The following is a 72,089-nucleotide window of genomic DNA, read 5'->3' on the forward strand; positions in this document are numbered from 1 at the left end:
GGGAATGGCTTTGCCCCCTGTGGTGATAACCTGTATTGAATTCTTGGTTTCTATGATGGATTTTGCTTTCTGGTTCTGGGACACTAAAGAAATACTGAAGAAAACAATACCTTAAAAACAGACTAGGCCAAATGGTAAAAGAGGTCCAAAAAGTCAATGAGGAGAAGAATGCCTTAAAAAGCAGACTTGGCCAAATGGAAAAGGAGATTCAAAAATTCAGTGAAGAAAAATCATTCCTTAAAAACTAGAATTGAGCAAATGGAATCTAATGTCTTTATTAGAAATCAAGAAACTATTTTAAAAAACCAGAATAATGAAAAAATAGAAGACAGTGTGAAATATCTCATTGAAAAATACTGACCTCAAAAATAAATCCAAGAGAGATAATTTTAGATTTGAGAACCCAAAAGCCATAATGAAAAAAAGAACCTACACATAATCTTTCAAGAAATTATCCAGTAAAACTGCCCTGATGTTTTAGAACTAGAAGGTAAAATATCATTTGAAAGAATCCACTGATTGCCTCCTGAAAGAGATCTCAAAGTGTAAAACTCCCAGGAATATTATAGCCAAACTCCAGAGTTCCCAGGTCAAGTTGAAAATATTGCAAGCAACCAGAAAGAAATGATTACAATATCATGGAGCCACAGTCAGGATAACACAGCATTTAGCAGCTTCTATGTTAAAAGATCAGAGGGCTTGGAATAATGACATTCCATAGCTCAACGGAGCTAGGATTACAACCAAGAATTACCTGTCTAGAAAAACTGACTATAATCATTTTGGGAGTGGAGGGTGGGAATGAACTTTCAGTGAGATAGAGGACCTCCAAACATTCTTGATGAAAAGACCAAAGCTGAATAGAAATTTTGACTTTCAAAAACAAGACTCAAGAGAAGCATAAAAAGGTAAACAGAAAAGGGAAATCAGGAGGGACTTAATAAGTTTAAATTGTTGACATTCCAACATGGGAAGATGATATTTGTAATTCATTCATTAGAGCTTTCTTATTATTGGGGTACTTAGAAGGAGTATATATAGACAGAAGGCATGAGTGTAAGTTGAATATAAAGGGATGGTATTTAAAAAATAAAATAAGGAGTGGGAAAGAGGAATGTACTGGGATAAAGGGAAAGTGAAAGTTTGAGTGGGGTAAATTATCTCGTGTACAAGAGACAAGAAAAAGCTTTTACACTGGAGGTGAAGAGGGTGGAGGTGAGGGGGAGTGAGTGAACTTTACTTTCATCAGAATTGGTTCAAAGAGGGAATAACATAGACACTCAGTTGGGTATAGAAATGTATCTTACCCTGCAGGAAAGTAGAATGGGAAGGGGATAAAAGAGGTGGGGGATAATTGAAGTGGGGCAGCTTGAGGGAGGGGATAGAAGCAAAGCACTTTTGAGAAGGGACAAGGTGAAAGGAGTGAGAAAATAGAATAAATGGGGGGAATATAGAAAGGAGGAAAATATAATTAGCAATAGTAACTATGAAACAAATTTTGAAGCAAGTTTCTCTAATAGAGGCCTCATTTCTCAAACATAGAGAGAACTGAGTCAAATTTATAAAAAAAAAAAAGAACCATTCTCCAATTGATAAATGACGAAAACTATGATCAGTTTTCAGATGAAGTAAGGAAAGCTATCTATACCTGTGTGAAAAAATACTCGTACTTACTATTGATTTGAGAAATGCAAATTAAAACAATTCTGAAACACTACCTTATACCTATTAGATTGTCTAATAGGACAGAAAAGACAATCAGCAAATGTTGGAGGGGATGTGGGAAAAATGAGATTTTAATGCACTGTTGGAGGAGTTGTGAACTGATCCAACCACTCTTTAGAGCAATTTGGAACTACGCCCAAAGGACTATAAAACCATGCATACCCTTTGATCTAGCAATACCACTGCTAAGTCTATGTCCTGAAAGAGATAAAAACAAGAGACCTATATATACAAAAATATTTATAGCAGCTCTTTTCTGGGGGAAAATTATTTGAAATTGAGGGGATGCCCATCAATTGAGGAATGGCTAAACAAGCTGTGGTATGTGATTATGATGGAATACTATTGTACTGTAAGAAATGGTAAGCGGGATGCTTTCAGAAAAACATGAAAAGACTTTCCTGAGCTGATGCAAAGTGAAATGTCCTATGTACAAAGCAACAGCAATATTATAAGATGATCAGCTGTGAATGAATACACTTTTCCCAGCAATGCAATGATCCAAGACAACTCTGAAGGACTTATGAGGAAAAATGCTATCCAACCCCAGAGAAAGAACTAATGATGTTTGAATGCAAATTCAAGTATATTGTTTTGACTTTATTTTTATTGAACTTTTTGTCTGTTTTCTTTCACAGCATAACTACTATGAACATGTCTTGTATGACTATACATGTATAACCTACATCAAATTGCTTGCTTTCTCAGTGGGGATAGGAGGAATGGGGAAGAAGGGAGGGAGAGAATTTGGAACTCAAAGTTTTAATAATGAATACTAAAAACTGTTTTTGCATCTAACTGAGGGAAAATAAAACAGTGAATAAAAGCACTATACAAATTTTTATTTATTTATTTTTTTATTATAATAATTTATTAAATTTATTTAAATTTAATAATTTATTAATTATTATAATTATTTATTTATTTATTTATTTAACTTTTAACATTCATTTTCACAAAATTTTGGGTTCCAAATTTTCTCCCCATTTGTCCCCTCCCGCTACCCCAAAACACCGAGCATTCTGATTGGCCCTATCACCAATCTGCCCTCTCTTCTATCATCCCTCCCTTTCCTTGTCCCCATCTTCTCTTTTGTCCTGTAGGGCCAGATAACTTTCTGTACCCCATTTACCTGTATTTCTTATTTGCTAGTAGCAAGAACAGAACTTGACAGTTGTTCCTATAACTTTGATTTCGAACTTCTCTTCATCCCTCCCTCCCCACCCATTCCCTTTGGGAAGGCAAGCAATTCAATGTCAGCCATATCTGTGCAGTTTTGCAAATGACTTCCATAATAGCCATGTTGTGTAAGACTAACTATGTTTCAGTCCATCCTATCCTGCCCCCCATTGCTTCTATTCTTTCTTTTGATCCTGTCCCTCCCCAAGGGTGATGACTTCAGATTGCTCCCTCTTCCCATTGCCCTCCCTTCCATCATCCCCCCCGCCCTGCTTATCCCCTTCTCCCCCACTTTCCTGTATTGTAAGATAGGTTTTCATGACAAAATGAATATGTATTTTGTTCCTTCCTTGATTCAAGTGTGATGGGAGTAAACTCCATGTTTTTCTCTCATCTCCCCTCTTTTCCCCTCTGCTAAAAAGGCTTTTGCCTGTCTCTTTTACAAGAGATAATTTGCCCCATTCCTTTTCTCCCTTTCTCCTCCCAATATATTTCTCTCTCACTACTTAATTTCATTTTTTTAAAGATATGATCCCATCCTATTCCATTCACTCTATGCTCTCTGTCTCTGTGTGTGCATGTGCGCACACGTGTTTGTGTGTGTGTATGTATGTATGTAATCCCACCAACTACCCAGATGCTGAAAAGTTTCAAGAGTTACAAATATTGTATTTCCTTTTAGGAATGGAAACAGTTCAACTTTAGTAAAGACCCTTATGACTTCTCTTTTCTGTTTACCTTTTCATGTTTCTCTTCATTCTTGTGTTTGAAAGTCAAATTTTCTTTTCAGCTCTGCTCTTTTCATCAAGAATGCTTTAAAGTCCCCAATTTCATTGAAAGACTATTTTTTCCCCTGAGGTATAATACTCAGTTTTGCTGGTTAGGTGATTCTTGGTTTTAGTCCTAGTTCCTTTGACTTCTGGAATATCATTCTATGCCCTTCAATCCCTTAATGTAGAAGCTGATAGATCTTGTGTTATCCTGATTGTATTTCCACAGTACTTGAATTTTTTCTTTCTAGCTGCTTGTAATATTTTCTCCTTGACCTGGGAACTCTGGAATTTGGCCACAATGTTCCCACGAGTTCCTCTTTTTGGATCTCTTTCAGACAGTGATTGTTGGATTCCTTGGATACTTGTTTTGCCCTCTGGTTTTGGAATCTCAGGGCAGTTTTCCTTGATAATTTCATGAAAGATGATGTCTAGGCTCTTTTTCTGATCATGGCTTTCAGGCAGTCGCATAATTTTTAAATTGTCTCTCCTGGATCTATTTTTCAGGTCAGTTGTTTTTCCAATGAGATATTTGATATTATCTTCCATTTTTTTGTTCTTTTGGTTTTGTTTTGTGATTTCTTGGTTTCTCATAAAGTCATTAGCTTCCATCTGTTCCATTCTAATTTTGAAAGAACTATTCCCTTCAGTGAGCTTTTGAACCCCTTTTCCATTTGGCTAATTCTGCTTTTGAAAGCATTCTTCTCCTCATTGGCTTTTTGAACCTCTTTTGCCAATTGAGTTAGCCTATTCTTCAAGATGTTATTTTCTTCACCATTTTTTGGGTCTCCTTTAGCAAGGTGTTGACCTGTTTTTTATGCTTTTCTTGCGTTTCTCTCATTTCTCTTCCCAGTTTGTCCTCCACCTCTCTATCTTGATTTTCAAAATCCTTTTTGAGCTCTTCCATGGCCTGAGCCCACGGAATATTTATTCTGAATGTGTGGGATACAGAAGCCTTGACTTCTGTGTCTTTCCCTGATGGTAAGCCTTGTTCTTCCTCATCTGAAAGGAAGGGAGGAGATACCTGTTCACCAAGAAAATAGCCTTCTATGGTCCTATTTTTTTCCCTTTTCTGGGCATTTTCCCAGCAAGTGACTTGAGTTCTGAGTGTCCTGCCCACCCTCACCACGCCTCCAGATCCGCCCTGCCAGCACTTGGGGTCTGAGATTCAAATGCTGCTTCCCAGACTCAGGGCTTTGGGTGGGGACAGGGCTGCTATTCAATGTGAGAATAAGTTCAGGTGCTCAAGTCAGGGCAGGGCTACCACTACTGCCACATGGGGCTCAATTCCCTCAGGGGGTTTACCAGGAGACCTTCAAGAATGGATCCCAGCTCCTGCCTGCTCTGGGAGCCCTGGTCTGCTACCACCTCCGCTGCTGCCTCCCAAAGGGGCCTGAGTTATGGGGACACCCCACTCCCCTCTCGACCAGCCAAAGAGACCCTCTCACTGACTTTTGGCACCTGTGAGTAGAGGGACCTGCGTGGCCACTGGAGATTCTGTCCCCAAATCCCACTTGGATGTGTTCCTCTCAGTGCTGCGTGGCCAAGGCAGGGCTGGGCTCTGCTCTGGGTCCAGGGCGGGATGGATCTTTGGTATCTGTTTTCAGGGCTCTTTGGAACAGAAATCTCCTCCACTCAGTTATTCTGTGGCTTCTGCTGCTCCCGAATTTGTTGGGAGCTCTTTACAGGTATTTTATAGGCTGTGGGTTTCAGAGCTAGTATATGTGTGTCTTTCTACTCCTCCATCTTGGCTTCTCCCCCTATACAAATTTTTATAAAAAAGAAGTCACCTGTCAGCAATGGGAAGGTGTTAACTCCACTAAAGAGGTGAAGATCCTCTTCAGATCTCATCTGGAATGTTATATTCAATTTGAGTGCCCCAGCTGAAAAAGAGTCATTGATAAACTAAAGTGTCAGAGGCAAAGGCCTGGTGCAGAGTCAGCATCCAATAAAGCTGCCCTACTGTAAGCATTTGTGGTGAAAGAACTTGAGTTATTTCATATGTGGGTCAGTTTAAGGAAATGAACACATCTCATCTGGAGAAAAAGGATTTTTGTATCTTGGGGGGATATCATGGTAGCTTGAAGTATCTGAAGGGATATCATGTGGAAGAATAATTAGATTCATTTTGTTCAGTCCAGAGTGTAGAACAAGGAAAAATGAAATGAAGTTGCAAAGAGGCCTATTGTATCTTGATACTAGAAACCAAAAAATAAATAAATTTCTCAATAGTCGAGAGTCATCTCAAAGTGGAATGAGGTACTGAGGAGGATGACCTCCATTGTAAGTCATCCAGCAGAGATTGGATGACCACTTGCCAGATATATTATTGGGAGAGATACTGTTTGTATGTAGGAGAAAAGACAACCACTGAGGACCCTTCAAATACTCAGACTCTGTGATTCTGTTCACCTAAGGTTCAGACAACTGTAATAACGACTGCAAGGTCACACAGGCAGGCAGGAACAGAGCCAGGATAGGAAGGGACATCTTGTAATTTGATATACAATGCCCTTTCCTCTACCAGTGATTGTCTATGTTTAGCACCCAGAGAAGTAAAGGAAAGTTGTTTAGGGCAGAAGTGTCAAACAAGAAACTGTGAATCTCAAACAAGATTAAAATGTAATTGAGATGTAATTATGTAAATACATTATAAAATATACTTTCATATAATTGCATCATAAAATGTTATATAACATGATTATATTATAAAAATATAATTCATGAAAATTACAATAAAACATTGATAATGTTGTTTTAAAACTAAGTCAATATGCAGCCTTCAGGTAACATGAACTTGACAAGACTGTTTTGGGGAAAAGACAGGATTATAATTTCTTCCATGAGTTCAAACTATTGATATTCCTGAGGCTTTAAAGAAAAAGTCTCCTGATCTTTCTGCCTTTCTTCTTTCCCCTCCCTACGTCTCTTGATTTGCATGTCTCCCCAGGGACAGGACCAGTTGCTTAGACCCAGATAAATGCCAGTCCATGGTTAAGTCTCTGTTCAACAGCATCCAAGGCTAGTGCAGAAGATGGGGTCTCAGGCTCAGATCCTCTGGTGTCTTTTGCTCTGGATCTCAGGTGAGAGATCCTGCCTATGCCACACTGCTCATTGGCCATGTCTGGATTTTGTCTATGGGAGGTTAAGAGAGAGGAAGAAAATCTAGCCTATTCACCTCTGTTTGCTCATTTTGAGTCGAGAATCTAGGACAGTGAAATCATATGAATGGTGTCCTCTCTTCCTTTTCTTTATTCCAGGTTCTAGGGGAGCTATTGTGCTGACTCAGTCTCAAGATTTGTCAGTGTCTCCAGGAGAGAGAGTCACCATTAACTGTAAGACCAGTTCAAGTGTTGGTAATGAATTAGACTGGCACCAACAGAAGCCAGGAGAGGCTCCAAAGCTCCTGATTTATCATTCCACCAACCTACATGCTGGAGTCCCTGCTCGATTCAGTGGCAGTGGGTCTGGAACAGATTTTACTTTCACAATCAGCAGAGTGGAGGCTGAGGATGCTGCCGTCTATTACTGTCAGCAGGACAATCAGAGGCTTCTCACAGTGCTACAGACCAGAACAAAAACCTCACTGGTGCTTAGCTCTCCCAGCTGAGGCTTGTTCTTGGCAGCTATGAACAAAGGCAAGGGTACTGGTTATGCTTAAAAGATGAACTGGAAGGATGGCCTGGAACTGTCTTCTTTCCCCTTAGCAGTTCCATGCTGATGCTTTGTTCCCACCTTGAGTAAGATTCACATTATTCCCATGAGCCTTTCCTTTTACCAGAATCTGAGCACCAGTCCTCATGAGGATGCTTTCAGGAACATTAAGGACTCTCCAGACGTGACTTCAGACTTTCCCTCCCATGCCCCAGAAACCTCTTCCTCCTGAAATCTCACTCCAGCCCTGGCATTTAGACACTGGAATTAGCTACTGCCCCAGGAGGCCTCTTCCTCTCATTGGCTGACTCCTCTTAGAACCTCCACCAAACAGCAAAGCACCCAGGTCTGTCAGGCCTTCATTACTCTCCAGGCTGCAATCTTCATGTTACACAGGAGGCACAGGAGTTTTTGTACTCTGGCCTCTAACTGATGAGCACACAGGTCACAACAACTACACCAAATGTGAGACAGGTGGAAACACTGGAGGGAGGGCTGCTAGCAGGTGTTTTAGCATAGGTTCATTCTTCATCTGGGTAGCCAGAAAGACAGGCAGACAGCTTCAGACTTAAATAAACTGACGTTATTCTAATCTACTCTCTTCCATGGGTTCCTGATAAGGGGAGCACCAACTCCTACAGGATCCCCTAACTGCCCTTCTTGCAGGAACAGGTAAGAAGGTGGGGAAACAACCTCTATGTCTTGATGAGGTCAGTCGAGACAGACACAGCTTGTGCTGTCCCCTAAATTCCCTCTAGCTTCAGTGGGGACTAATTGAGGGACATGCATTCAGCTATTCATTATCCAATATCACTAGTCATTGACCAGTGCCCTTTGGATTTATAGGGCAAAAGAAAAAGAAGGCATTTTGTTAATATTAGACTCACAATTTTACATTTCCTCACCCCTATATCGCACTGCACAGTGGCAGTAGGTATTTACAATTTAAGCACAAATGTCTATATTATTTATCATTACATAATGCTGTGTAAGCATGGTGGAGGTGTTTACAAGTCATGACTCTGGGAACTATTATGTAACACATGGGTGGTAGAGATTGTTATGGTCCTGGGTTCTTGGGATGAAACTCTAAGAAAGAATAATTGAAATCCGCCTTACAAACACTGAATTTTTTTAACTTTTATGTCCTCCTCCCACCCTACTTCCTCTTTCCAGCTTTCTGTTATATCTTGCTTTCCCCCCATTAGGAAGTAAGCTTCTGGAAAAGAGGCAGGCACTTACTACTTGTTTTAGCATCACCAGCATGTGACATGGTGCCTGGCCCATAGGAAGCACTTGATAAATGCTTCTTGTGGACTTGCCATCAAATAAGTCCTGAGGATGATGGGCAGAGGCTCAGAGAGTATTGGGATAGAGAGGCATAAAAATTGTAGCCAGCGTATTGTTGTGAAACAGAAGGGGAGAGTCATTCCTGGGGCACTAGCCAGGGGAGGCAGATAGGAGAGTAGGCAGACTTGAGGACAAAAGGAGGTTGGGCAATGTCTCCTAAGAACAAAAGGAACTCAAAGTGTATTCAGGGCTCAGCTCACGCACTGCTTGTGAAATGTTCAGGAGGAACATTTACAGCTCAGATATCAGCGAAATATCTGTTTATTTATTGTTTGTTGATTGTCTAGACCTAAGAAAATGATGAAAACATGTCAGTAATGAAGACTAAATGTGAACGTGTGCCTGCTAATTTTTAAAAAGCTATTTGTTTAACATTTATTCACATTATGCTGGATAATTTTTATCATCAGCCTTCCAAGTTCTCTAGTCTTGGAGAACAATGTTTCTTTACTGCCTCATGACATATTACATATAATGTCAGAAGTGTGTACTTTTTGGTTTGGCTCAACAGTTTTTTCACTTTTCTTTTTAAAATCATTATGACAAGAAGTCTTGTTGAACTATGAAGTGATAAGTACATATTTATAAGTAAATATTATTAAAAAACTAAAGAAAACCATAGAATCATTTAAGGTCAAAATAAATAAAATTCATTATATGCAGTTTATTGTTCAATGTGTACTTTTTCAGAAATAATAATAACAGTAGCATTTGTATACTGCTTCAAAGTTTGCAAAATGTATTAAACATATTAACTCTTTTGATCTACATATTCATACTGGGAGGTAGGTGCGATTTTTATCCCCACTATAGAGATGAGTCAGCTGAAATAGACAGAGGAAAAGTGACTTGTCCAAAGGTTTCACAATCACTGAGTGTTGGAGGCTGGATTTTTGAATTCATGCCTTCCTGATTACAGGTCCAGTGCTCCATTCACTGCATCACCTAGTCATCTCTACGCAGCCTTGGTTTCAAAATCATTGAAATGTTCTTGTCTGGGGTACATTTTTAATCTGTAAAAGCATCTTCACTATTCTTCATAAAATCCTAGTACAGCAATAGATCTGATCCTGGAGTGAAAGAAAAAAATTGTCAGCTGGAGGCTTGAGGAGAGCGCTGTTGGACCCCGAGGCCAGGGTCTGTCTGTGAGAAAAGGCCTCAGCTATTAGTCTGTGCAGGAGGGATGGAGGGGAACAGAGACAGGACACAAAGATGCTGAGGAGCAACATGGGATAAATACTGGACAGTTATTGGACCCAGTCATTACCAGCCACGAGGGAGCAGGAGAAAGGAGCAGGGATGCAGAGAAGCTCTGATGCCCTGGGGAGGCCTGGCCAAGTCTCTGGGCACAGGGCTGCTGACTGATGAGCAACATTATGGTCTAGGGGAGAGAAGTCTCCCTTAACTTGTATATCAAACTCTAGGCCGTGAATCGTATGACCTTAGGGTTTTGGTTTGGTTTGGTTTTAATTTTTGGAGGCAGTCAGTGTTAAGTGCCCAGGGTCACATACCTAGTAAACAGCTGAAGTAACATTTGTACTCATGTTTTCTTGACACAAGGCCAGTGTTCTACCCACTGCACCGGCCAGTAGCCTCACCAAGGTGCTTTTAAAGGATCCCATGATTGCTCTGTTTGCATGGGAATACATATCTCAAAGTTCCTAGACAGTGTAGAGTCCATGACAAAGATAAATATGTTTTCCCTAGTGTATAGGGACACATTCAAAACTCCTCTCCTTACAGGGCACTTTTCATTAATGAATAAATTCATAAATTTTCAAAAAGCTGATTAGGCACTTGTTATGTACAAAACACTGTGCTAAGGGCTGGGGACCCAAGTGAAGCTGTAAGATGATCCCTGCTCTCTAGGAGCCCTTGCTGCAATATAGGGAAATGTCTCATAGAGGAGATTCCAGCTGCAAGATAGATAGAAAGGTCTCATGGTCCTCAGGGTACAGCAGCAAAGTGATAATTCATTTTCATTAATGTAATTCCTTATAATCAAACCATATTAACTTCTGAGACTGAACCACTTGCCATTTCCAAGGACTTTAGTAGTAGGAACTTGCTTCAGTAACCATGATAATTATACAGATGGGAGAAAAAATCCAAGACTATTTACATAAACATTAGGAAATCACTCCATTCTGTTGTACTGACTATAATGCCTACAAATTCCCCCCTTATGATCAGGCAGCCATGGTAATCACTGTGAACTATTGGTGAGTGGAAGAAGAATCTTGAGTGGTAGGCAAGTGTTTCAGGCTAGAGTGAAGGGTAACCCTGTTGTAGGCACTAGACATATATGTGAATCATATCCAGGAGGGTCCCAGTTTGGTCCTGAACTTTCTTAGCACCTTGACGTTTTCAGGGCTCATAGGGACAGGACAGGATCTAACACTACTAGGACACCCTCAACCCAGGGTCGCAAAAAGGCAACGCTGCACTCACACAGCTCAAGGTTCTGGGCTGTGCAAGGGACCAAAACGCAGGGGCCTGTCCTTTGGGCACCAGCCTCCCTCCCTGACCTGTTTTGCATGGCGCACTCCCAGCCCCTGAAGATATTGCTGAGAACAGCTACAAAAAGGCAGCTGGGGAGGAAGATGCTCAGCAGCTCAGGGTTCAGGCACATGAAGATGGGGGCCCAGGCTCAGCTGCTCTTTTTGCTGTTGCTCTGCATCCCAGGTGAGCCAGGAAGAGCAGAGACAGCCCTGCCTTTTGTCCCTCTGGGCACGGATCAGAATGTGTGGGATTCTGAGGGTCAGAGAGAAAATGGGGCTCTTCACTCAGGATCATGAGGGCAGCACAGGAAGAGTTAATTCCCAACACTGTCAGGGAGATTTCCCCTGCTGTAAGTATGGCCTTGCATATTTCTCACGATTTATCTTGTGTTTGTGATTCCAGATGCCAGAGGGGCCATTGAGCTAACCCAGTCTCCAGCCTCCCTGTCTATGACTACAGGACAGAAAGTTACCATGTCTTGCAAGGCCAGTCAGAGCATTAGCAACAGCTTACACTGGTACCAACAGAAACCAGGCCAGGCTCCTAGGCTCCTCATTCAATATGCTTCCACCTGGCCCTCTGGGATCCCATCACGGTTCAGTGGCAGTGGCTCTGGGACAGATTTCTCCCTCAAAATCGGCAGTGTGGAAGCTGAGGATGTTGCAGTCTACTACTGTCACCAGAGCTATAGCTGGCCTCTCACAGTGCTACAGTGCTGAACAAAAACCTGCCCAGGCAGCTGTCATGGGAGGCATCGCTGCCCAAGGCCTTTTCCCCTTACAACTCGTTGAGGAACAGCTTGCCAGGGCTGTCTTAGGGGAGGTTTCTAGGTCTCAGAGGATGATGCTGTGGCTGTGACCAGATCTGATCTGGATTTCCTCTCTAGTCAAGAAGCATGGAGTGACAAAATCTAAATCATTAGATAACGCCACAAAGATGGGCTTCTTTAACTTATAGCTAACCAAGAGTCCCCTTTCCAAATCTTCACCAACTGTTCTTATAACCTTGCTTGAAGACCTCCAGAGAGGGGGACAAGTCGCCTAGAGATCTAGGTGATACAGTGTATAGAGCACGGCATATTCTCTGGAAGACATGAGTTCAAATCAAACATCAGATACTTCCTAGCTGTTTCATGCTGGGCATATCACTTACCCTCTGTTTGCCTTAGTTTTCTCATCTGCAAAATGGGAACAGTAATACCACCAACTCCTAGTTTACAGTGAGGATCCAGTGAGATAATGATAGTAACATGCTTAGCACTGTGCCTCACACTGTGTGAGCACTATAGAAATGTTCACTATTCTTATTATTACCACCTCTAGTAATGGATCATCAATTACACTTTTACATGGTTCTTGCTGACAGGGAGTCTGTTCTTAGTTGACATCCAAAGCCTGCATCTCTCCGCCTTCGACTCTTTGCTCCTCTTGCTGGGGTTTGGTATCAGGCAGAAAAAGTCATGACTGTCTTCCTTGGAACAGACCTTTGGGTGCCTGAGGGCAGTCCTTATATGTCCCCATGGTGACTTTCCTCCATACTAAGCATCACTGATTCCTTCAGGGAACCTTCCTTCTCTTGGTCTCTGGTCCTTTCCCCATCCTGTCTTCCCCTTGCCTGCCTTCCTCTGGCTTGACAGCAGCCTAACTCCATTCTATAATTGGGTACTCAGGAGGGAAAGTGATATTTCAGAGGTGCTCTCACCAGGGCAAGAATGGAACACCCAGGGACCTATGAGGAAGTGGGTTCCCCACCACTTGACAGAGAAGGGATGAGCACAAGAGATATAGATACACATTTCAGGCATGGCTATTCTGTGGATTCAGTTTCTTTGACCATGTTTAGTTGTGGTTTCACTAAGGCAAAATACCATGAAGTCATTGCAGTCTGTGCAACAGTCCTTGGAGCCTGATCCTTCCAGTTGTATAGATGACCACTCTGCCCATGCAATGATGCCCCCTCTGTCATGTTGCTCCTAAGTTCACGGAAAGATCTCCCCAAACCAATGGGGCCATTCTTCACTTTTCTGGACATCACCAGGACACAATGGAGCATACTAATTGTCCAAGACTTGTTCCATTCTCTTACCCCCTGCCAGAGTTCTTGAACTGACATTTTGCATGATCTATTTTAGTGTATGCCCTCTTAATAAATCATTTTTTTCTCTTTGTTCTTCCCTGTTATTCCTCTCCATTGACTTCCCAGAGCACCATAGAGAAATCTAGACCTATAAGAACTGCTGTGAAAACATCACAACAAAAGTGAATGCTTCATCACTGGAATGGCCAAATTGGACTTGAGAGAAGAATGGAAAATTGGACTTTCTGTCCTTTCTGTTATATTGTGTTCAAAATGTAGGATGCATTTAGGTGTTCTAGTGTGATCTCTGCCAAGCCCTTTTGAGGGCTGTTTTCCACCTCTGGTGACCACCTTGTCCACCTAGCTCTCACCTGTCACTTGAGAAGTGGCCACACCACAGTAAACAGTTTTGGTAGATACCTGTGACTTCAGAAGTGGCCACACCATAGTAAACTGTTTTGGCAGATGGCCTAAAGCAGATTGAGGGTAACCAACTTGACTCAAATCCATTAATGAGTAAGTGGAGTGTCTCCTCCAAGCATAAGAAGACTTCCCCTGGTAGAATGGGTGGATGGAAACAGTTTGTTCCAATGACCATGGAGGCAACTGAGCCAGGTGCTGTGGAGTGCTAAGAGCTGGGTTAGACATGGAAGACACCAAGATCATCCTATGTGTCTTGCATCATCAACAATCATCTCGGTTTTTGTCCTGCCACCAAAATGTGATCACTTCAGGAGAGAGTGAAGCTGATGACTTTCTGCAACTCTACCTCACTTTAATCACATTTATGCGTGAATCAAAAGCCATCATCCACACCATGCGAACATTACAGCTATTTCAACGTCCTGTGGTGAGATGCAAGTGTTGAAGCCGAAAATGTGGATGCATTGGGACCTATGTCACAATCCTGCACACAGTTGGTCCAGTCCATATGGTTGTTTTTCATTGGCAGAAACAATGGTATTCAGCAGCTCCCTGGGTGTCTGAGCAGCCTTTTAAGGATCCCACTGCTCACCTTCTGGTGTGAGGAAAGGGCATCATCTGCTTACCCACTGCTGCCCTGATTACCATGGTAAGGGGAGAATAATCCTCTGTGATAGAAACACACACAGGCAAAAAATACTGTTAAAAAGTGCCTGCAAAAGTGATTGGACTCAGCAATGTCACATGGAATGTGCACACACTTAGAGATAACACAAAATCCAGTAGACTTGAAAGACAAACAGCTGTTGTTGCAAGAGAACTCAGCAGATATCACATCCAAATACCAGCCCTGAGTGAAACAAGGTTGGCAAATGAACGTCAGCTTACTGAAGTTGGAGTTGGATGCATGTTTTTCTGAACTGGTCATAGTGAAGGGGAGTCCTGAAAAGCTGGCTTACGCCTTGTGATAAAACTAATCTAGTTGACAAGCTTGTATGACTGGCAAAAGGAGTGGATAACAGGCTCGTGACAATGCTATTGTCACTTGCAGGAAAGTGTAACCCCACCATCATCAGGGCCTATGGACGCACAAGGATCTACCCTGATGAGGACAAAAAAAGGTTTTGTGAAGACCTAGAGATACATATAATCAATGTGCTGAAAGGGTCAAGCATATGATTCTGGGTGACTTTAATGCTAGAGTAGACTCAGAATTGGTCACTACGGAAGACTTGTACATCTCATGACCTTGTCATCATCCTCTTATCATTGTCTTTCATTTAGTTAAATGCAATAGAGTTTCATGGATGCACCCTCACAGCAAACATTGGCATCAAATAGACTATGTGATTGTAAGGAGAAGAGACAGAAAAGATGTGAGAGTGACAAAAGCAATGTGTGGTGTAGAGTACTGGACTGATCATAGACTTATCCTCTCCAAGATAAATGTTCACATTCAACAAAAGTGGCATGCCCAAGGCAAAATGTCTACCAGAAGAATCAATGTCAAAAACTTAGAGATCTTCTGTGAATGGGAACATTTTGTCACCAACTTGGGGGGATAGGTGAACCAAGACACAGTTGGCAAGAGTGGAGCACATAAGGAGAGGACAGCTTTCACAGATTTGGTGTAGAGCATTGCCTTTGCTCACCTGGGTCAGAACACTCAGAAACCCCAAGGTGGTTTGATGAAAATGATGGGGAAATTCAGAAGCTGCTAAATGAAAAAGTGATTTAAAGTGATTCCCTTTTATAAATGAAGACAAGAACTGGCTTATTCTATGTTGACTCAGTGTGGAGGGATTTCTTGTTGTCAAGAATTTCTCCACTGTTTAATCTCCAAAATAATACTGAATAGATAAACTGCAGTTGATCTACTATGATGTTCTTTCCACAGGCCTCTCTATAAAATGCCCAGCCCATTCTTGTGAAATAAAAGTGGAGAGTTATCCCTGGGGTGCTGGCAGCTGCCTGCCTGGGGGAGAGGGTTTGGAGTTTAAAGTCAAAGTTTAAAAAGTGTTTTTAAACATATTAACTCTTTTCCTCCACACATCCAAACCAAGAGTTAGGTGTCCTTTTTATCCTCAATACGAGGAAGCTGAAATGGAGGAAAAGTGATTGTCCAGGGTTTCACAAAGAGTAAGGGTTTGAGACTGAATTTGAATGAAGGCTTTCCTGATGACAGGTCCAGTATCCCATCCACTGCTCCACCTAGTCATCTCTAGTCACCCTTGGTTTCAAAATCAAGGACAAAATCTTGTCTCGGAGAACATGCTATATCTGTAAATGTATCCTCACTATTCTTCCCAATATCCCAAGATCTGATCTTAGAGCAAAAGAGATAACTGCCAGGCTGAAAAGGAAACGACCGTTGGCCCAAGATCTGCTTGTGAGAAAAGGTCTCTCATTTCCTGTGATCTGAGGGGAGATATTGGACTGTGTAGGGGAGCGAGAGACAAGACACAAGGATGGAGAGGAGCAATGGGGAACAATTACTGGACATTTACTGGGCCCAGCCATTACCAGGGAGCCATTGAGGGGGCAGGAGACAGGAGCAGTGATGTAAAGAAGCTCTAATGCCCAGGGGAGCCCTGGACTAGTGTCTGGGGATAGGCTGGGGACTGATGGGGAACATTACAGTGTACATGAGAGAAGTTTCCCTTAGTTTGTATTTCAAACTATGTATTGTGAATTGTGTGACTGTAGCGGATTAAAAAGAAATTGGAGGCAGTCGGGGTAAAGTGACTTGCCCAGGGTCACACAGCTAATAAATAAGGTTATATTGGAATTCTGCTACTCTTGTTTCCAAAGATGGTGATCTATATTCTGTACCAGTCGGCACCTCCAACTCCATGCTTTTTAAAGCATTTTGTAGCAACGATGATTGCATTGGAATTCGCATTTCACTGTTCTGAAATCATTTCTGTAGGGTCAAGAAGGGATAAAAATAACTTTTCTCTAGTACATAGGGGCCCATCCAAAGCTTATCTTCCTAGAGGGAACTTTTCCTAAAATAAAATAGCCATGAATCACAAATAATACTTGTCGCCCATTAGTGATGGAAGAAACACAGTTCTAAGAGCTGGAGACCCAAGTGAAACTGTATCATGTCGCATATTCTCCAGTAGCCCATGGTACTCTACATGGAGATGGACCATAATGCAGATTGTACCTGTGACGTGGATGGAAAGCCCTCATAATCCTAAGGGTGCAACAGCTCCTCTTTCTTAATGTAATTTCTTCTAATTAAATTACCTCAGTTTCTGAGGCTGAACTACTTGCCATTTCCAAGGACTTTGGTAGCAGGAACTTCCTTCAGTAACCATGGAAACTGGGCAGATGAGGGAAAAGATACAGTGATATTTACATAAATAGTAGGAAATGACTCCCTTCTGTTGTACTGACTCTAATGCCTACAAATGTCTGGCCCAATGATCAGACGCTCATAGCAATCACTGTGAACTAGTGGGGAGAGAAATAACCCTCATGAGTGTTGGACAGGTGCTTGAGGCTAGAGTGGAAGGGAACACTTTTGCAGTCACTGGAGATATATGTGAATCACTTCCAGGCAGGTCCCAGTCTGGTCCTGAGCCTGCTTGGCACCTTTGAGGTTTTCAGGGCTCATAGGGACAGGACAGGATCTAACATCACTGGGACACCATCATCCCAGGGTCCCAGAAGGGCAATGCTGCCCTCACACAGCTCAAGGCTGTGGGTTATCCAAGGGGCCAGATCTCGGTGGCCTGTTTTGGGGCACCAGCCTCCCTCTCTGACCTGTTTTGCATGGCTCACTTCCAGCCCCTGAAGTTCCTGGGGAGAGCAGCTACAAAAAGGCAGCTGGGGAGGAAGATGCTGAGCAGCTCAGGGTTCAGGCACATGGAGATGGGGGCCCAGGCTCAGCTGCTCTTTTTGCTGTTGCTCTGCATCCCAGGTGAGCCAGGAAGAGCAGAGACAACCCTGCCTTTTGTCCCTCTGGGCACAGCTCAGAATGTGTGGGATTCTGAGGGTCAGAGAGAAGATGGGGCTCTTCACTCAGGATCATTAGGGCAGCACACAAAAATTTGATTTCTAACACTGTCACAGAGATTTCTCCTGCTGTAAGTATGGACTTGCATATTTCTCACTGTTTATCTTGTGTTTGTGATTCCAGATGTCAGAGGGGCCATTGAGCTAACCCAGTCTCCAGCCTCCCTGTCTATGACTACAGGACAGACAGTTACCATGTCCTGCAAGGCCAGTCAGAGCATTAGCAACAGCTTGCACTGGTACCAACAGAAACCAGGCCAGGCTCCTAGGCTCCTCATTCAATATGCTTCCACCCGGCCCTCTGGGATCCCATCGAAGTTCAGTGGCAGTGGCTCTGGGACAGATTTCTCCCTCAAAATCAGCAATGTGGAGGCTGAGGATGTTGCAGTCTACTACTGTCAGCACAGCTATAACTTGCCTCCCACAGTGCTACAGTGCTGAACAAAAACCTGCCCAGGAAGCTGCTATGGGAGGCATCACTGCCCAGGGCCTTTTTCCCTTACAACTGGGTGAGGAACAGCTTGCCAGGGCTGTCTGAGGGGAGGTTTCTAGGTCTCAGAGGATGATGCTGTGGCTGTGACCATTTCTGATCTGGATTTCCTTCCTAGTCAAGAAGCATGGAGTGACACAATCTAAATCATTAGATAACACCCCATAGGTGGGTTTCTCTAACTTATAGATGGCCAAGAGTCCCTTTCCAAATCCTCACCAGGTGTTTTTATACGCTTCCTCTAGCAACCTAGGTGATGCAGTATATAGATCCTGGAATATTCTCAGGAAGACATGAGTTCAAATCAAATCTCAGATACTTCCTAGCTGTTCCATGCCGGGAATATCACTTAACCTCTGTTTACCTTACTTTTCTCATCTGGAAAATGGGAACAGTAATAGCACCAACTCTTAGTTTTACAGTGAGGATCCAGGGAGATAATGATAGTAAAGTGCTTACCACTGTGCCTGACCCTTTGTAAGCACTAGAGTAATGTTCACGATTATTATTACCACCTCTAGTGATGGATCCTCAATTACACTTTTCCAAGGTTCTTGCTGACAGGGAGTCTGTTCTTAGTTGACGTCTAAAGCCTGCATCTCTCTACCTTCCAGTCTTTCCTCCTCTTTCTGGGATTTGGTATCAGGCAGAACAAGCTATAACTGTCTTCCTTGGAACAGACCTTTGTATGTATGAGGGCAGTCCTTACATGTCCCCACGGTGGATTTCCTCAATGCCAAGCATCACTGTTTCCTTCAGGGAACCTTCCTTCTCTTGGTCTCTGGTCCTTTCCTCATCTTACCTGCCTGCCTTCCTCTGGCTTGACACCAGCCTAACTCCATTCTAAAATTGGGTACCCGGGAGGGAAAGTATTATTTCAGAGGTGCTCTCACCAGGGCAAGAACGGAGCACTCAGGGACCTATGAGGAAGTGGGTTTCCCACCACTTGACAGAGAAGGGATGATCACAAGAGATATAGATACACATTTCAGGCATGGCTATTCTGTGGATTCAGTTTCTTTGACCATGTTTAGTTGTGGTTTCACTAAGGCACAATACCATGAAGTTATTGCAGTCTGCTCAACAGTCCCTGGAGTCTGGTCCTTCCAGCTGTGCAGATGACCACTCTGCCCATGCAATGATGCCCCCTCTGTCATGTTGTTCCTAAGTTCACTGAAAGGACTCCCCAAACTAATGGGGCCCTTCCTCACTTTTCTGGACATCACCAGGGCACAATGGAGCATATGAGTTGTCCAAGACTTGTTCCATTCTCTTGCCCCCTGCCAGAGTTCTTGAGCTGTCATTTTGCATGATCTATTTTAGTGTATCCCTTCTTAATAAATCCTTTTATCTCTTGGTTCTTCCCTGTTATTCCTCTCCATTGACTTCCCTGAGCACCACAGAGAAATCTAGACCTATAAGAACTGCTGTGAAAACATCACAACAAAAGTGAATGCTTCATCACTGGAATGGCCAAATTGGACTTGAGAGAAGAATGGAAAATTGGACTTTCTGTCCTTTCTGTTATATTGTGTTCAAAATGTAGGGTGCATTTAGGTGTTCTAGTATGATCTCTGCCAAGCCCTTTTGAGGGCTGTTTTCCACCTCTGGTGACCACCTTGTCCACCTAGCTCTCACCTGTCACTTGAGAAGTGGCCACACCACAGTAAACAGTTTTGGTAGATACCTGTGACTTCAGAAGTGGCCACACCATAGTAAACTGTTTTGGCAGATGGCCTAAAGCAGATTGAGGGTAACCAACTTGACTCAAATCCATTAATGAGTAAGTGGAATATCTCCTCCAAGCATAAGAAGACTTCCCCTGGTAGAATGGGTGGATGGAAACAGTTTGTTCCAATGACCATGGAGGCAACTGAGCCAGGTGCTGTGAAGTGCTAAGAGCTGGGTTAGACATGGAAGACACCAAGATCATCCATTGTGTCTTGCGCCATCAGCTACCATCTTGATTTTCATCCTGCCACCAGACTGTGATGACTTCAGAAGAGAGAGTGAAGCTGATGACTTTCTGCAACTCTACCTCACTTTAATCACATTTATGCATGAATCAAAAGCCATCATCCACACCATGCAGACATTATAGCTATTTCAATGTCCTGTGGCGAGAGGCAAGTGTTGAAGCAGCAAATGTGGATGCATTGGGACCTATGTCACAATCCTGCACACAGTTGGTCCAGTCCATATGGTTGTTTTTCATTGGAAGAAACAGTGGGATTCAGCAGCTCCCTGGGTGTCTGAGCAGCCTTTTAAGGATCCCACTGCTCACCTTCTGGTGTGAGGAAAGGGCATCATCTGCTTACCCACTGCTGCCCTGATTACCATGGCAAGGGGAGAATAATCCTCTGTGATAGAAACACACACAGGCAAAAAATACTGTTAAAAAATGCCTGCAAAAGTGATTGGACTCAGCAATGTCACATGGAACGTGCACACACTTAGATATAACACAAAATCCACTAGACTTGAAAGACAAATAGTTGTTGTTGTAAGACAACTCAGCAGATGTCTCATCCAAATATCAGCCCTGAGTGAAACAAGGCTGGCAAATGAAGATCAGCTTACTGAAGTTGGAGTTGGATGCATATTCTTCTGACCTGGTCACAGTGAAGGGGAGTCCCCAGAAGCTGGCATATGCTTTGTGATAAAACTAATCTAGTTGACAAGCTTGTATGCCTGGCAAAAGGAGTGGATGACAGGCTCATGACAATGCTATTGCCACTTGCAGGAAAGTGTAACACCACCATCATCAGGGCCTATGGACCCACCTGATGAGGACAAAAAAAAATTTCGTGAAGAACTAGAGATACATATCATCAGTGTGCTGAAAGGGTCAAGCATATAATTCTGGGTGACTTTGATGCTAGAGTAGGCTCAGACTACCATTATTTCCAGGGAGTTGTTGTAAACTGAAACAGTAATGGTCACTATTGAAGACTTGTATATCCATGACTTTCTCATCACCTTCTTATCATTGTCTTTCATTTAGTTAAATGCAATAGAGTTTCAAGGATGCACCCTCACAGCAAACACTGGCATCAAATAGACTATGTGATTGTAAGGAGAAGAGACAGAAAAGATGTGAGAGTGACGAAAGCAATGTGTGGTGTAGAGTACTGGACTGATCATAGACATCCTTTCCAAGATAAATGTTCACATTTAACAAAACTGGTATGCCCAAGGCAAAATGTCTACCAGAAGAATCAATGTCAAAAACTTAGAGCTCTTCTGTGAATGGGAATATTTTGTCACCAGCTTGGGAGGATAGCTGAGCCAAGACACAGTTGGCAACAGTGGAGCAGAAAAGGAGTGGACAGCTTTCAGAGATTTGGTGTACACCATTGCCAATGCTCACGTGGGTCAGAACACTCACAAACACCAAGAGTGGTTTCATGAAAATAATGGGGAAATTCAGAAGCTGCTAAATGAAAAAAGAGAATTCCTCAGGATTTTTCTGCATGGTAGTTCATTCATCTCAAAAAGGCAGCATTTGATTTCATCAAAAGTAAAGTCGAAACAAAGCTTGAAGATATGCAATATTCCTGGCTCGGTAAGAAGGTTGATGAAACTTGGTTTTATGCTCATAGTAACATTCTGAAGAACTTTTATGATTCGCTGAATGCTATTTATGGGCCAAAGACCTAAGGGCCAACTCAACTACTCAGTGCTGATGGTGTCACATTGATTAGTGATAAAGATATGATGCTGGAGAGATGGGCTGAATGCTTCCATTGTGTTCTCAACAGTCAATGCTGAGGATATTGGTCATTTAAATCAGGTTGAACTCAGTCCCTCCTTATCTGAACTTCAAACTGAAGAAGAGGTTTTTGAGTCCTAATGAGCTGCATTGTTGCAGCAAAGCACCTGGTGCTGATTCTTTCCCAGCTGACATGTACAAGGTAGTGGGACCATTGCTCATACAAAAGCTGACTGAAATTTTCCAGGTTACATGGCAAGAGGAGGCTATCGCTCAGGAGTTCAGGAATGCTTCTATTATCCAATTGTATAAAGGTAAAGGAAATAAATTATCCTGTGACAATCACAGGGGGTGTCTCTCTCTCAGTCACTGCTGACAAGGTTCTTGCTAGAGTCCTCCTTGATAGGCTGATCCTTCACCTGGAAGATGGTCATCTACCTGAGAGCCATTATGGCTTCAGAAAAGGCCAAGGAAGAGTCGATATGGCGTTTGCTGCCCTACAACTTCAGGAGAAATACCAGGACCAGAGCACAGGTCTGTACATAATGTTTGTAGATCTGACCAAGGCCACTGATACTGGTAGTCATGAAGGCTTATGGAAAATTACGTCAAAATTTTGTTGCACATAGAAATTCATCAGCATTGTATGTCAATTTCATGATGGCATGCTTGTGAGGGTTCTGGATAGTAGACAATGCTCTTGTACCTTCCCAGTCACCACTGGAGTGAAACAAGGCCCTGTGCTTGCCCCCATGCTTTTGAGCATGATGTTTTCAGCCATGTTGTCAAATGCTTTCAATGAGGATGATCATGGCATCAAGGTCAGCTACCACACTGATGGTAAATTCTTCAATTTGAAAAGACTACAAGCCAAGACTGAAGTGGAGGGAATGTTAGTGTGTGATTTTCTGTTTTCATATGATTATGCATTCCATGCAATCTCTGAGGCTGAGATACAACAAAGTATGGATCAATTCTCTCCTATTTGCACCAATTTTGGTCTAGTAATTAACACCAAGTAAACAGAGATGTTCCATCAGCCACCACTATGCCATCCCTACCTGGAAACACCAGTTGCATCAAATGGAGAAGTTTTGAATGCTGTGGATAAGTTCCCTTACCTTGGTAGTGTACATTTACATTGACAGTGAGGTTGATGCACACATTGTCAGAGCTGGCTCAGTGTTTGGGAGACTCTGAAGAAAAGTTTGGGACAGAAGAGGTATTAGACTGACTACCAAACTGAAGGTCTACAGAGCCATTGTGCCGAGTTACATGCCTGTGAAACCTGGACCGTATACCAACGTCATGCCAGGAAATGGAATCGCTTCTATTTGAATTATCTTAGGAAGATTCTGAAGATCATCTGGCAGGATAAGGTACCAGACACTGAAGTCATTACTATAACTCTGCATCAAAGAGCACAACTCTGATGGGCTGGCCACATTGCTCAAATGCAAAATGTACACTTGACAAAAAGACTATTTTATGGAGAACACACACAGGGCAAGTGATCACATGGTAGTCAGAAGAAGTGATACAGAAACAGTCTCAACATCTCTCTCAAGAACTGTGGAATTGATTATGTGACATGGGAGACACTGGCACAGCACAGCTCAGCATGGCATGCCTTCATCAGAAAAAGTGCTATGCTCTATGATCTAAGCAGAATTGAAACAGCTCAGAGCAAATGCAGGATGTGCACATTTAGAGAATCCACCCCAAATGTTCACATGGATTATTTCCCCCAACCTGTGACAGAGCATTTCAAGCTCTTATTAGTCTGATCAGCCACAGCTGGACACCTTGAAATATGACTCTAATACAGTGATGTCATTTCTGTCCTCTTCAAGAACAAAGGACAACACCAACCAACTAACTATATTGTGCTGAGTTCTTGAACTGTTCCCACCTACTTTTAATTTTTTTTAACATTACTTATACTCCTTTGAGTACAGGAACAAGCAGAGATAACTTTGTAAACATGTAAAAAGAAATGATATAAAAAATTAAGTCAAAAGTCAAATTCATCATAATATGGAATTGATGAATAGATCCATATGGATGGATTCTCTTGGTTGAAAAGAAAGTCAGATTTGAAACAGTGTCCCATCTTTCTTTTTTTAATCTTTTATTTCAGAAAGGGTCTTATTGAGTAGAAGAACAGGATTGGATGTGTTTGTAAATTAATATTAAAAGCTTAATATAAAAATAAAAATATTTAAAAACCAAAATGAACAAAATAGTCACATAGAATATATAAGTAGTTATATACCCTTTTGGGGAAAAAATAACTTCCCTCACTCCTCCTAGACCAAACACAGATCCTGCCTGAATGCTAAAGGAGAAAGAATCAACACACTGAGTTTGACTGAAGTTCTTTGAGGACAATAGGGCATTAGCCTCCTTTTGAACCTACTGTGTTTAGCACAGCTCCTACCACACAGTAGGTGCTTATCCAATGATACCTGATTTATGAACTGATTAATCTTCCCCTACTTCTCTTGTCCTGTCCTCACAGAAGTTCATCTCCTCAGGTCAATCTCATGTGCTATGGCCTTTCTCAGTTTCTCTTGGCATCTCAATCACACCAGTGTAACAGAGAGGGTAGCCAAGAACTTAAGAGTTATAGAAACCAAAGATGTATATTAAGATCTATTTTTAAAAAATAAGTATTCTCCCTTTTTCCATACCCATCCCCCACTACTCACATGGAGGATTCATTTCTTTGGTTTTGGACAATCTGATTCTGTCAAGGACTGTTGCACATTACTCTCCTTTATGAATTCTAAGTTGTAGTCAAACTCTTCTAGGTGGAATGGCCTATACATGGCATTCCATCTCCAGGGTAAGGCAGTGGAAAATATGGGGGGGGGGGGGAGGGGGACCCTAGCCACTTACTAGACATTTGGGAAATGTTTTCATCTAGTCAGTTTTTACATTTCTAAAATGAAGCTGAAATCTAATTCCTCCTCTTCTTCCTCCTTCTCCTCATCTACTATTATTCCTAAAATGCCTCTGGACATTGACAAATTGCGTTCTGAGTTGGATTTTTCCCTTAATCTCCTCCTTACACTTTCTTCATCACCATCACCAGCATCACCATTATCATCAATGAGTTGATACTGCTTATAAATCTTCTTCAGAAAATGCTGTAAATCAACTCCTAATCCAAACTGTTTTTACCCTTGATTTCCATTCTTGTCCACTTGGCCTGTAAATTAAACATTTATTTCCCCACTTTGAGGGCACTGTTTAGTCTCTTTTCATCTTCTTTATATGACAATGGAGTTTTATGGGGTGAATATTCATACGAAATCATTGTAGCTGCCTCTGTCACTTTTTCCATCTGTTTATTCAGTGACAATAACTTGTTTGAAAATGTCACGATGGAATTGTTTTAAATGTATGTCTCACCTTTCTTGTTTGCGCAAACAAATAAGTAGAAAGACGGTACAGGGAATTGATATTGAAATGAGTTTTCCATCAGAAATGAATAATTTCCTATCTCTGGAAAATGAGATCAGTATCTTATTTTTGTAAATTTATTTGGTGCTTATCATGTTCAGCACCTTCTCCATCTTTTCTCAAAGAAAATATGAGGATTCTGTGTACTCTACAATCCTTGAAATTTCCATTCCTTATTCCTGATCTGCATATTTTCCTGCATTTAAAGTGATTCCCATGTTTTAACTGAACACAACAAGTGGCTTATTCTATGTTGACTCAGTTTGGAGGGATTTCTTGTTGCCAAGAATTTCTCTACAGTTTAATCTCCAAAATAGTAGTGAGTAGATAAACTGCAATTGATCTACTATGATGTTCTTTCCACAGGCCCCTCTATAAAATGCCCAGCCCATTTTTGTGAAATAAAAATGGAGAGTTATCCCTGGGATGCTGGCAGCTACCTGGCTGGGGGAGAGGGTTAGGAGTTTAAAGTTAAGTTTAAAAAGTGTTTTTAGACATATTAACTCTTTTCCTCCACACATCCACACCAAGAGTTAGGTGCCATTTTTATCCCCAATATGAGGAAGCTGAAATGGAGGCAAAGTGACTTGTCCAGGGTTTCACAACGAGTAAGGGTTTCAGATTGGATCTGAATGCAGACCTCCCTGATTACAGGTCCAGTATCCCATCCACTGCACCACCTAGTCATCTCTAGTCACCCTTGGCTTCAAAATCATGGACAAAATCTTGTCTGGGAGAACATGCTTAATCTGTAAATGTATCCTCACTATTCTTCCCAATATCCCAAGATCTGATCTTAGAGCAAAAGAGAAAACTGTCAGGCTGAAGAAGAGCGGACTGTTGGCCCAGGATCTGCTTGTGCGAAAAGGCTTATCACTTCCTCTGATGTGGGGGGAGATATTGGACTGTGTAGGGGAGCCAGAGACAAGACACAAGGATGAAGAGGAGCAATGGGGAACAATTACTGGACATTTACTGGGCCCAGCCATTACCAGGGAGCCATTGAGGGGGCAGGAGACAGGAGCAGTGATGTAGAGAAGCTCTAATGCCCTGGGGAGCCCTGGACTAGTGTCTGGGGAGAGGCTGGGGACTGATGGAGAACATTACAGTCTACATGAGAGAAGTTTCCCTTAATTTGTATTTCAAATTATGTACTGGGAATTGTGTGACTGTAGCGGATTAAAAAGAAATTGGAGGCAGTGGGGTAAAGTGACTTGCCCAGGGTCACACAGCTACTAAATAAGGCTACATTGGAATTCTGGTTCTCCTCTGTCCAAAGATAGTGATTGATCATCTATGCCACTGGGCTCCTCCAACTCCATGCTTTTTAAAGCATTTTCTACCTACTATGTTTGCATTGGAATTCACATTTCACTGTTTTGAAATCATTTGTGTAGAATCAAGAACAGAGAAAAGTCAGTTTTCTCTAGTACGTAGGGGCCCATCCAAAGCTTATCTTCCTAGAGGGAACTTTTCCTAAAATAAAACAGCCATGAATCAAAAATAATACTGGTTGCCCATTAACGATGGAAGAAACACTGTTCTAAGAGCTGGAGACCCAAGTGAAACTGTATCATGTCGCATATTCTCCAGTAGCCCATGGTACTTTACAGGGAGGTGGCCCATAATGGAGATTGCAGCTGTGAAGTGGATGGAAAGGCCTCAAAATCCTCAGGGTGCAACAGCACCTCTTTCTTAATGTAATTTCTTCTAATTAAATTACCTCCATACCAGAGGCTGAACTATTTGCCATTTCCAAGGACTTTGGTAGCAGGAACTTCCTTCAGTAACCATGGAAACTGGGCAGATGAGGGAAAAGATACAGTGATATTTACATAAATAGTAGGAAATGACTCCCTTCTGTTGTACTGACTCTAATGCCTACAAATGTCTGACCGATGATCAGAAGCTCATAGCGATCACTGTGAACTAGTGGGGAGTGAAATAACAATCCTGAGTGTTGTACAGGTGCTTCAGGCTAGAGTGGAGGGGAACCCTGTTGCAGTCACTGGCCATACATGTGAATCACTTCCAGGCAGGTCCCAGTCTGGTCCTGAGCCTTCTTGGCACCTTTGAGGTTTTCAGGGCTCCTAGGGACAGGACTGGATCTAACACCACTGGGACACCCTCATCCCAGGGTCCCAGAAGGGCAATGCTGCACTCACATAGCTCAGGACTCTGGGTTATCCAATGGGACACATCACTGGGCCCTGTCCTTTGGTCACCAGCCTCCCTCCCTGACCTGTTTTGCATGGCTCACTCCCAGCCCCTGAAGCTCCTGGGGAGCGCAGCTACAAAAAGTCCGCTGGGGAGGAAGATGCTGAACAACTCAGGGTTCAGGCACGTGGAGATGGAGGTCCAGGCTCGGCTGCTCTTTTTGCTGTTGCTCTGCATCCCAGGTGAGCCAGGAAGAGCAGAGACAGCCCTGTCTTTTGTCCCTCTGGGCACAGCTCAGAATTTGTGGAATTCTGAGGGTCAGAGAGAAGATGGGGCTCTTCACTCATGGTCATGAGGGCAGCACAGGAAGGTGTATTCCCAAAACTGTCAGAGAGATTTCCCCTGCTGTAAGTATGGACTTGCATATTTCTCACCATTTATCTTGTGTTTGTGATTCCAGATGCCAGAGGGGCCATTGGGCTAACCCAGTCTCCAGCCTCCCTGTCTGTGTCTGCAGGAGAGACAGTTACCATGTCCTGCAAGGCCAGTCAGAGCATTAGCAATGAGCTACACTGGTACCAACAGAAATCAGGCCAGCCTCCTATGCTCCTCATTAGAGATGCTTCCACCCGGCCCTCTGGGATCCCATCACGGTTCAGTGGCAGTGGCTCTGGGACAGATTTCTCCCTCAAAATCAGCAGTGTGGAAGCTGAGGATGTTGCATTCTACTACCGTCACCAGAGCTATAATTGGCCTCTCACAGTGCTACAGTGCTGAGCCAATACCTGCCCAGGTAGCTGCTATGGGAGGCATCACTACCCAGGGCCTTTTTCCCTTACAACTGGGTGAGGAACAGCTTGCCAGGGTTGTCTTAGGGGAGGTTTCTAGGTCTCTGAAGATGATGCTGTGGCTGTGACCAGATCTGATCCGGATTTCCTCTCTAGTCAAGAAGCATGGAGTGACACAATCTAAATCATTAGATAACACTCCAAAGATGGGCTTCTCTAACTTATAGCTGACCAAGAGTCCCCTTTCCAAATCCTCACCAAGTGTTCTTATAACCTTGCTTGAAGACCTCCAGAGAGGGGGACAAGTTGCCTAGAGACCTAGGTGATGCAGTATATAGGGCCCGGCATATTCTCAGGAAGACATGAGTTCAAATCAAACCTCAGATGCTTCTTAGCTGTTTCATGCTGGGCATATCACTTAACCTCTGTTTGCCTTAGTTTTCTCATCTGGAAAATGGGAACAGTAATAGCATCAACTCCTAGTTTTACAGTGAGGATCCAGTGAGATAATGATACTAACATGCTTAGCACTGTGCCTGACACTTTGTGAGCAGTAGAGAAATGTTCACGATTACTATTATTACCACCTCTAGTAATGGATCACCAATTAGACTTTTGCATGGTTCTTGCTGACAGGGAGTCTGTTCTTAGTTGATATCTAAAGCCTGCATCTCTCCACCTTCCACTCTTTGCTCCTCTTTCTGGGGTTTGGTATCAAGCAGAACAAGTCATGACTGCCTTCCTTGGAACAGACCTTTGGATGCCTGAGGGCAGTCCTTACATGTCCCCATGGTGACTTTCCTCCATGCTAAGCATCAGTGTTTCCTTCAGGGAACCTTCCTTCTCTTCATCTCTGGTCCTTTCCCCATCCTGTCTTCCCCTTGCCTGCCTTTCTCTGGCTTCACACCAGCCTAACTCCATTCTAAAATTGGGGACCCAGGAGGGAAAGTAATATTTCAGAGGTGCTCTCACCAGGGCAAGAATGGAAGACCCAGGGACCTATGAGGAAGTGGGTTCCCCACCACTTGACAGAGAAGGGATGAGCACAAGAGATATAGATTTCAGGCATGGCTATTCTTTGGATTCGTTTGCTTTGACCATGTTTAGTTGTGGTTTCACTAAGGCAGAACACCATGAAGTCATTGCAGTCTGTCCAACAGTCCTTGGAGCCTGATCCTTCCAGTTGTATAGATGAACACTCTGCCCATGCCATGATGCCCCCTCTGTCATGTTGTTCCTAAGTTCACTGAAAGAACTCCCCAAACCAATGGGGCCCTTCTTCACTTTTCTGGTCATCACCAGGACACAATGGAGCATATGAATTGTGCAAGACTTGTTCCATTCTCTTACCCCCTGCCAGAGTTCTTGAACTGACATTTTGCATGATCTATTTTAGTGTATGCCCTCTTAATAAATCGTTTTTTTTCTCTTTGTTCTTCCCTGTTATTCCTCTCCATTGACTTCCCTGAGCACCACAGAGAAATCTAGACCTATAAGAACTGCTGTGAAAACATCACAACAAAAGTGAATGCTTCATCACTGGAATGGCCAAATTGGACTTGAGAGAAGAATGGAAAATTGGACTTTCTGTCCTTTCTGTTATATTGTGTTCAAAATGTAGGGTGCATTTAGGTGTTCTAGTATGATCTCTGCCAAGCCCTTTTGAGGGCTGTTTTCCACCTCTGGTGACCACCTTGTCCACCTAGCTCTCACCTGTCACTTGAGAAGTGGCCACACCACAGTAAACAGTTTTGGTAGATACCTGTGACTTCAGAAGTGGCCACACCATAGTAAACTGTTTTGGCAGATGGCCTAAAGCAGATTGAGGGTAACCAAGTTGACTCAAATCCACTAATGAGTAAGTGGAGTATCTCCTCCAAGCATAAGAAGACTTCCCCTGGTAGAATGGGTGGATGGAAACAGTTTGTTCCAATGACCATGAAGGCAACTGAGTCTGGTGCTGTGAAGTGCTAAGAGCTGGGTTAGACATGGAATACACCAAGATCATTCACTGTGTCTTGCGCCATCACCGACCATCTTGGTTTTTGTCTTGCCACCAGACTGTGATGACTTCAGAGGAGAGAGTAAAGCTGATGACTTTCTGCAACTCTACCTCAGTTTAATCAAATTTATGCATGAATCAAAAGCCATCATCCATACCATGCTAACATTACAGCTATTTCAACATCCTGTGGCTAGAGGCAAGTGTTGAAGCAGCAAATGTGGATGCACTGGGACCTATGTCACAATCCTGCACACAGGTGGTCCAGTCCATAGGGTTGTTTTTCATTGGAAGAAACAATGGGATTCAGCAGCTCCCTGGGTGTCTGAGCAGCTTTTTAAGGATCCCACTGCTCACCTTCTGGTGTGAGGAAAGGGCATCATCTGCTTACCCACTGCTGGCCTGATTACCATGGCAAGGGGAGAATAATCCTCTGTGATAGAAACACACACAGGCAAAAAATACTGTTAAAAAATGCCTGCAAAGGTGATTGGACTCAGCAATGTCACATGGAATGTGCACACACTTAGAGATAACACAAAATCCAGTAGACTTGAAAGACAAACAGCTGTTGTTGTAAGAGAACTCAGCAGATATCGCATCCAAATACCAGCCCTGAGTGAAACAAGGTTGGCAAATGAAGGTCAGCTTACTGAAGTTGGAGTTGGATGCATGTTTTTCTGAACTGGTCACAGTGAATGGGAGTCCCCAGAAGCTGGCATATGCTTTGTGATAAAACTAATCTAGTTGACAAGCTTGTATGACTGGCAAAAGGAGTGGATAACAGGCTCGTGACAATGCTATTGTCACTTGCAGGAAAGTGTAACCCCACCATCATCAGGGCCTATGGACCCACCAGGATCAACCCTGATGAGGACAAAGAAAAGTTTTGTGAAGACGTAGAGATACATCTGGGTGACTTTAATGCTAGAGTAGGCTCAGAAATGGTCACTACTGAAGACTTGTACATCTCATGACCTTGTCATCACCTTTTTATCATTGTCTTTCATTTAGTTAAATGCAATAGAGTTTCATGGATGCACCCTCACAGCAAACATTGGCATCAAATAGACTATGTGATTGTAAGGAGAAGAGACAGAAAAGATGTGAGAGTGACAAAAGCAATGTGTGGTGTAGAGTACTGGACTGATCATAGACTTATCCTCTCCAAGATAAATGTTCACATTCAACAAAAGTGGCATGCCCAAGGCAAAATGTCTCCCAGAAGAATCAATGTCAAAAACTTAAAGATCTTCTGTGAATGGGAACATTTTGTCACCAGCTTGGGGGGATAGCTGAGCCAAGACACAGTTGGCAAGAGTGGAGCACATAAGGAGTGGGCAGCTTTCACAGATTTGGTGTAGAGCATTGCCTTTGCTCACCTGGGTCAGAACACTCACAAACCCCAAGGTGGTTTAATGAAAATGATGGGGAAATTCAGAAGCTGCCAAAAGAAAAAGTGATTTAAAGTGATTCCCATTTTATAAATGAAGAGAAGAACTAGCTTATTCTATGTTGATTCAGTGTGGAGGGATTTCTTGTTGCCAAGAATTTCTCCACTGTTTAATCTCCAAAATAATACTGAACAGATAAACTGCAGTTGATCTACTATGATGTTCTTTCCACAGGCCCCTCTGTAAAATGCCCAGCCCATTCTTGTGAAATAAAAGTGGAGAGTTATCCCTGGGATGCTGGCAAGCTACCTGCCTAGGGGAGAGGGTTAGCAGTTTAAAGTTAAAGTTTAAAAAGTATTTTTGAACATATTAACTCTTTTCCTCCACTCATCCAAACCAAGAGTTAGGTGTCCTTTTTATCCTCAATATGAGAAAGCTGAAATGGAGGAAAAGTGATTGTCCAGGGTTTCACAAAGAGTAAGGGTTTGAGATTGGATCTGAGTACAGGCTTTCCTGATGACAGGTCCAGTATCCCATCCACTGCTCCACCTAGTCATCTCTTGTCTCCCTTGGCTTCAAAGTCATGGACAAAATCTTGTCTCGGAGAACATGCTATATCTGTAAATGTATCCTCACTATTCTTCCCAATATCCCAAGATCTGATCTTAGAGCAAAAGTGATAACTGTCAGGCTGAAGAGGAAAGGACAGTTGGCACAGGATTTGCTTGTGAGAAAAGGCCTATCACGTCCTGTGATCTGAGGGGAGATATTGGACTGTGTAGGGGAGCGAGAGACAAGACACAAGGATGGAGAGGAGCAATGGGGAACAATTACTGGACATTTACTGGGCCCAGCCATTACCAGACACCAGGGAGCCACTGAGAGGGCAGGAGACAGGAGCAGTGATGTAGAGAAGCCCTAATGCCCTGGGGAGCCCTGGAATAGTCTCTGGGGAGAGGCTGGTGATTGATAGGGAACATTACAGTCTACATGAGAGAAGTTTCCCTTAATTTGTATTTCAAATTATGTATTGTGAATTGTGTGACTGTAGCAGATTAAAAAGAAATTGGAGGCAGTCGGGGTAAAGTGACTTGCCCAGGGTCACACAGCTAATGATTAACATTATATTGGAATTCTGGTTCTCCTGTCTCCAAAGATGATGATTTATCATCTGCACCACGTGGTCCCTCCAACTCCATGCTTTTTAAAGCATTTTGTAGCTACCATGTTTGCACTGGAATTCACATTTCACTGTTCACAAATCATTTGTGTAGAGTCAAGAAGGGACAAAAATAAGCTTTTTCTAGCATATGGGGGCCCATTCAAAGCTTCTCTTCCTAGAGGGAACTTTTCCTAAAATAAAATAGCCGTGAATCAAAAATAATACAGGTCGCCCATTAGTGATGGAAGAAACACTATGCTAAGAGCTGGAGCCCCAAGTGAAACTGTATCACGTCGCATATTCTCCAGCAGCCCATGGTGCTCTACAGGGAGATGGCCCATAATGGAGATTGTACCTGTGAGGTAGATGGAAAGGCCTCATAATCCTAAGGGTGCAACAGCACCTCTTTCTTAATATAATTTCTTCTAATTAAATTACCTCAGTTTCTGAGGCTGAACTACTTGCCATTTCCAAGGTCTTTGGTAGCAGGAACTTCCTTCAGTAACCATGGAAATTGGGCAGATGAGGGAAAAGATACAGTGATATTTACAGAAATACTAGGAAATGACTCCCTTCTGTTGTACTGACTCTAATGCCTACAAATGTCTGCCTGATGATCAGACACTCATAGCCATCACTGTGAACTAGTGGGGAGTGAAATAACCATCCTGAGTGTTGCACAGGTGCCTCAGGTTAGAGGAGACGGGAACCCTGTTGCAGTCACTGGACATATATGTGAATCACTTCCTGGCAGGTCCCAGTCTGGTCCTGAGCTTTCTTGGCACCTTTGAGGTTTTCAGGGCTCATAGGGACAGGACAGGATCTAACACCACTGAGACACTCTCATCCCAGGATCTCAGAGGGGCAACACTGCACTCACTCAGCTCAAGGCTCTGGGCTGTGCAAGGGACCAAAACACAGGGGCTATCCTTTGGGCACCACCCTCCCTCTCTGAGGTGTTTTGCATGGCTCACTTCCAGCCCCTGAAGCTCCTGGGGAGAGCAGCTACAAAAAGGCCCTTGGGGAGGAAGATGCTGAGCAGCTCAGGGTTCAGGCACATGGAGATGGGAGCCCAGGCTCAGCTGCTCTTTTTGCTGTTGCTCTGCATCCCAGGTGAGCCAGGAAGAGCAGAGACAGCCCTGCCTTTTGTCCCTGTGGGCACAACTCAGAATGTGTGGGATTCTGAGGGTCAGAGAAAAAATGGAGCTCTTCACTCATGTTCATGAGGGCAACACAGGAAGATTTAATTCCCGACACTGTCAGAGAGATTTCTACTGCTGTAAGTATGGACTTGCATATTTCTCACCATTTATTTTGTGCTTCTGATTCCAGATGCCAGAGGGGCCATTGTTCTAACCCAGTCTCCAGCCTCTCTGTCTGTGTCTGCAGGAGAGACAGTTACCATGTCCTGCAAAGCCAGTCAGAGCATTGGCACCAGCTTACACTGGTACCAACAGAAACCAGGCCAGCCTCCTAGGCTCCTCATTCAATATGCTTCCACCCGGCCCTCTGGGATCCCATCACGGTTCAGTGGCAGTGGCTCTGGGACAGATTTCTCCCTCAAAATCAGCAGTGTGGAAGCTGAGGATGTTGCAGTCTACTACTGTCACCAGAGCTATAACTGGTCTCCCACAGTGTTACAGCATTGAACAAAAACCTTCCCAGGCAGCTGCTATGGGAGGCATCACTGCCCAGGGCCGTTTCCCCTCACAACTGGGTGAGGGGCAGCTTGTCAGGGCTGTCTCAGGGGAGTTTTCTAGGTCTCCGAGGATGATGCTGTGTCTGTGACCAGTTCTGATCTAGATTTCTGTCCTAGTAAAGAAGCATGGATTGACACAGTCTTAATCATTAGATAACACCCCAAAGATGGGTTTCTCTAACTTATAGCTGACCATGAGTCCCCTTTCCAAATCCTCACTAAGTGTTCTTATAACCTGGTTTGAAGACCTCCAGAGAATGGGCCTAGCTGTCTAGGGGGCTAGGTGATGCAGTGTATAGAGCATGTCATATTCTCAGGAAGACATGGGTTCAAATCGAATCTCAGATACTTTCTAGCTGTTTCATGCTGGGCATATCACTTAACCTCTGTTTGCCTTAGTTTCTCATCTGGAAAATGGGAACAGTAATAGCACCAACTCTTAATGTTACAGTGAGGATCCAGTGAGATAATGATAGTAACATGCTTAGCACTGTGCCTGATACTTTGTAAGCACTATAGAAATGTTCACGATTATTATTATTACCACCTCTAGTGATGGATCATCAATTACACTTTTACGTGGTTCTTGCTGGCAGGGAGTCTGTTCTTAGTTGATGTCAAAAGCCTGTATCTCTCCACCTTCCACTCTTTGCTCCTCTTTCTGGGTTTTGGTATCAGGCAGAACAAGTCATAACTGTCTTACTTAGAACAGACCTTTGGATGCCTGAAGACAGTCCTTACATGTCCCCATGGTAGCTTTCCTCCATGCTGAGCATCACTGTTTCCTTCAGGGAACCTTTCTTCTCTTGGTCTCTGTTCCTTTCCCCATCCTGTCTACCTGCCTTCCTCTGGCCTGAGACTAGCCTAATTCCATTATAAAATCGGATACCCAGGAGGGAAAGTATAATCTCAGAGGTGCTCTCACCAGGGCCAGAATGGAACTCCCAGGGACCTATGAAGAAGTGCGTTCCCCACCACTTGACAGAGAAGGGATGAGCACGAAGTAGAGAGATATACATTTCAGGCATGGCTATTCTGTGGATTCATTTGCTTTGACCATGTTTAGTCTAAGGCAGAATACCATGAAGTCATTGCATTCTGTCCAACAGTCCCTGGAATCTGGCCCTTCCAGCTTTGTAGATGACAACTCTGCCCAAGCAATGATACCCCCTCTGTCATGTTGTTCCTAAGTTCACTGCAAGGACTCCCCCAAACCAGTGGGGCCCTTCTTCACTTCTCTGGAGATCACCAAGACACAGTGGAGCATATGGATCGTCCAAGACTTGTTCCATCCTCTTGCCCCCTGCTAGAGTTTTTGAACTGACATTTTGCATGATCTATTTTAGTCTATCCCTTTTTAATAAATCCTTTTTTCTCTTTGTTCTTCCCTGTTTTTCCTCTCCATTGACTTTCCTGAGCAGCACTGAGCAATCTAGACCTATGAGAACTGCTGAGAAAACATCACAACAAAAGTGAATGCTTCATCACTGGAATGACCAAATTGGACTTGGGAGAAGAATGGAAAACTGGACTTTCTGTCCTTTCTGTTATATTGTGTTCAAAGTGTAGGGTGTGTTGGGTGTTCTAGTGTGATCTCTGCCAAGCCATTTTGAGGGTTGCTTTCCCCCTCTGAGGACCACCTTTTCCACCCAGCTCTCACCTGTCACTTGAAAAGTAGCCACCCCTCAGTAACCTGTTTCCACAGATGGCCTAAACCAGGCTGAGGGTAACCAAGTTGACTCAAATCCATTAATAAGTGAGTGGAGTATCTATCCCAAGCATAAGAAGACTTCCCCTGGTAGAATGGGTGGATGGAAAGAGTTTGTTCCAATGACCATGAAGGCAACTGAGCTAAGTACTGTGGAGTGCTAAGAGCTGGGTTAGACATGGAGGATAAAAAGATCATTCACTGTGTCTTGCACCATTACCCACCATCTTGGTTTTATCCTGCCACAAGAGTGTGATGACTTCAGAAGAGAGAGTGAAGCTGATGACTTTCTGCAACTCTACCTCACTTTAATCAAACTTATGCATGAATCAAAAGCCATCATCCATACCATATACCCATTATAGCAATGTCAATGTCCTGTGCCAACAGGCAAGTGTTGAAGGAGCAAATGTGGATACACTGGGACCTGTGTCACAATCCTGCACACAGGTGGTCCAGTCCATAAGATCACTTTTCATTGGAAGAAACAGTGGGATTCAACTGCTCCCTGGGTGTCTGAGCAGTCTTTTAAGGATCCCACTGCTCACCTTCTGGTGTGAAGAAAGGGCTAGAAATAATGCCCTAAAAATCATCTGCTTACCCACTGCTGCCCTGATTACCATGGCAAGGGGGGAATCACCCTCTGTGGTAGAAACACACACATGCAAAAAAACTGTTAAAAAAATGCCTGCAAAGATGATTGCACTCTCCATTGTCACATGGAATATGCACACACTTAGAGATAACACAAAATCCAGTATACCTGAAAGACAAACAGCTCTTGTTGTAAGAGAACTCAGCAGATATGACATCTAAATATCAGCCTTGAGTGAAACAAGGCCGGCAAATGAAGGCCAGCTAACCGCAGTTGAAGCTGGACACACATTTTTCTGAACTGGTCACAGTGAAGGGGAGTGCCGAGAAGCTGGCATAGGATTTGCAACCAAAACTAATCTAGTCAACAATGTATGCCTGGCAAAAGGAATCAATAACAGGCTCATGACAGTGCTATTGCCACTTATAAGAAAGTGTAACACCACCATCATCAGAACCTATGGTCCCACCATGATGAACCCTGATGAAGACAAAGAAAAATTTTACGAAGACCTAGAGACACATATCTTACTCTGCCAAAAAGAGGACAAAAGTCATTCTGGGTGACTTTTAATGCTACAGTAGGCTCAGACTACCAAACTTGGCAGAGAGTTGTTGAAAATAGCAACAGGAGGGGGTGGAGCCAAGATGGTGGAGTAGAAAGACACACATACGCTACCTCTGAACCCACTGCCCATAAAATATCTATAAAAAAAGAACCACTGATGAATTCTGGAGCAGCAAAAGCCACAGAACAATGCAGCAGACAAGATTTCTGTTCCAGAGAGCCTGCAAACCTCTCACAAAAGGTCCCTCGCACCCCGGACCCAGAGCAGAGCCCAACCCTGCCTCGGTGGCCTGGCATGGAAAGGAGTGGATCCAAGCAGGCTTCAGGGACGGAATCTCCAGCGGCCACGTGGGTCCCCCACCCACAGGTGACAAGGGTCGGTGAGAGGGTCTCTTTGGCAGGTCTAGAAAGGAGTGGGATGCCCCCATAACTCAGGCCCCCTCGGGAGGCAGCAGACCTGGGCTCCCCAAGCAGGCAGGAGCTTGGGCCCATTGTTGAAGGTCTCTGCATAAACCCCCTAAGGGAACTGAGCCCTGTGAGGCAGCCCTGCCCTGACCTGAGCACCTGAACTTAATCTCACACTGAATAGCAGCTCCGCCCCCGCCCAAAGCCCTGAGGCTGGGAAGCAGCATTTGAATCTCAGACCCCAAGTGCTGGCTGGGCGCATCTGGAGGCAAGGTGGGGGTGGAGAGGACACTCAGAAGTCAAGTCACTGGCTGGGAAAATGCCTAGAAAAGGGAAAAAAAAATAAGACTATAGAAGGTTACTTTCTTGGTGAACAGGCATTTCCTCCCTTCCTTTCTGATAAGGAAGAACAATGCTTATCATCAAGGAAAGACACAGAAGTCAAGGCTTCTGTATCCCAGACCACTCAATGGGCTCAGGCCATGGAAGAACTCAAAAAGGATTTTGAAAATCAAGTTAGAGAGGTGAAGGAAAAACTGGGAAGAGAAATGAGTGACATGCAAGCAAAGCATGAAAAACAAGTAAACACCCTGCTAAAGGAGACCAAAAAAAAATGCTGAAGAAATAACACCTTGAAAAATAAGCTAACTCAATTGGCAAAAGAGGTTCAAAAAGCCAATGAGGAGAAGAATGCTTTCAAAAGCAGAATTAGCCAAATGGAAAAGGAGATTCAAAAGCTCACTGAAGAAAATAGTTCTTTCAAAAATTAGAATGGAACAGATGGAGGCTAATGACTTTATGAGAAACCAAGAAATCACAAAACAAAACCAAAATAATGAAAAAATGGAAGATAATGTGAAATATCTCATTGGAAAAACAACTGACCTGGAAAATAGATCCAGGAGAGACAATTTTAAAATTGTGGGACTACCTGAAAGCCATGATCAAAAAAAGAGCCTAGACATCATCTTTCATGAAATTATCAAGGAAAACTGCCCTGATATTCTAGAACTAGAGGGCAAAATAATTATTCAAGGAATCCACAGATCACCTCCTGAAAGAGATCCAAAAAGAGAAACTCCTAGGAACATTGTGGCCAAATTCCAGAGTTCCCAGGTCAAGGAGAAAATATTGCAAGCAGCTAGAAAGAAACAATTCAAGTATTGTGGAAATACAATCAGGATAACACAATATCTAGCAGCTTCTACATTAAGGGATCAAAGGGCGTGGAATAGGATATTCCAGAAGTCAAAGGAACAAGGACTAAAACCAAGAATCACCTACCCAGCAAAACTGAGTATAATACTTCAGGGGAAAAAATGGTCTTTCCATGAAATAGAGGACTTTCAAGCATTCTTGATGAAAAGACCAGAGCTGAAAAGAAAATTTGACTTTCAAACACAAGAATGAAGAGAAGCATGAAAAGATAAACAGCAAAGAGAAGTCATAAGGGATTTACTAAAGTTGAACTGTTTACATCCCTACATGGAAAGACAATATTTGTAACTCTTGAAACTATTCAGTATCTGGGTACTGGGTGGGATTACACACACACACACACACACACACATGCACACGCACACGCACACACACATAGAGACAGAGTGCACAGAGTGAATTGAAGAGGATGGGATCATATCTTAAAAAAATGAAATCAAGCAGTGAGAGAGAAATATATTGGGAGGAGGAAGGGAGAAATGGAATGGGGCAAATTATCTCTCATAAAAGAGGGAAGCAAAAGACTTATTAGTGGAGGGATAAAGAGGGGAGGTGAGAGAAAATCATGAAGTTTACTCTCATCACATTCCACTAAAGGAAGGAATAAAATGCACACTCATTTTGGTATGAAAACCTATCTTACAATACAGGAAAGTGGGGGAGAAGGGGATAAGCAGGGTGGGGGGAATGATGGAAGGGAGGGCATGGGGAGGAGGGAGCAATTTGAGGTCAACACCCATGGGGAGGGACAGGATCAAAAGGGAGAACAGAAGTAATGGGGGACAGGATAGGATGGAGGGAAATATAATTAGTTCTTACACAACACTACTATTATGGAAATCATTTGCAAAACTACACAGATTTGGCCTATATTGAATTGCTTGCCTTCCAAAGGGAATGGGTGGGGAGGGAGGGAGGAAGAGAAGTTGGAATTCAAAGTTTTAGGAACAACTGTAGAGTACTGTTCTTGCCACTAGGAAATAAGAAATACAGGTAAAGGGGTATAGGATGGAGACATGGGCAGAGAGTGATGATAGAAGAGAGGGCAGATTGGCAGACAGGGGCAATTAGAATGCTCGGTGTTTTGGGGTGGGGGGGGGACAAAAGGGGAGAAAATTTGGTCAGGTTTGGGGGGAGAGCTCAAGCAAGGTCCTTCTTTTACTCTGTCATCTTGGCTTCCAACAAGTGTTCTCAAAGTCATCACTTGATGACGTCAAGGGCAGGGGAACTAGCTCCAGGAAGCTGGGTGATGTAGTAGATAGAGCCAGGCATATTGTTAAGAAAACCTGAGTTCAAATCGATCCTTAGACAGTTTCTAGCTTTGTCACACTAGGCAAGTCACTTAACCTCTATCTGCATTACTTTTCCCATCTGTAAAATGGGAATTATCGTAACACCTACTCTTAGATTTACTGTGAGGAGCTAGTGAGAAAATAATGGTAAAGTGCTAAGCATTGTGCTTGGCCCCTAGTAAGCACTATGGACATGTTCATTATTATTATTACTACCTCCAGTAATGGACCATCAATTACAATTTTACATAGTTCTCATTGCCAGGGAATCTGTTCTTCATTTACATCTGAAGTCTGCCTCTCTGCACCTTCCACTCTTTGCTACTGTTTCTGGGGTTTCATTCCAGATGGAACAAGTTGCACTACCTTCCTTGCAACAGCATTTTGGAAGCCTGAAGGCAGTTCCTATATGTGCCCGTGGCCCTCCTCCCCCAAGTAAGCCTCCCTGTTTTCTTCAGGCAATCTTCCTGGTCTTGATCTCTGATCCTTTACTCACCCTGCCTACCTTCCTCTGGTTGGACACCAGTCCAATTCCATTCTAAAATGGGGCATGCAATAGGGGCAACATTATTCCATTAGTGATCCAATCTAGGCAAGACTAGAACACCCTGGCACCTATGAAGGATTTAGTTACCCACCTCCTGACAGAGAAGTGATGGACACAAAGTACAGACATACATTTCAGGCCTGGCTACTCTCTGGATTCATTTCCTTTGAAATTTCGTTTAGATGTGGCTTCATTAAGGCAGAATACCATGAAAGCCTTGAAGTCTGTGCAACATTCCCTGGAGTCTGGCCCTTCCAATTGTAGAGAAGACAACTCTGCCATGCATGCCCATGCAGTGATGCCCCTTGTGTCAGTCTTTCCTCAGTTCACTACAAGGACTTCCCCCAAACCAATGGGGCCCTTCTTCACTTTTCTGGATGTCACTAGGGTGTATTGGAGCATATGGATCACCCAACAGTTGTCCATTCTCTTGCCAACTGCTACAGTTTTTGAGCTGACATTTTGCATGATCTACTTTATTCTACCCCTTCTTAATAAATCCTTTTTTCCATTTGTTCTTGTCTGTTACATTCCTTTCTACTGACTTCTCTGAGTGCCACAGAGATATCAACATTTACAAGGAATGCTGTGATGGAAATGAAAACTCAAATATCACAACGAAACTGAATGCTTCATCACGGGGATGACCAAGCTGGACCTGGGAGAAGAGCTGAGAAGCTGGACCTTCCACACTTTGGGTTATATTGTGTTGATTTACTTGTTGTTTTTACCAAACTGTTCCCCACTACTGTTTATTTTTTAGTATTCCTTATATCCTTTTCAGTATAGGAATATGCAGAGAGAAATTTGTAAATTGATACAAAATGATACAAAAAAAACTTAACTCAAATTAAAGTAATCAAAAGTCAAATTAGTAATACTATGGAATTTATGGATGGAACCACATGCATGGATCCTCCTGGTTGAAAAGAAAAACAAATTTAGGGGGTGGATCCAAGATGGTGGAGCAACAAAACTGATTTTCTAGAGCAATGCCCTCAAGCTCAGTCAAATATCTTCCAGGAGCCAAGATGGCAGAGTGATAGATAAATACTCTACCCTCCCCTTGTTGACCTTGAAAAACTCAGAGAATATATCTCCAAGAAAAATTCTGGAGCAATGGGATCAGATAAAGGGGCAAACAGTCTCTTAGCTCATGAGGCCAGGAAAATCACAAAGGGGGGTCCCTCTTGTTGTGACTGAAAGGGTCAAGTGCAAGAACAGGAGCTGTCCCAGATAGCCCAACCTCAGCTAACCAGGAGGAGATTCTGAGCTCCAAGGGGAGTGGAGCCACAATGAACAACACCAGGACTCCAAGTGTGCCTCAGCACACCCAGGGGAATAGGGAAGACATTAGTGCAAATGGGTTTCAGCAATCACTGAACCTGAATGTGCTCAAGAGAGGAGGCCTCCTGAGGTGAGACCACCCCTCACCCACACTTAATGCAGCTAACTCCAGGGTAACTCCAGGGAAACTCAGAAAGACTTCATCTGGCCTCTGCTTTGGCACATCAGCAGCTCAGCACCAGGTAAGCTACAGCATTCTAGCTTGTAGCTGAAAGTACCAGAGGCTACAACACACAAAGCCTGAAGTTCTAAGCACAAAAACGGTGGGACAGAGACCCCTGTGGCCCCAAAACAGAAGCTCACTTTAAAAGTCAGGAAAAGGGTGATCACATCATGAACAAGAAGCAAACCAGAAAAGAAAAAACCATAGGATATTTCTATGGGGACAAGGACCAAAAGAGGAATACTAAAGAGGTCAGAATTGAGACTGTACTACCATCTTTAAGTTCAGAAGGTATTATGAACTGCTATCAAGCCCAAAGAGTATTCTTGGAAGAGCTCAAGAAGGATTTTAAAAGCCGTATTAGGGAAGTAGAAAGAAAACTGGCCAGTGATTTTAAAAATGTGATAAAAGAATTCACAGAAGAATTTAAAAGGAAAATTGGACTAATGGACTACTTGGTTTTCCTGGATTACTTTTTTTCGTTTCTTTTTAAAATCATTATGACACGGAAGGTTTTCCTGACCTGAGGAGGTGACAGGAATATATTTCTGGGTAACTATGATTGAAAAGAAAAAGAAAAGAATACAATTGTGAGAAGTAAGCATAAATAAAATATTCATCATGTGCAGTTTATTGTTTTATGTGTCCTTTGGGGAAATAATAATAACAAATACAACAATAATAATGGCATTTCTATGCTGCTTTAAAATTTAACTGTTTTTAAAATATCAAGTCTCTTCCTCCATGCATCCACACTAGGAGTTAGGTGCCATTTTTATCCCCAATATAGAGATGAGGAAGCTGAAATAGAGGAAAAGCGACCTGTCCAGGGTTTCACAACCAGGAAGTGTTTTGAGGCTGGATTTGAATTCAGGCCTTCCTGATTACAGGTCCAGTACCCCATCACATAGCCATCTCAAGGCAGCCTTGGTTTCAAAATCATGAACAAAAATGTGTCTGGGAGTACATTCTCAATCTGTGAAAGTGTCCTCACTCTTCTTTCCAATAACCTAGCAGAGTAACAAACCTGATTCTGGAGCAAAAGAAATAACTGTCAGCTGGAGGCTGAGGAGGAGAGGACAGTTGGCCCCAGGGGCCAGGGTCTGACTGTGAGAAAAGGCTTCTCATTTCCTGTGAGCTGAGGACAACTATTGCAGAGGGGACAGAGACAGCACACAAGAATGGGAAAAAGCAATGGGGGACAATTACTGAACATTTACTGGGTCCAGCTATTACCAGTCACCAGAAAACCACTGATGGGTAGGAGAAAGGAGCAGTGATGGAGAGAAGCTCTAATGCCCTAAGAGAGCCCTGGTCAAGTCTCTGGGGAGAGGCTGGTGACTGATGGGGGACATTACAATCTACATGAGAGAAGTGTCCCTTTACTTTTATATCAAACATTAGATTGTGAATCATATGACCTTAGGAGCTTTTTTTTTAATTTTTGGAGGCAGGCAGGGTTAAGCAACTTGCCCAGGATCAAAAAGCCCCAAAGCTACTAAATGATTGGGGTCACATTTGAATTTAGGTCTTCCCAATTCAATGTCTCTGTTCTATCCACTGCACCACCTAGCATCCCCACCTAGGGGCTTCCTAAAAGATCCTTTGACTATTCTATTTGCTTGGAAACTCATATCCCAGTGTTTCCAAGTCATCTGTGTAGTTAATGAGGAAGATAAATGAGTTTTCCCTAGTGTATAGGGACCCATCATGAATGAATATACCAATGAATTAAAAAAATACTAATTAGGCATTTGTGAAGGATGAAACACTGTGCAAAGAACTGGAGACCCAAGTGAAGTTTTAAAATGCCCCCTGCTCTCTAGGAGTCCACACTGCAGTATGGGGAGATGTCTCATAGTGGAGATTTCAGCTGCAACTTGAATGGAAAGGCCTCATAATCTTCAGGGTACAGCAGCAAAGGGATGTTAATTCCTCTTCATTAATGTAATTTTTTCAATCAAACCATATCAGTTTCTGAGGCTGAACCATTTTCCATTTCTAAGGATTTTGATAGTAGGAACCTTCTCCAGTAGCCGTAGTGATTGTGCAGATGAGGGGGGGAGTCCTCCAATATTATAAGAACACTAAGAAATGGCTCCCTTCTGTTGTATTGACTCTAATGCCAACAAATTCCTCCTGGTAGTCAGACAATCATAGCACTCAGTGTGAACTACTAGGAAGTGGAAGAAGAATCCTGAGTGAGGGACAGGTGTTTCAGGCTAGAGTGGAGGGGAAGGAACCCTGTTGCAGGCACTGGACACATAAGTGAATCATTCCAGGCTGCTCTCAGTCTGGTCCTCAGTTTTCTTGGCACCTGTGAGGTTTTCAGACCTCATGGGGACCGGGTAGATTCTACCACCACTGGGGTGCCCCCTTTCTAGGATCCCAGAAGGGCACTGCAGCATTCACACAACTCAAGGTTCTGGGGTATCCAAGGGGCCAGATCAATGGGACCTGTCATTTGGGCACAAGCCTCACTCCCTGAGATGTTTTGCATGGCTCACTCTCAGCCCTGAAGCTACTGCTGAGAACAGCTACAAAAAGGCAGCTGGGGAGGAAAATGCTGGGCAGCTCAGGGTTCAGGCACATGGAGATGGAGTCCCAGGCTGAGGCTCCCTGCTTTTTCTCCTGTTGCCCTGGATCCTAGATGAGACAAGCAGAGAAAAGACATCCCTACCTCACATAGCCATCTCAAGGCAGCCTTGGCCCCTCTGGGCACCACTCAGAATGTGTGGAATTCTGAGGGTCAGAGAGAAAATGGGGCTCTTCACTCATGATCACGAGGGCAGCCTGGGAAGGTTTAATTCACAACATGGTCAGATTTTTCCTGGTGTAAGTTGGATTTGCATTTTTCTCACCAATTATCTTGTGTTTGTGATTCCAGATGCCTGAGGGGTCATTGAGCTAACCCAGTCTCCAGCCTCCCTGTCTGTGTCTGCAAGAGAGAGTTACCATGTCCTGCAGGGTCAGTCAGGGTATTAGCAAACACTGGCACCAACAGAAACCAGCCCAGGCTCCTAGGCTCCTCATTCAATATGCTTCCACCCTGCACTCTGAGGTACCATCGATGTTTAGTGGCAGTGGCTCTGGGACAGATTTGTCCCTCACAATCAGCAATGTGGAACCTGAGGATACTGCAGTCTACTATTGCCAGCAGGGCAATAACTGGCCTCTCACAGTGCTACAGCTCTGAACAAAAACCTGCCCAGGCAGCTGCTAAGGGAGGCATCAGTGCCCAGGGCCTTCTCCTTTCCCACAGATGGGCTAAGGGCAGCTTGTTGGGGCTGCCTCAGGGGGACAGTTCTGGATCTCAGAGGACAATGCTGTGGTTGTGACGAGCTCTGACCTGGATTCCTTTTTGTGGGGCAGTGGATACAGACAGGCATATTATTAGGAAGAACTGAGATCACATCCAGCCTCAGACACGTTCTAGGTGTGTCATGCTAGGCAGTCACTTAACTTCCTTTTGCCTTAGTTTTTTTATCTCAAAAATGGAAACCATAGGAGCACCAACTCCTAGGTTTGCTGTGAGGAGCCAGTGAGGTAATCATGGTAAAGTGCTTAGGACTGTGCCTGACCCTTAGGAAGCACTATAGAAATCTTCACTGTTATTACTATTACCACCTCCAGTGATAGATCATCAATTACACTTTTATATGGTTCCCATTGCCAGGGAGTCTGTTCTCAGTTTACTTCTAAAGCCTGCCTCTCTGCACCTTCCACTCTTTGCTCCTCTTTGTGTTGTTTGGTGTCAGGTAGAACAAGTCCCACCACCTTCCTTGGAACAGCCCTTTGGATCACTGAAGGCAGTTCTTACATGTCCCCATGGTGGTCCTCCCACAAGTAAGGCAACCTTCCTTCTCTTGGCTTCTGGTCCTTTCCCCACGCTTACTGCCTTCATTTGTCTGAACAGTCTGTCTGAGTCCATTCTAAAATGCAGCACCCAGGAGGGAAAGTATTACTCCAGATGTGCCCTCACTAGGGCAAGACTAGAATACATTTGGACCTGTGAGGAAGTGGGTTACCCACCTCTTGACAGAGAAGCGTTTGACACAAAGTACAGAGACACACATTTCAGGCATGGCTACTCTGTGGATTCATTTCCTTTGACTATATTTAGCTGTAGTTTCACTAAGGCAGAGTACCATGAAACCAATGCAGTCTGTCCAACAGTCTCTGGTCCCTCCAGTTGTGTAGATGTCAACTCAGCCATGCATGCCCATGCAGTGATGACCTCTTTGTCATGTCATTCCTGAGTTCACTGCCCCCAAACCAATGGGGCCCTTCTTCACTTTTCTGGACACCCCCAGCACACAGTGGAGCACATGGATCACCCAACACTTGTCCCATTCTCTTGCCCCCTGCCATAATTTTTCAGCTGATATTTTGCATGTTCTACTTTAGTCTACCTCTTCTTCATAATTCCTTTTTTCTATTTGTTCTTCCTGGCATGTTCCTCTTGATTGACTTTTCTAAGAACCATGAGGAAAACAAGACATATAAGGGCTACAGTGATGTAAATGAGAAGAAAGCATCACAACAAAACTGAAAGCTCCATCATTGGAATGACCAAGCTTGACCTGGGGGCCATCTGCTGACTCAGTCTCCAGCCTCCTTGGCAGTGTCTCCAGGAGAAAGAGTCACCATCAGGTATAAGGCCAGTTCAAGCACTATTTAAATGGATACCAAAAGAAGCCAGGACAGCCACTCCGGCTGTATTACAAGTGCAAAAGTGCCTCTGTGGTTCCATCCTGGGTCAGTGGCAATGATGACAATGAATACACTCTCATTATCAGTCCTGTGGAGTCTGATGACCCTGCAGACTAATAGTCTGCATAGTAATGGTGTCCCTTCCACAGTGCTCTAACCCTAAACAAAGCACTTTCTGGCTGTCTACCTAGTGAGGCTCAGCTAATACATCTCCTGTCCTTCATCCCACCATCTGTGACAGAATCTTTGCTTCTGGCCTTGTTCACAGGAAGGGTTTTTTTAGGTGGTCTTGGCCCTACTCTGGCATGCCTGTTCCAGGAATGAAGCACATTGTCACTGCATTTTGAGTACAGTGATACATTTTTGAGATGATGGTTTAAAAATGTTAATAGCTTTGATGTTTGGGATTATTCTTTTTATCCTTTCCCCCCATGTTTGAGAAGAAAAAGAGAAATACCTCTTTCTTACAAGTGACAGTACAGGAAGTAGGCAGAATACACAAAACCTGCTAAGCATCAGGTAAATTCCTCATTGGGACGGACAGCCCACCCTTTTTCTCAAATTTGTAATAGGGAGGAAGTATATTCTGACACTAAACCCAACTCGCCTCCTGGAAACTTTTCCTCATTGCCCATAGTTCTTCCTTTTGGGTCAAACAAGGCCTTTTTTCATCTGAAAGACTTGTGAAGCAGGAAATTGGATTAGAGCCAAAACCACAGAACATAAAGGAAATGTGGTCATCAGCCTCAGGGCACATTGCCTGAAAGCTTTTGATTTAAAATATTTAATTTAATTAATATTTAATTTAATATTTTGATTTTAAAACTGCTTATAAAAATATAGCTTGCATTTATATAGTGCTGTGGTCATCTCATTTTATCCTCACAAAAACCTGGAAGGTAGATGCTGTTATTATCCCCATTTTACATACTTCTAAAGAAACCGAGGGAGAGTTAAGTGATGCTCCATGCCTGGCAGAATTCAGTCCAAAAAAGCAAAAGCAGGTACAATCAGTAGGTAAGAGAATTTAAAGCAATCAAAAAGGAGGTTTCTAGGGATGTCAAGAGTTCCTCTGCTAATGTTATTTTTTTTAATATTCTCCATCCTCCAAAGAGTCCCTAAGTGGGTGCCAAATCAATCCACTTGGGAGAAAACAACTCAAACTGCACCAGGTCTACTTTATAATACCTCCTTTTCCCAAAATAGGCCTTGTTCCTATTGTGGGAGTGGGAAAGTTTAACTTAACTCTCCTGTGATCCATCAGTGTTCTTGTTTCCAATAAAAGATCTTTAGGGATCATCTAATAAAGATCTTTTGCTTTACAGATGAAGATCTTACATAGGTAAAGTAAGTTATCCAAGGTTCCACAAAAATGTGACTTAGAAGGCCATCTTCAACTGGCTCTAATCATTTGAGAAGACACAAACCACAGAGTCAAGCAGGCTCAGGAATCACATCAGGAACCAGTGATTTCAGGTGTGATTGAAGGTCTTTTTTTTAAAAAAGAACTGGAAAGGAGAAAGCACTGGGTCAAAGGGTCATGTCCTATGTATTTCTCAGGACAGACAGAAATCTCCGCTAAGCTGAAGATCTGGAAGGTGGGATAACTGTACAGAGACCACTAGATCTGCTAATCCCTCCAACCCATGAGTCATCGTCAAAGTTCTACCATGAAATCTGTCATCCCACCCACTGCCTCCTCCCAAAGAGTTAAGGCACCTTCTGGATAAGCTGAAGAGCATGAGTCCGAACTGGTTTTAAGAACAAAATACTATAACAACATCTTTTATTTTTCACTTGAAAACATTTTATATTTTCCAATTACATGTAAAGATAGTTTTCAACACTCAGTTTTATAAGACCGAATTTCAAAGTTTTTCCTCCCTCTTCTCCAAAACCTCCTCTTCTCCACCCCCATAAGATGGAAAGCAATCTGATTTGTCTACATATATACAATCATATTAAACATAGTTCCACTTTAGTCAGAAAAGGGAAAAACCACGAGAAAGAAAAAACCAAAAAGTGCGAATAGTATGGTTTAATCTGCATTTAGACTCCATAGTTCTTTCTCTTGGATATGGATGGCATTTTCTACAACATCTTTTGAAATTGTCTTAGATCATTGCATTGCTGAGAAGAGCTAACTATGGAAGTCAATCATTGCACAATTTTATTGGTCTAAAGAGGCAACAGAATAAATAGGGGGAAGGCTAGGATACAGAGAAATAAAACTAGTCTTTCACAACATGACTGTTATGAAAGTCTTTAGCACAAGTACACATATATAGCCTATATTGAATTGCTTGCCTTCTCAGTGGGAATGGGTGGGGAGGGAAGTTGAAACTCAAAGTTTAAGGAATGAATGGTGAGAATTGCTTTTGCATGCAACTCGGAAATAAGAAATACAGCTAATGGAGTATAGAACTCTATCTTGTCCTACAAGAAAAGAGGGAAGATGGGGATAAGGGTAGGGAGGAGTATGATAGAAGGGAGAGCAGATTGGGGTAAGGCATAATCAGAATGCACGATGTTCTGGGGTGGGGGAGGGGAGAGATGGGGAGAAAATTTAGAACTCATAATTTTGTGAAAATGAATGTTGAAAACTAAAAATGAATAAATAAACATTAAAAAAGAACATTTTGAGAATGAAGACCTAAGAGTGGGACCACTATGTCAAAGGTATGAACAATTTTGTAACTCCAGCTTAAATTGCTATATTGCTTTTAAGAAAAATGGCAACAGCAGCTCGATAATACCTAGTTTAATTCAACTGTTAAAATTTGTTATCATTTTAAAGGATCTTTGTTACTTTGACAACTATTTGGTGACACCTCCAAGTTGTTTCATTGTGATTTCTTTGATAACCAAAATTTGAATAATGTTTCAGGTAACTATGACTAATTTCTCTAATGAAAAATACCTGCATGTTTTGATCTTTTAACTGTGGAATTAGACACGTTGAAGTTTTAGCAGAAATTTATTGCAATAATTATCTGATACAAGCCTCCTTTTTCTCATATGTCTTCTTTGTTTTTCTTACTTGATATCTCTGCCTATCTTTCCTCCTCATTCTAAACTCATTGATTCTCCTTTTTCTTTCTGTTCAGTTGTTTCTCATCCTATTTTCATCTCAGGTAGAACAGATATATTTGTAAGTTGTCAGTCATCTACTTTTTTTGGATTGTCTTTCATTTCATTCAAATGTCATCTATTTACAGCAGAGTAATGACTTATTCATCCCTCCAGGTAATTTCATCTTAAGTCTATTAATTTATACATATTCACTTTGAGTCATTATACTTTCACATGAGACAAACTGTGATCCTTAGTGAAAGACTAGTGAGACTAACCTTCTCAAGTGGCACAGCATGACAGTAGCCACAAAATCTTTGTTTAACTAGGAACCTTGGGAAAGGAAAGAAAATGTAGGGTCAATCAAGTCTTTATTCTTCCTTTCAGAGTGCAAATAATTTACTGGAGACAAACCTTATGAATGTAATGAATGCAGAAAGACCTTTGGGAAAATCTAAATCTTACTACACTTCAGAGAATTCATACTAGAGAGAAATCTTAGGCATGTAATGTATGAGGGAAAGTTTCCTACCACAATTCAAAGTTGATTCAACATCCAAGAATTCATACTGGGGAGGAACCTTATGAATGTAATGAATGTGGGAAGGCCTTTAGGATGAAGGAATATCTTAACTGTGCATCAGAGAATTCATACTGGAGAGATTCTTCATGAATGTTAAGTAGCATGTGAAGGGTTTTCTCTACAATGGGGAACATAGTCAACATCAAAGAATTTATACTGGAGAGAAACCTTATGAATAGAGTGAATGTTAGTAGGGCTCCAGGATGAATCCATGACTTACTGTACATCAGAGAATTCAGATTGGAGAAAAACCTTATGAATGTAGTGAATGTGGCAAGGCCTTTCGGAAGAAGATACCTCTTACTGTGATCCACAGAGTCCATACTGGAGAGAGAAACTTTATGAATGTAAGGAATCTGGAAAGACTTTTCAGTGCAAATCAGGACTTATTTGACATCAGAGAAGTCATACTGGAAAGAAATTTTTGGAATGTGAAGTGTGTGAAGGTTTTCCCAAGGAAGTCAGATCTTACTGGGCACTAGAGAATTCATACTGGAGAAAAAATATTTGAATGTAATGTATGTAGAAAGATCTTCTGCCTGAGGTCAGAAGTTCCTCCACAACAGAGAATACATATGAGAGACAACCTTAAGAATATGTAATAAATGTGGGAAGGCCTTTAAGAGTAAGACTCAACTTAACAGGAAAGATCTTCATGCATGGAAGGATTATGAAAAGGCCATCTACTACAGCTCAGAACTTATTCAATATCAAAAATTCAGAAAAATGTGAGGAATATAATGAATATGAGAAGGCCTTCCAACTGGGGGGCAGACCTTACTCTATACTGAGAATTCATACTAGAGAAAAACTTTATGCATATAAAGAAGGAAGAATGTTTTCAAACTGAAAACATAGGGTGGAGCCAAAATTACAGAATGAAGATCGCATTTTTGCTCTCCCAACACACCTACTGTAGAATTTTAAAAACCAACCAAACCAAATTCAGAGTGGGAAAGTCAAGAATAAATCACAGCAAGTCATTTTTTGCAGCCAGGGCAACTTAGAAAAAGAAATCTCAAGACAATGGGATATCAGTGGGTCAGGAGTCCAACACATAGCCCATAATCCCAGCAGTGGGGAGCAGCCTAGCACTATGAGAAGGTAAGGGGACTAAATAGCTGATCAGAAACATCCCAGGAATGTCCTGTGCTGACACAGGGTCCAGGACTAGTGCTATGTGGCAGTTTCATCTCCCATTAGCTCATTGTGATTTGCATTTCAAAGGTGGAGAGGAGCATTTGTAGTAGCAAGGGAACAGGAACTCTCTCTAGGAAAGGGCCAGAGCAAAGAGCAAGAGGGCAATGATCCAACCCTTCCCAGCATCATATTATCTTGGAAGCACCAAAAACTTGCAGTCCCCCCTCCCCTCCCCTTGACTCAGCTCAGAAAGTAGTAGAACATAAAAATCTGAAGACCAAATTCATTATCCACATCACTCTCTCTCCCCTGCACCCATCCTGTAGTGAGGAGAACCAAACACAAACATAAAGTTCAAACTCAAAATAGGCTGGAAAAATGGGACAAAATTACCAAAAAAAAAAAAAAAAAAGATGTATTTGAAGTAGAGGGATACACACAGAACAAAGGTAAAAGCCTGGAGTAGCATGTCTAATCTCAGAAAAAGAACAAGGAACAATAAATCTAATTAAAAGAGATAAGGAAGGAAACTACATCCTGCTAAATGGTACCATAGACAATAGAGGTAGCTAGGTGGTGCAGTGGGTAGAGCACCAGTGCAGGAGTCAGGAGGACCTGAGTTCAAATCTCACCTCAGACACTTGACACTCACTAGCTATGTGACCTTGGGCAAATCACATAACTCCAATTGCCTCATCCTGGGTCATCACCAGTCATCCTGATTGAATATCTGGGTCACTGGATTCAGATGGCTCTGGAGGAGAAGTGAGGCTGGTGACCTGCACAGCCCTCCTTCACTGAAAACAAAGTCAATTGCATGTCATGTCATCATTTTCTGATGGCATGGTCTTCTTCAGCAATGAAGGAAGGACACAGACACACCATAGACAACAGAGTAAGATCAAACCGGTGGTATAGGTTGCCAGTTTCTAGTAAGGGGAATTATTGCACCATTGCTTAACTATTCAGTATATTTACATGATAAAAATTTTAATATTGATTTGAAAATCTATTTCTGGATTTTAATTTTTTACATTTTACACTGAATTTCATCTTTCCTTTTGAATCTTGAGTTGAAAGCTATGTTTAAAGTGATAAAGACTATTTTTAAGGAATATTTTAAGTTGAAGTTACTTTAATAATTGAAGTTTTAAGACACATTGTGCAAGAATAAAAACGCTATGAAACATAATACCTCTTGATTATTCAGGACCTAAAGGAAGCATCTTAAAGGGAGTTCATATCCAGGAAAATCCAAGACAGTGAGTTGTGGCTACATAGCTACAATAGTAATCATCCCAGCAGTACAGCCAAGCTCCCACTACATTCCACACCTTGGTGACAACTTCCTAAAAATTTCTGGGGAATCTTCCACCATTAATGCAATTTCACAATAATCCTCAAAATAGGGAAGGAATTTAAAACAAATGAAAAAAAACACAAACATAAAACAATATTAGTAATGAGTTCAAATCAGTGAGAAAATAGTGTCTGGGCAGTTCATGATCATCAATGGGATAAAATGAACACAATGTGGAGCAATGCTAGGAATGTCACGTCCAGTGTGATGATGTCTGACATTGTCACCTGCCCCCTTCACAGATCTGGACCTTTGAATTAAGAGTGACAGCAGCACTATCATAGGAAAACAGTGGCATCCCAGCATTCATCCTATCTCTCAGGGCTGTTGTGATGATCAAATGAGAAGGTATTTGTAAAGCACTTAGTCCAATACCTGGCACACAGTGGGTGCTTAATAAACACTTATTCCCTTCCCTACCCACAGCCCTGGTGGCACTGAGAGTGTGGTCTTGTCAATGATGACCATCCTATAAGCGACTACTCTGAAAGCATTTGAATCAGACAGTGACAAGGATAGTGGCACCCTAGTAATTTTTAGGCCCTAATCAGTTTAGGAGCAGTAGTGGGAACAACTGACAGCTCTGGCCCTGGAAACAACTATAGGATATAGGATATGGGATCTGAGTGGACCAGAAGCAGCCTGGTATAGAGCCCAGTCAAATGTTGGCAGGCTCTGTCCATCAGAGGACACCAGAAGTAACATTAGTCCTAGTCAGTTGAGTGGTCAAGCAACAAAAGTAGGGCCATTCTCTGCCTTTTTCCATTTTTATGTGGTTCCTCTTGGCTTAATACAAGCATGAAATGGTAGACTGTTCTACATTGCAACTAACATTCATGACCATATCTATGAAAACTAGGGTAGTGTGTTGTTGGATAGGACACTGGAGGAACAGGAGGCATGAGTTAACCCCAGAAACATCTGGACTTGGGAGGAAACAAGCTGTGGTGTAGACCTGGGACAGTTTGTGGCAATTTTCTCCTAAGGTAAATTGATCCAGGAGCCAGCTGTGGACTCTTTGGTCAAGAACAATATAAAACTAGTTATTCAGATTTTGGGGGGGCGGAGCCAAGATGGCGGAGTAGAAACACACAAATACGCTAGCTCTGAACCCACAGCCCATGAAATATCTGTAGTAAAGAGCCGCCAATAAATTTGGGAGCAGGAGAAGCCACATAATAGTGGAGCGGATAAGATTTCTGTTCCAGAGGGACCTGCAAACCTCTCACAAAAGGTCCGTCGTGCTGCAGACGCGAAGCCCAGCCCAGCCCTGCACTGGTCCCGGCACCAAGAGGAACAGATCCAAGCGGACTTCAGGGACGGGATCTCCAGCGACCGCACAGGTGCCTCCACCCACAGGTGAGAGGGGTCGGTGAGAAGGTCTCTTTGGTGGGTCGAGAGGGGAGTGGGGTGCCCCCATACTCAGGCCCCCTCGGGAGGCAACAGCAGAGGCAGGAGCAGACCAGGGCTCCCCAAGCAGGCAGGAGCCCGGATCCATTGTTGAAGGTCTCCACATAAACCCCCTGAGGGAACTGAGCCCGTGAGGCGGCCCTGCCCCCACCTGAGTACCTGAACATAATCTCACACTGAACAGCAGCCTTGCCCCCGCCCAAAGCACTGAGGCTGGGAAGTAGCATTTGATTCTCAGACCCCAAGCATGGGCTGGGAGGATCCGGAGGTGAGGTGGGTGTGAGGAGAGTATTCAGAGCTCAAGTCACTGGCTGGGAAAATGCCCAGAAAAGGGAAAAAAACCAAGACTATAGAGGGTTACTTTCTTGGTGAGCAGGTTTCTCCTCCCCTCCCTTCTGATGAGGAAGAGCGGTGCTCGCCATCAGGGGAAGGCACAGAAGTCAGTGCTTCTACATCCCAGCCTCCTCAATGGGATCAGTTCTGGGAAAAGGTCATAAAGAGCCCAAACAATTTTCAAAATTATGTTAGAGGGGTGAAGGAAAAACTGGGAAGAGCAATAAAAGACTTGCAAGCAAAGTATGAACAACAAATCAGCACCCTGCTAAAGGAGACCCAAAAAAATGTGGAAGAAAATAACACCCTGAAAAATAGTCTAACTCAATTGGCAAAGGAGGTTCAAGAAGCCAAGGAGGAGAAGAATGCTTTGAAAAGCAGAATTCGCCAAATGGAAAAGGAGATTCAAAAGCTCACTGAAGAAAATAGTTCTTTCAAAATTAGAATGGAACAGATGGAGGCTAATGACTTTGTGAACAACCAAGAAATCACAAAACAAAACCAAAAGAATGAAAAAATGGAAGATAATGTGAAATACCTCATTGGAAAAACAACTGACCTGGAAAATAGATCCAGGAGAGACAATTTAAAAATTATGGGCCTACCTGAAAGCCATGATCAGAAAAAGAGCCTAGACATCATCTTTCATGAAATTATCAAGGAAAACTGCCCTGATATTCTAGAACCAGAAGGCAAAATAAATATTGAAAGAATCCACCGATCACCACCTGAAAAAGATCCAAAAAGAGAAACTCCTAGGAATATTGTGGCCAAATTCCAGAATTCCCAGGTCAAGGAGAAAATATTGCAAGCAGCTAGAAAGAAACAATTCAAGTACTGTGGAAATACACTCAGGATAACACAAGATCTAGCAGCTTCTACATTAAGGGATCAAAGGGCATGGAATAGGATATTCCAGAAGTCAAAGGAATTAGGACTAAAACCAAGAATCACCTACCCAGCAAAACTGAGTATAATACTTCAGGGGAAAAAATGGTCTTTCAATGAAATAGAGGACTTTCAAGCATTCTTGATGAAAAGACCAGAGCTGAAAAGAAAATTTGACTTTCAAACACAAGAATGAAGAGAAGCATGAAAAGGTAAACAGCAAAGAGAAGTCATAAGGGACTTATAAAGGTTGAATTGTTTACATCCCTACATGGAAACACAATATTAGTAACTCTTGAAACTATTCAGTATCTGGGTACTTGGTGGGATTACACACACACACATGCACACGCACAAACTCATAGAGACAGAGTGCGTAGAGTGAATTGAATAGGATGGGATCATATCTTAAAAAAAATGAACTCAAGCAATGAGAGAGAAATATACGGGAGGAGAAAGGGAGAAATGGAATGGGGCAAATTATCTCTCATAAAAGAGGCAAGCAAAAGATTTTTTTTAGTTTGGGGAAAAAGAGAGGAGGTGAGAGAAAAACATGAAGTTTACTCTCATCACAATCCACTAAAGGAAGGAATAAAATGCACACTCATTTTGGTATGAAAACCTATCTTACAATACAGGAAGGTGGGGGACAAGGGGACAAACAGGGTGGGGGGGACGATGGAAGGGAGGGCATGGGGAGGAGGGTACAATTTGAGGTCGACACTCACAGGGAGGAACAGGATCAAAAGAGAGAATAGAAGTAATTGGAACCAGGATAAGATGGAGGGAAATATAGTTACTTATTTAACACGACTATTATGGAGGTCATTTGCAAAACTACACAGATTTGGCTGATATTGAATTGCTTGCCTTCCAAAGGGAGGGGGAGGGGAGGGAGGGAGGAAAAGAAATTGCAACTCAAAGTTTTAGGAATAACTGTCAAGTACTGTTCTTGCCGCTAGGAAATAAGAAATACAGGTAAAGGGGTATAGAAAGTTATTTGGCCCAACAGGACAGAGGAGAGGATGGAGACAAGGGCAGAGAGGAATGATGGAGAAGAGAGCGGAGTGGAGATGGGGGCAATTAGAATGCTTGGTGTTTTGGGGTGGGGGGAGGGGACAAGGGGGAAGAAAATTTGGAGCCCAAAAATTCTGTGAAAATGAATGTTAAAAGTGAAATAAATAAAAAAAAAAGATTTTGGAAGGGAGCTTCTGAGGCCAAAGGGAACCAACCACCTTGAGGACTGCTGGCTTTTACTTTGTCCAACTACGTTTTTACCATCTTGAAGTTTGCTTTACTTGGGCATTTGGAAATGTTTTTATGAAAGGTTTAGGACTATATATTTGAATCTTCAGGCTATGGGTGGTCCATTGGGGAAGCCTAGAGGTGGATGTAAGAAGGGAAACCTTTCCAGGCTTGTAGGACAGCCTGCATGTAAACACATGGACACAGGAGATTGTATTTCTTGTTCGGCTGTAACACAGTGTTCATGAAGGGAAGAGATTTCAAATCTCAGAAGAGAATTTGGAGTGACATGATTTAAGGTTCCTGAATAGTCAAATATATTTATATCTTAAATTTTGCTTTGCTGCTTATTTCTATGCAATGAGGAAGGGAAAGGGAATTGGGAACTGAGTTCAGTCTGCATAGTTAAATGCCAGAGAAGTTTACCTTTTAGCCTAGAAGCAACAAGAGCTATTGAAAGTTTTTGAGCAGGAAAGTGATCTGGTCAGACCTGTTTTGTAGGTCTGCCAGAGGATGGATTGGATAAGAGAGAGGCCTATAGAAGGTAGACCAATTAGGATTCTCTTGTAATAGACAAGGAGAAAAATGATGTGGGCTTGAACTAGCATGACCACTGTGTGAGTGGGGGGAAAGGAATGGTGGTGAGATACATAATTTAGGTAGAAATAATAAGACCCAGTTATGTCTTGAATATGGGAGGAGAAGATGAGGGAAAGGTTGAGTATTCCTCTGATGTTATGGACCTATGTGATAGGAAGCTTGGTGATGCAAGTCAAAGAAATAGGGAAATTATGAAGGGTGAATTTAGTATAAAGGATAATGATCTCCATTTTAAATTTGATGTGTTTTACTTACTTACAGGATATCCATGAGAAGATGCTAAAGACAGGTGTTAATATTGGATTGAGGTTCAAAAAAGAGAGAGAGATGAAGGTTAGAAATGTAGATTTGGGAATCAATTTGCACAGAAATAAAAATAGAACCTATAAGAGTTGATGAGACTATTGACAGAGAATATTAAGAAAAAAAGAGTTCCCAGGAGAACCTAGGGGTTTCCTTGTGCCAGAGGGTAGGGCATAGATGATGATAAAAGAAAAGAATTTGAAAAGGAGAAGCCAGAGAGAAAGTAGAGTAAGGAACATCAAGGGAGGAGTGAGATTCCAGTAGGAAGAAGGCGGTGAACAGTATCAGATGAAGGCTTGGATCAAGATGACTCTGAGCTTCCTTACAGTTCTATAATTGTGATGCTAATTTATATAATGAAGATGTAGTTAAGTGCTAGATGAAGTACTGAAGGATGCAGTATATTTGAACCCAAACATATTTTAAATATATTCACATATTTAGTTTGTGAATATATTAGAATAAAATATGCTTCCCTATTAAATACAACATATTTAATATATGAATATGTTAAAATCTGTTTAACATATTTTAAATTAAATTGTCTATTTTCAATGAACAAAAATTATTTTTCTCTCCTCACATTCTCATCAATGGAAAAAAAGGGAAACAAAACCCTTATAACAAACAAACAGCTTCTCATATTGTTTAGGTCCAAAAATAACCACTCCTATCCCTATTATCTACTAGAGAACAGTATGTTATCATTGTTCTATCAACAGTTAACCACATAAGGAGGTGCAGTATATGATGTGGCCACCAGAAGTTGCTCTAATAACACATTAATAGCCATTTTGTTCCTTTCTCAACACCAGCTCTTCCTCAGGATCAGTAATTCAGGTAACTTCAGTTAAGTCTGTCAGTATTACATGAACATACCTCCAAATTACACAAATGTGAAATTTTTCCTCAGCTTCCCAAGTACCAATTTGATGGGCTCACTTCATTTTTTTAGTCAATAACCCTTCAAGTTCAGAGAATTGAAAATTCATTCTTAATGGTCACATGGTTTATTAATAAAGAGCGCAGAAACTTCAAGCAAGCCATAAAACAAAACATTATCATGACAGGCTAAATTGATTTGTCTTTCTCACTCCCTGCCCTTCAGCCCTTCTCCCACTGGCCAGAAGCGAATACAAACAAGCAGGATTGAATAATTTTAAAATTAGTGGGAGCTTCCACAATAACGAATAGGAGAGGAAGTGTGTGGATATGTAGTTATTGAAACTAAGGAGCTGGAGTTGAATAGTCAAGATAATTGGTTATAAATGCTTAAAGTGAGAGTTGAACTTATCAATACCCATATTCGGAGACAGTAGGGAAAGTTGTGCAGTGACCATGGAATGGGTGAAATTTGTGTTTCGACCACAGCTTAGTGGCTGTTTTTTCTCTTCCAGATAGACTGATATCTCTCCTTGGAGGAGAAGATGAAGAGATTTAAAGAACACTTTGCTGGCCCCGAAGTTAGTAGGGAGAATGAAAATGTTCTCAAAGGTAACGGACTTAGGGCTGTAGTGGAAAAAGGGTGTGTGTGTTTTGTGTGTGTGTGTGTGTGTGTATGTAGAAACTTTGATAGAAGATGGGAGCACTCACCTTTGTTAGGATGTTGGAAAATGAAAGGAGAGGAAAAGTGGAAAGAGAGATATGAAAGAAGAAATAAAGAAAAGAAGAGCAATTGAAAGAGTGCAGGCATGCAAGAGTCAGGAATGGTAACATTTATTCCTAAGTACACCCTTTAATACTGAATTAACAACAATGTCTTCATTACACAAATTAGGATCATAAGGAGAGACAGAGATGGGAAGACATACGCTAAAGAAGAAAAATCTTTGGCCTCTAAAGCAGTGAGATATAGTAAAACCACAGACATCAGTAAATTTAGCCATCTCAGGAAGAAAAAGAAGTCATTTTTAAACATTTCTCACTCCAGGGTACTGAGATGGGCTAATTATCGTATAGATAACATTAATATTACTTATTGTCTTTCTGAGCCACATATTCAAGACATAACAGAAACCATCTCAAGTCTTATCAAACAACATAACTACTGACTTGCAGTGATTCATAGAGGCACCAAAGATATTGCTAGAAGTAACCAAAAACATTTCACAAGTATGGAGACTTAGATAAGAAACTGAAGATCATGGGATCATTTCCTCACTGTTGTCCACTGAAAGCAAAAGAAGCCGAAGAGAGAAAATGATTAGGGAAGTAAACAGCAAACTAAGAAAATGGTGCCTAAGAATAATATTTGAACTTCTTGACCAATACTTGGAATATAAGGATAACAGTTTCCTGACCAGAGATGGAATATACTTAAACAAAGGAGTTAATAGCAAATTCATGACTTCAAATGTGTACATACAAATGACCCAAGTTTAAATAAGGGAAAACACCACATTCAACAAAAGGAAGCAAATTTGACACCAGTTGTCACTGTAACAGTGGAACAAAACTCACAATTTTACTATGTATTACTCAAAACTGACAGGACGGTTAGGGAAGAGGCATGTATAGAGTGAAATTTTATCTTAAGAAGGTACACTCATGTGAGGTAATCCAGGAAATAGAGTGGGGAAGCACTCCTGAGAGTATTAGGGTGAAAGTCAATAAACTGTTTTTGCCACTGAAATAGACCATCTAGTCAATTTTTGGTGAACTTAAATACTACCTTCTTAGAGACAGATGAACTATTCTGCTGGTCAACTCTGTGGAGTTCTTGTTTATTGTTTAGCAGTTTCTGAATTTCCCCAAAAGTATTGTCAAGAAAGAAGCATTAGATGAGATAGAAAAATAGATCACATTCTTTGTTCAGAGGTATGAAATAGTAGTGATGGGGGCAATTCAGTTATCTAGGTATCTGCTTAAACTCTCTTAATGTATCCAAAGCAGAGCTTCTAATAATTTCATGACTTGCCTTAGTGATCATTTTTGTCTTTTGAAGTGTAGAGGAGCTTAAAGGGGAAAATCGCATTGTAGGTCTAATTCTCCCTAACAGAGAATGGTGAAAATGATGGGAAATCTACAGGGAAGGGAAATGTTCCTCCTTGAAAGAATGAAGGAGGAGAGGAAATCTGGACATATCTGGGCATATACCTGATACATGGGCATAGTCTGATTTGAAGAAAACATTTTGAAGGGTTCAGATAGATAGCTAGGATACCATCAAGTAACCTTCTACAGAAGAAGTGATCCTGAGAAGGAAGGGGGATCCTTAACATGAAATCCTGAGGTGACAAAAGGAAATAATTTTAATGACGAAGAAAAACTGTATTTGTCTGAAGAAATCAATGTGAATGAATAGGGAATCGTCCAACAACTTAGATTTAACATATTTAAAAGTAAATTGTGCTTTTTCAATGAATAAAAATTGGTTTTCTCTCTCACACATCCTCATCACTAGAGAAAAAGAGGAAAACAAAACCCTTGTAACAAGTAAAACACTTTCTCATATTGTTCATATCCAAAAACTTATGCCTCATTATGCAACTAATTCTTCTTCTGTCAGAAGATGGAACACATACTTCATCATTCATCCCTTCGATTCATGGTTAATAATTGTGTAAATCAGAACCCTTACAGCTTTTAAATATATTATAAGGTTGCAGTAAAACTTTATGTGTGTACTCTAGCTTCAAGCAAAAACATTTAATAGAATATGTCATTGTACAGAGAAGGGACAGGATGTGAGTGTAACAAAGGTCATATGTGGGAGGCAGAGTGCTGAACTGATCATAGACTTATCCTCTCTGACCTAAACATTCACATTCAATAAAAGTGGTGGCAGCAAGACTGCCAGAAGACTTAATACCTGCAGATTAAAGTACTTCTCTATGCAAGAGTTTTTTGTGGCTAACTTGGAGGGAAAGCTGAGCCAATACACTGTTGGCAATAGTGCAATAGAAAAGGAATGAGTAGCTTTCAGACATTTGGTGTACAAGACCACATTTACTCATCTGGGCCAGAATACCCATAAATATCAAAATTGGTTTGACAATAATAATGGGGAGATTCAGAAGCTACTAAACAAAAAACAAGAACTCCACAGAATTGACTAGAAGTTCATGTGTCTCTTAGAAGGACACATTTAAGTTCATCAAAAGTAAAGTGTAAGCAAAACTTAGAAAGAGGCAGGATGCTTGACTCAGTTAGAGGGCAGATGAAATTCAGTTATACACTGCTAGTAATGATCCAAAGAGCTTTTATAATGAGCTAAAGACCTAAAGGGCATCTCAACTATTCTGTGCTGATGGAGTCAACATCATTAGTGATAAGGACATGAACCTGGAGAGGTTGTATGAACACCTCCGGTGTTCTCAACAGACTGTCATCAAACAATGCTGAAAGCATTTACCATTTACTTCAGGTGGAACTCAATCCCTCTCTAGACAAATTTCCAACTGAAGAAGAGGTTTTGAATGCCATTAGACCCCTCTCATGCTGCAAAGCACCTGATGCTGATTCTATTCAAGATGAGGTTTACAAGCTAGATTTTCTACTGCTCATACAAAAGCTAATTGCTATCCTCCATGTTATGTGGCATGAGAAGGTTATCCCCAAGGAGTTCAACTATGCTTCCTTTGTCCTTCTCTATAAAGGAAAAAGAAATAGGTTGTCCTGTGATTATCACAGAGGGATTTCTCTCTTAGGTATTGCCAGCAAGATTTTCACCAATGTTCTCCTTCACCTGGAAGTTGGTCATCTACCAAAGAGCCAGTGGGGCTTCAGAAAGGGTCAGGGAATGGTTATTATGGTGTTTGCTACCCAACAACTCCAGGAGACATGCCAAGATCATGTAAGAGATCTGTATATGATGTTTGCTAATATGACCAAGGCTTTGATACTGTCAGTTGTGCAGGCCTGAGGAAAAGCATGGACAAATTTGACTGCCCAGAGAACTTCACTGGTAAAGTACACCATGATGGCATGCTCAGGTGATTTCTGGATAGTAGATGATGTTCCTGCACTTTTCTAGCCACCAATGATTGGAAGCTAGGCTGTGTGCTTGCTCCCATGCTTTTTAGTATATTTTTAGCTGTGTTTTCAGACACTTTCGACAGTTATAAAAATGGCATCTAAGTCAGCTACTGCACTGATGGCAAATTATTTAATGTGATAAAGCTACAAATCAAAACTAAAGTGGAGGAAGAGTTGGTGCATGGCTTTTTGTTCTGAGATGATTGTACACTCAATGCAGCCTCTGAGACTGAGAAGCAAGAGTATGGCAATATTCTCTGCTGCTTGTGCTACTTTTGGACTGACAACACCAAGAAAACAGAGATTCTCCACCAGTCAGCACCACAGCATCCATCTATGAAAACTTTTGTTACAGCAAATACAGAGATTCTGAATGTTGTGGATAAGGTCGCTTATTTTGCCAGCATACTTTCCAGGGATGCACACATAGATGATAAGGTTGATGTATGCATTGCCAGAGCTAGCTCAGTGTTTGGGAGGCTCTGAAAGAGAGAAGAGGTATTAGGCTGCCTGCCAAACTGAAGGTCTACAGAACCTTTGAGTGACATCATAGTTGTATGCCTGGGGAAACTGGGCAGTATACTAGCACCATACCACAAAAATGAATCTCTTCCATTTGAAAAGATGTAGGAGGATTCTGAAGATTACCTGGCAAGTCAAGGTATTAGATGATGAGATTCTTTTTCTTGCTGAACTGCAAAGCATTCAAACTCTGCTGTAGAGAGTGCCACTCCAATAAGTTTGCCACATTGTTGGAATGCCAAAAGTATATTTGCCTGTAAGACTATTTTATAGAGAACTCACACAAAGAAAGAGCTTCCACAGAGTCCAGAAGGAGTAATACAAAGACACTCTTAAGATCACTGTCAAGAATTTTGCAATCGATTGTGAGACACAGGAGACACTGGCACAGGACCATGGGAAATGCTGTGTTCACATCAAAGAAAGTGCTGTGCTTTATTAGCAAAGAAAAATTCAATAGCTCAAAAAATGTGAGATGTACAAATTTAGAGACATCTCCACTTCCAATATGCATATGGGCTACTTATGCCTGATCTGTGATAGAGCCTCCTGAGCCCATATTGATCTAATCAGCCACAGCAGAACACACTCTATCTTGACTCCAATATAGTGGTGTCATTTTGATCCTCTCTGAGCACAAAGGATAACCCCAATATAAAGTAAGGGGGGGTCACAATTAGATAGCAGTTGTTTTTTAAAAATATGATTTTCTATGAACAAAAAGTTCATTCTAATTAGATATGTGGTCTGGAGGTTAAAAATTTTTTTAAAATGTGATTTTAGGCTACGTTAAGAGAAGCCTCCAGATTAGCAGAGCCAACGTGGCAGAGTAAAGGCAAAGACTTGCTTCAGCTCTCCCCCAAACCCCTCTAAACACCTTTAAAAATTATTCTAAACAAATTCTAGAGCAGCAGAACCTACAAAAGTTGGAATGAAACAAATTTCCAGCCCAAGACAACTTGCAAGGTCAACAGGAAAGGTTTGTCTGACTAGGATGAGAGAGGGCCATACTCTAAGACAGGTTGTGCCAGCACAGCCCTAGGCACAGAAACCCTGCAGCACACCTTAAAAGTGACTGGATCACTGGTAACAGCCACTCCTTCCCAACCTCTCAGTCCACAGACAGTAAGGAGGCTGAACAATTGGTCAGAAGGAGATTACAGAGGACTCTTTGCTAGCACTGAAGTAGGACTCTGCTGCTTTGCCCATACTCAGAGCCAGGTGATAGTTATAGGTGGCAGTCCCAGGGTGAGGAGGAGCACTAGCATAGCAGAAGTTCTGGCATCAGTGAAGGGGGACCTATTCTCAGAATAGGGCAGAAGAGCTCTTGTGGTTGTTTACAGATCAGAGCATAGGCCGGGTAAGTAGTAAACAGCTCTTCTTAGATTATACCACCTTGGAAAACTTACAGGTCCCTAGAAATATCTCTGAAAATAGCTGCATAAAATCCCTGAAGCTTGGGACAGTCCACCCTCCACTCTGGAAGCAAAGCCTGGCTTTATTTTTTTTACAGTAGTTATTTTTTTCCAGATTTATTAATTTAATTTTTTTCAGTTTTCAACAACCACTTCCATACATTTTAAATTTTCTCCCCTTCCTTTACCCTCCCTCCCCAGGATGGCATGCAATCTTATGTGGGCTCTACACATGCGTTTTTACATTTTTTAAGGTAGAAATTTTATTTATCTTTTTAATAATTTATTTGTTTTCAGTTTTCAACAATCACTATCATAAATTTTAAACTTTCTCCCCTTTCTCCCTTCCCTCCCTCCCCAAGTTGGCATATAATCTTAAATGGGCTCTACATGTGCATTTGTATATTTTTAAAGGTAGAAATTTTTATTTTATGTATTTTATCTTTTAAATAATAAATTATTTGTTTTCAACAATCATTTTCATAGCTTTTAAATTTTCTCCCCCTCCCGTTTTCCTCCCTCCCCAAGATGGCATGCAATTTTATATGGGTTCTAGACACACATGTTCATTAAACACATTTTCACATTAGTCATGTTGCATAAAAGAATTAAGATGAATGAGAGAAACCATGAGAAAAACAAACAAAATACAACATAATAAAAGAGAAAATATCCTGCTTCATTCTGAATTCTGACTGCATAGTTCTTTCTCTGAAAGTGGATGGCATTTTGCATCATGAGTCCTTTGGAAATGTTTTAGGTCCTTGCATTGCTATGAAAGGCTAAGTCTGTCAGATACAGTCCTTGGACACTGTGGCTGTTACTGTGTATAATGTTTTGCTGGTTCTGCTTACTTCACTTAGAATCAGTTCATATAAGTCTTTCCACGTTTTTCTGAAGTCTGACTGTTCATCATTTTTTTATAGCACAATCATGTTGCATTACATTCGTATACCACAATTTGTTCAGCCATTCCCCACTTGATGGGCATTCCCTTGATTTCCAGTTCTTGACCCCCACAAAAAGAGCTGCTGTAAATATTTTTGTACATGTGAGTCTTTTCCCCATATTTATGATCTCCTTGGGATATAACCCTAGAAGTGATATTGCTGGGTCAAAGGGTATGAATATTTTTATAGCCCTTTGGGCATAATTCCAGATTGCTCTCCAGAATGGTAGGGTCAGCTTATAGATCCAGCAACAATGAATTAGTGTTCCAACACTCCCATATCTTCTCCAATATTTGATATTTTTCTGTTTTGTCATGTTAGCCAATGTGATAGGTGTGATGTGGTACCTCAGAGTTGTTTTGATTTGCGTCTCTCTGATCAATAGTAATTTAGAGCATTTTTTCATATGATTGTAGATAGCTTTAATTTCTTCCTCTGAAAACTGCCTGTTCATATCCTTTGACCATGTATCAGTTGAGGAATGACTTGTATTCATAAATGTGACTCAATTCTCTACATATTTTAGAAATGAGGCCTTTAACACAGACACTAGTTGCAAAAATTCTTTCCCAGTTTTCTGCTTCCCTCCTAATCTTGGTGGCATTGGCTTTGTTTGTGCAAAACCTCTTCAGTTTAATGTAATCAAAATTATCCATTTTGCACTTCATAACATTCTTTATCTCATTTGGTCATAAATCTTCCCTTCTTCATAAACCTAACAAGTAAACTATTCTTTCCTCCCCTAATTTGTTTATACTATCAGTTTTTATACCTAGATTGCATACCCATCTAAACTTTATTCTAGTATACATGGTTAGATGCTGGTCTATACCCAGTTTCTGTCATGACATTTTCCATTTTTCCCAGCAGTTTTTGTCAAACAGTGAGTTCTTAAATGAGAAACTGGTGTCCTTGGGTTCATCAAACAGTAGACTGCTAGAGTCATGGACTACTATGTCTTATGTACCTAGCCTATTCCAGTGATTTACTCCTCTATTTCTTTTTATAGTTTTATTTATTTATTTTCAGATTTCAACATGCATTTCCACAAAATTGTGAGTTCCAATTTTTCTCCCCAGCTTTCCCCTCCCCCAACCCCCTTACACCTTGCATTCTGATTACCCCTTCCCTCAATGTGCCCTCCCTTCTATCACACCCCACCCTTTCCTTATCCCTATCTTCTAACTTTTCTTGTAGGGCAAGATAGATTTCTCTACCCCATTCCCTGTATTTTTTATTTCAGAGTTATATGCAATAACAATTCTCAACATTCCTTTCTAATAGTTTGAATTCCAACTTCTCTCTCTTCCTCCCTCCCCACCTATCCCCATAGAGAAGGCAAGAAATTCAATACAGGCTATATATGTGTCATTTTGCAAAAGACTTCCATAATAGTCATGTTGTATAAGACTAACTATATTTCTCTGCATCCTGTCTTGCTTCCCCATTTATTCTTTCTTTCATTTGACCTTGTCCTTTCCCCAAAGTGTTTACTTCTAGTTATTCCCTTTTCCCATTTGTCCTCCCTTCTATCATCCCCCACTTGTCCCCCTCTCCCCTACTTTCCTGTAGTGTAAAATAGATTTTCATATCACATTGAGTGAGCATGTTATTCCCTCCTTAAGCCACAGGTGAAGAGGGTAAACTTCACTCTCCCCCTCTCCCCTTCTCCCTTTTCTCCTCCATTGAACAAGATTTTTCTTATCTCTTTGTGAGTTATAGCCTGCCCCATTCAATTTCTCCCTTTCTCCTCCCAGTATTTTCCTCCCTCATCCCTTAATTTTTATTTTATTCTTTTTGTGTGTATATCATCTCTACTGATTCAACACAACCTGTACTCTCTGTCTATTCATGTGTATGTGTGTGTGTGTGTGTGTGTGTGTGTGTGTATGTACAATCCTCCACCTACCCAAATACTGGGAAAAGATTCAAGGGCTATAAATATTTTCTTTCCATGTAGAAATGTAAACAGTTCAGCTTCAGAAAGTCTTTTATGGTTTCTCTTTCCTGTATACCTTTTCAAGTTTCTCTTGATTCTTGTGTTTGAAAGTCAAATTTTCTATACAGTTCTGGTCTTATCATCAATATGAATGCTTCAAAGTCCTCTACATTATTGAATGGCCATTTGTTCCCTTGAAATACTATACTCAGTTTTGCTGGGTAGGTGATTCTTGGTATTAATCCCAGTTCCTTTGACTTCTGAAATATCCTATTCCAAGCCCTTTGATCCCTTAATGTTGAAGCTGTTAGATCCTGTGTTATCCTGATTGTACTTCCACAGTACTCAAATTGTTTCTTTCTAACTGCTTGCAGTATTTTCTCCTTGATCTGGGAACTCTGAAATTTGGCCACAGTATTCCTAGGAGTTTCTCTCTTTGGGTCTCTTTCAGGAGGTGATTGGTGGATTCTTTCAATATTTATTTTGCCCTCTGGCTCTGGAATGTAAGGGCAGTTTTCCTTGGTAATTTCACGAAAGATAATGTCTAGGTTCTTTTTTGATCATGGGTTTGAGGTAGTTCCATAATTTTTAAATTGTCTGTCCTGGTTCTATTTTCCAGGTCAGTTGTTTTTCCAATGGGATATTTCACATTATCTTCTAATTCTTCATTCCTTTGGTTTTGTTTTGTAACTTTTTGGATTATCATAAAGTCATTTGCTGTCCCTGAACTCCGCTCTCATATTTGAAGAACTATTTTCTTCAGTGAGCTTTTGAACCTCCTTTTCCATTTGGCTCATTCTGCTTTTTAAAGCCTTCTACTCCTCCTTGACTTTTTGGAACTCTTTTTCCAATTGAGTTAGCCTATTTTTAAAGGTGTTATTTTCCTCAGTATTTTTTTGGGTCTCCTTCAGCAAGCTGCTGACTCACTTTTCAAGCTCTTCCATGACCTGAGCCCATTCTATATTCATTTTGGAGGTACTGGATGCAGAAGCCTTGACTCCGACTGTATGCATTGTTGTTCTTCCTCATCCACAAGGATGGAAATACATATCTGTTCACCAAGAAAGTAACCTTCTATTGTCTTTTTCCCCCCTTTTTTGGGCATTTTCCCACTCAGTTACTTGACTTCTGAATCCTTTGTGAAGAGGAGGGTGCTAGTGCTCTTCCTCCCCCCAGGACCATGCTTTGGTCTGAGGTTTAGATCAACTGCTCAGTTCCCCCAGGGACGTTTGGCCGAGTGCTTCACAAATGGACACCCCATGCTGCTGCCACCCCTGCTACCTCCATTGCTACTGTACCTTGCTCTCCTCTTGCCAAGCTGGGAAATCCCTCTTACTGATCTTTGAGGCTTTCTTTGGCACTTGTGGGTTGAGGGATCTGAGACCTTCCCTGCTGGGAATTCTGCCCCCGAGGTCTGTTCCAGTCCTGTTCCTCCTGATGCCACATGGCCAGGGCTGGGCTCCACTTGGCTCTGCTCAGTGTCCTGTGGGATAGACCTTTCCTGTTGGCCTTCCAGGTTACCCCTGGCTGGAAATCTCTTTCACATTGTTGTTCTGTGACTTCTAATGCTCCAGAATTTGTTGAAAGTCATTTTTTACAGTTATTTTATGGGCTGTGAGGGAAGAGCTAGCATATGTGTATCTTTCTACTCCACCATCTTGGCTCTGTCCCCTACTCCTCTACTTCTTAGGCAGTATCAAGTGGTTTTGATGGTTGCTGTTTTCTGATTAATTTAAGATCTGGTATGACTAGGTTACCTTCCCTAGCATTTCTTTTCATTAACTCCCTTGATATTCTGAAAATTTTGTTCTTCCAGATAAATTTTGATATTATTTTTTCTAGCTCTAAAAATGATTTTTTGGTAGTTTGATTAATATGTCACTGAATAAGTAAATTAATTTAGGTAGAATTGTCATTTTTTTAATATAAACTTGGCCTACCCATGAACAACTGATATTTTCCACTTACTTAGATCTGAATTTGTGTGAAAAGGGTTTTGCAATTATGTTCATATAATCCCTGGGTTTGTTTTGGCAGATAGATTCCCAAATATTTTATAGTGTTTACAGTGACTTTAAATGGAATTTCTCTTTCTATCTCTTGTTGCTGGGCTTTGTTAGTAATATATAGAAATGCAGATGATTTATGCAGATCATTTATTCGGCACGTTTGCTAAAGTTGTTTATTATTTCAAGTAGTATTTTACTTGACTCTCTAGGATTCTCTAAGTATATCATCATATTGTCTGTAAAGAGTGATAGCTTAGATTCTTCATCACCTATTCCAATTCCTTATATTTCTTTTTCTTCTCTTATTGCTAAAGCTAATGTTTCTAGTATCATATTGAACAGCAGTGGTGATAACCGACATCCTTGTTTCACCCACTATTTTATTGGAAGTGCATCTAGCTTATCTCCATTATATATAATGCTTACTGATGGTTTTAGGTAGATGCTATTTATTATTTTAAGGAGGGCTCAGTTTATTCCTATGCTCTCCAGTGTTTTCAATAGGAATGGGTGTTGTATTTTGTCCAAAGCTTTTTCTGCATCTATTGAGATAATCATATGGTTTCTGTTAGTTTTGTTGTTGATATGATCAAATACGTTGATAGTTTTCCTAATACTGAACCAGGCCTCTTTTCCTAATATAAATCCTCCTTGATCAAAGTGTATTATTTTCATCATAAGTTGCAGTAATCTTTTTGCTAATATCATATTTAAAATTTTTGCTTCTATATTCATTCAGGAAATTGGTCTATAACTTTCTTTCTGTGTTTGGGCTCCTCCTGATTTAGGCATGAGAAACATATTTGTATCATAAAGAGAATTTAGTGGGACTCCTACTTCACCAATTTTTATAAATAGTCTATGTAGTATTGGAATTAACTGTTCTTTAAATATTTAATAGAATTTGTTTGTAAAGCCATCTGGCCCTGCAGATTTTTTTCCCAGGGAGTTCATGGAGGGCTTCTTCAATTTCTTTTTCTGAGATGGAGTTATTTAAATATTTTACTTCCTCTTCTGTTAATCTGGGCAGTTTTTATTTTTGTAAATATTCATCCATTTCACTAAGATTGTCAAATTTATAGGCATATAGTTGGAAAAATAATGTCTAATTATTGTTTTAATTTCCTCTTTGTTGTAGGTGAATTCACTTTTTCCATTTTTCATACTGGTAATTTGGTTTTATTCTTTTTTTGTAATGAAATTAACCAAAGGTTTATCAATTTTATTGCTTTTTTCATAAAAGTGGCTCTTAGTTTTATTAGTTTAATAGTTTTCTTAATTTCACTTTTATTAATTTCTCCTTTGGTTTTCAGTTTTTCTAATTGTTATTTAATTGGGGATTTTCAATCTGCTCTTTTTCAAGCTTTTTCATTTGCATGCCCCATTCACTGATCTCCTCTTTCTCTATTTCATTCATTGTAAGCATTCAGAGATATAACTTCCCCTCAGAACTGCTTTTGCTGCATCCCATGAGTTTTGGTAGATTGTCTCATTATTGGCATTCTCTTAAATGAAGTTACTGATTGCTTCTATGATTTATTGTTTGACACACTCATTCTTTAGGATTAGATTATTTAGTTTCCAATTAGTTTTTGGTCTATCTTTCCTTGGCCCTTTATTAGGTATAATTTCTGTTGCATCATGATTTGAAAAGGATATATTGATTATTTCTGCACTGGATTGTGAGGTTTTTATGCCCTAATACCTCATCAATTTTTGTTTATATACCATGTACCACTGAGAAAAAGATATATTTCTCTCTATCCCTATTCAGTTTTCTGAGGTCTATTATATCTGCCTTTTCCAGAATCCTATTTATCTCCTGAACTTCTTTCTTGTTTTTTTTCGGTTAGATTTATCAAGTTCAGAGAGGTGGAGGTTGAGGTCCTCTACTAGTATAGTTTTTGCCCTCTATTTCTTCCTGTAGCTCCCTTAACTTCTATAAGAATCTGGATGCTCTATCCCTTGGTGCATATATGTTTAGTAATGATGTTACTTCATTGTCTATGGTGCCTTTTATAGGACGTGGTTTCTTTATCTCTTTTGATTGGATCTATTATTGCTTTTGTTTTTTCTGAGATTAGGATTGCTACCTCTTCCTCAGTTGAAGCATAATATATTCTTCTCTAATCCTTTACCTTTACCCTGTGTGCATCCTCCTGTTTCAAATGTTTCTTGTAAACATCATATTTCTAATGGTAATGTAAATGA

At 41.7% G+C, this 72,089-nt stretch overlaps 5 gene segments (V, D, J or C); all 5 read left to right on the plus strand.

Moving 5' to 3' along the window:
- The first annotated feature begins 6,624 nt into the window (after positions 1-6,624).
- On the plus strand, positions 6,625-7,927 carry LOC140521629 (probable non-functional immunoglobulin kappa variable 6D-41). The segment is given in 2 exon segments: positions 6,625-6,757; positions 6,935-7,927. Coding segments are annotated over 2 exon segments (399 nt in total).
- A 3,288-nt stretch (positions 7,928-11,215) lies between these two features.
- Positions 11,216-11,899, plus strand: LOC140520213 (immunoglobulin kappa variable 3-11-like). The segment is given in 2 exon segments: positions 11,216-11,363; positions 11,583-11,899. Coding segments are annotated over 2 exon segments (465 nt in total).
- A 5,637-nt stretch (positions 11,900-17,536) lies between these two features.
- LOC140520218 (immunoglobulin kappa variable 3-11-like) lies at positions 17,537-18,146 on the plus strand. The segment is given in 2 exon segments: positions 17,537-17,610; positions 17,830-18,146. Coding segments are annotated over 2 exon segments (372 nt in total).
- A 9,565-nt stretch (positions 18,147-27,711) lies between these two features.
- Positions 27,712-28,309, plus strand: LOC140520223 (immunoglobulin kappa variable 3-11-like). The segment is given in 2 exon segments: positions 27,712-27,774; positions 27,993-28,309. Coding segments are annotated over 2 exon segments (366 nt in total).
- A 5,627-nt stretch (positions 28,310-33,936) lies between these two features.
- On the plus strand, positions 33,937-34,527 carry LOC140520230 (immunoglobulin kappa variable 3-15-like). The segment is given in 2 exon segments: positions 33,937-33,991; positions 34,268-34,527. Coding segments are annotated over 2 exon segments (315 nt in total).
- The last annotated feature ends 37,562 nt before the right edge of the window (positions 34,528-72,089 follow it).

The sequence above is a fragment of the Notamacropus eugenii genome, chromosome 1, assembly GCF_028372415.1.
Source record: "Notamacropus eugenii isolate mMacEug1 chromosome 1, mMacEug1.pri_v2, whole genome shotgun sequence".
NCBI classification, from domain to species: Eukaryota; Metazoa; Chordata; class Mammalia; order Diprotodontia; family Macropodidae; genus Notamacropus; species Notamacropus eugenii.